General features: G+C 41.1%; 1 protein-coding gene across 1 annotated transcript; it reads right to left on the reverse strand.

Annotated features, from left to right (window-relative positions):
- Positions 1-18,973: 18,973 nt before the first annotated feature.
- Positions 18,974-37,516, reverse strand: slc2a15a (solute carrier family 2 member 15a). The gene is made up of 12 exons (XM_071894733.1): positions 37,472-37,516; positions 34,676-34,774; positions 32,088-32,248; positions 29,970-30,094; positions 29,730-29,875; positions 28,769-28,901; positions 27,702-27,889; positions 23,662-23,772; positions 23,301-23,402; positions 22,784-22,859; positions 21,256-21,383; positions 18,974-19,228 (listed from the first exon to the last, which is right to left on the reverse strand). The coding sequence occupies exons 1-12, from the start codon at positions 37,514-37,516 to the stop codon at positions 18,974-18,976; spliced, it is 1,569 nt and encodes a 522-aa protein (XP_071750834.1).
- Positions 37,517-72,089: the final 34,573 nt, after the last annotated feature.

Genomic DNA, 72,089 nt, shown 5'->3' on the forward strand with positions numbered 1-72,089 from the left:
TATCATTATTATTTTTATATTAGATAATAACAATAATGTGTTTACAAAAGCAATAATGTGTTTTGTAACTTAATTCTGCATTTAAAGGCAGTATCCCAGAGTTTCCCTATCATTGAATATGTAGTGTGGGTCACCCTGCCATAAAGAGCTGCTAACACTAAAATAATTTCATTAGTCTGTTTTTTTTAGTGTCCCAGTGTAGTGTAATTTTTTTGAATTTTTGGTAAATAGTTACATTTAAAGATATTGAATATCGACACAAAATGTCAACACAGTAATATTGGTATCAGTCTTCAACCCCCCCCCCCCCCCCCCCCCCCCCCCACACACACACACACACACACACACACACACACACACACACACACACACCAGATTCCTCGAGGGTTAGGGCCACCAAATGCCACCAACAGACCCCAAATGTCCCAGACCAAAGACCACGCAGGAAACAGCCACCACTTAACTGCATTAGCCAATGAACCGCGGGGCTGAAGAATTTTTGATGTTAGTAATTTTACTTTTACTTGAGTATGCTTTGACTATAAGTATTGTGCTTTGCTGTATTTTAAATTGCATCCATCACAGAGTGCAAATTTTGCAGGTTTTCCGTAAGCAATGCATCAACTTGCTATTTGTAAATTGGCCAATAGTGATGGCATTAGATGATTTTGTATCACATATCCATATATCATCCATCCATTAGAAAACATATCTGTGTCACATATGAGGGGGAAAAAATAAGTATTGGGACACTTTTGGCTGCAGTGTGAATGTAGTCAGAGAAAGCAACTGAGACAGAAAGAGAAAGTGAGAGAGCAAAATCAAGAGAGAGGAGGTGGAGGGGGAGAGGGAAGGGGAGGAGGTTAGGGTTAAGTGGAATGACTGAGTGACTGAGAGGGAGGGAGGGAGAGAGGGAGGGAGAGATCAGTGAGCAAGCGAGAGGGGAAATAAATTGAAAAAGCAGAGAGAGTAGTGCTGGGTCTTGCAAGAAGTATTTTTTTTTTCGAAGAGGGAAAAAAAAAAAGGTTGAAAAGGGAGACGCGGCATCGTGTTGAGAGCTGTTGTGTTTCTTGCGGTCCCCCTCTTCAAAGGGACGTTGGCCCTTGATGGCTTTACCATATGCTGCTCTGGGGGTTAGAGCTGGAGCAGTGCGCCATGCAACGCCTGCAGGACCCGGGCCGGCTAGAGCCACAGGGACCGGGGCTTATGAAGGGGTGGGATGGGGCTTAAGTTAGCCAGGTTTGCCATGGCACTCCAGGTGAACCTGCAGCGGGCAGACGCGCGGTATGCTGACAGGCTGCCTGGTGATGACATAGCGGCTGAAAGGCTGCTTTCATGGAGAGAGCTGCGCCGCTGGACTGTGTCAGCAATGGGGAGAAACAAGTCGGGGGTTTTAAAGGCATACTGAGTGGGATTTTGCCGGTTGTGGCTTGTAAACACAACTTTCAAAATTGACTCCTCCTCCCTAGCTCAACAAGACGCGCACGGCTGCTGAACACGGAGGCCAGAATGGTGAAAAACGCAAATATACCGAGGCGAAACGCCAAGCAGACAAGGCTCATTCCAAAATGAGAGTGAATCTGGGGTTTGCTTTCACCTGTTGCCGAGTATTAAAGGAGAGGATGGGGATGAAGAGCGACGCAGAGTTGGCCTGTTTTCTGTTGGACAGGTAGGTTAGCTTAGCTAGCTAGCTAGCTAGGTATCAGCATTTTTACTACAACGGAGCTACGCTAACAGCGGTTGCTAGCTGCCAGCTCACGACACACACTACCTCTGACCAGAACTCCAGTTACTCTGTATTAGAGTTCAGGACCACTACTGTAGCCAGCGTGGCTTTTAGATATAAAAGGATTCAGCAGTGGTTTTGGTGGCAGGTGGACACACCTGCTGCCAAAAGGTTGACGCCCAGAAACATCCCAAACATTCAGAAATAAGAAAATCCCGGCAGAAGGCGGGCTCTCTGCAGACACAAACACATGGGCCATAAGTAATGATTTTAAGGATAAGGATAAGGATAATTTTTGGATGAGTTTATGTTATTTCAAGGGGGGAATCCTGCTCAGTATGCCTTTAAAGGTGTTTAAAAGTGAGTTGAGGGAAGAGGTAACAAGGTGTGAGGCAATGGGCTTTGAAAATCTGCAGCCCTCAGAGAGCTCTCAAGGACTTTATGAGGGTGTCTCTTTATGAGTTTGTCTTGACATTCACAGCTCAGACTATACTGTTGTGTGTTGGGATGTAGTGGAAGGTAAACCCACCTGAACTCAGTTTATCCACTTTTATTTGCATACTCAAGTTTACTCATCTTTTGAGGCTGACACAAATCTTTATCGCATAAATCCATAGTAGCATACATCATAGTAAATAGTATCAAACTGATTTAAGTTATATGAGGATAGGGTCTGTTAAGGGAAAAAAGCATATCTAATGTTTTATTGAAAATATAGTTGATTTTTGTTTCTATTAGTGGTTGTTTGCTGGATGAAAACTGGATGAAACTGATGCACAGGTTGGTACATTGCACATTGGTTAAATTGGTTGTTAGTTTCTGAATTGATTTTAATATTTTATGGATCACTTTCAAGACACTTTCAAGACTTTTTAACCCCATATGAGCCAATCGCAGCCTGAGGACCTGGGGCAGCTCCCTAGGTCCCCTATTGGCTGTTCCAGAGTCTAGATTATTAGATTATATATACTGCATATTATATATTGGGTCTTTGTCATCAGGGCTCCTAGACTTTGGATCGACCTGCCTTAGGAGCTTAAAGCTGCGAAATCTGTAACATCTTTTAACTCACTTCTTAAAACTCATTTTATAGACTTAAATTATCATTGACCTCCCTTTTATGGTATACTTTTATGTTTCTTGCCTTGCTTTTATATTTCCTACATGTAACTTTGTTTTGAAAAGAGCTATGCGAATAAAGATTATGTTTATGATTTTTATCCATGCCACCTGCCATGCGTAGGTTTTCGGGCCTGACGTTTGACCCCTGGTTGGTGGTGTGACCCAGATAGACACTGTACTGAGGCCTGAAAGGGGACCCAGGGTTTCCTTATAGGTTAAGCAGGTGAGACCAGTCCTCAGTATTGGCCACCTATTTAGGCTGCTGCCATGGCTGCCATTCATCCACAAAGGGACCAAGTATGATTGGGATTAAAAACCCATTCATGTAAAAATAGTGAACACACTACTTTGTGACCTTTGATTTTGAAAAAGCAGTTTTGATCTGGTTTTGTGAGGTTACGTTTACAGTAACCATGTTTTGGCTGAGGCTTATACTGGATAAGGACATAATAGAGAATCACTAAAGCTTTTATTGAGTACAGCGTGCTAATGCTTTACATAAAGACATTATGTATAAAATGCTAACATTTCATCTATTATCAATAGCTCTCTGGCGAATATGGTGCCTTCCAATAAACATGCAGTGGTTCGACCTCCTCTGAAGCAACATAGTCTTGTCTCCTGACTCAACCAAGCTGATAGCTTTTATGAGTCAGAGGAATACCTTTGAGAAATTACAGTTAGGTTTTAGAGCACTTCTTAAACAATGACCTACTTACAGTGTCAGATGCTGGGACTGATCCCTTTTAATTCTGTTATACCTAAGTGCAGCCTTTGAAAGTGCAGACCATACTATTTTATTATATCATATCACCTGAAAATCTGGTTTGGTGTCAGGGACAAAGCTCTTCACAGGTTCGTCTCACAGGTTGTCTTTCACCATAGGCAACTCATTCTCATCCTTGACAGACATTAGATTGTGGAGTCCCACAGGGATCAATTTTGGGCCCCATGTTATTCCCCATCTACTTGTTTGCTCTTCGACATATTTTCTGCTAAATTGGCATCCGTTTTCATTGTTATGCTGATGACATACAGTTATACGTGCTTATGAAACCTAGCAATACTGATAGTCTAGCCACTGTCATAAAGTGCCTTGTAGATATTGAGTGAGAATTTTCTACAACTTAAACCAAATAAAAAAATTGTTCTTTTCAGGTCGTCCAACTGCATTACATTGAATGAGATACTCTGTCCACCAATGTAGAGCCCGGATGAAGACATTTATGTGTAATTTTCTACACTGTTCTACACATAAAGATGAAAATGTCTCAACGAAAACTTGGTAGAACCATATTTTGAGTCAATTTCCTCTTGTCTCTGTTGTCTGTCAATGCCCTATTAGGTCGACAGTCTGTATTTAGACAGCGGTAGAGCAACAGAGGAGTGCTCTACGGCTGGACAGGGTTGGGTTTAGGGGGGTGAGAGACGAGGCCGTCAATCGGATGCGTTATCTCTGCTCCACCCCGCGAGGGTCTGTCGGTGGGACCGTCACCCCTGGGTGGCGACAGAGGAGTCCGCTCATATCTGGGGAAGGCTGATAACCCCGAGGACCCCCAGAGCAAAGACCCTCGCTGTCCAGCTAGATGGACTGACAGCCTGTCTGCCCCTCCGCACACACCTTCTCGTCTTTCCCCTTCTCGTGGATGTGAGAGCGCACGCTGAATGGAAGCCTGCGTTGTGATGAGCTGGCATGGGTTTCTGAAGGGCAATACAGATTTGCTCTTTGGTGGAGGCTTTTGTCCAAAGTGCCAATGCAGAGGAGTATAGGTTGTCCCAATTAGGGTTGGTGTAATATGGGTTTTTGAAAGCTGATACTAGTATTATTTAGTGTTTCCCTCCAGTAGTTTCTTCTTGTCAGAGTGGAAAAGCCTCTGAAACAGCATTTAGACCATCATGGGACACTAAAACTCTCCACTGAAAGCCATGCTTTCAATGAAGTTCTTGTAGGTGGGTCAGCAGGGTGAGGCAGGTTTCACTGCAGGTTTTACAGACTGTTGAGTAAAATCCTCCCACACCACACTGGAATGATTTCTTTGATGAGACATCTGATCAAAAAATTGTAATAATGATCAAAACATATTCACTTGCTGTAGTCAGGGGGGAATCTCCATAATATCAGAAGTGGATGACATATCCAATACTTAAGAAAAGACCAATATTGGCCCGTATGTCAGCAAACTGATATATCGGTGCCATCTCATTCCTACACATGCACATTTTCCTTCCTTCTCCACTCACTTTGTTGTCAAGCCATTTTAGCTAATAAAACCCTCTAAACATGCTAAATCTCACCATCTGCCACAGCCACACAGTCCACACACACACACACACACACACACACACACACACACACACACACACACACACACACACACACAGTGCAGATGAGCAGTTCAGTAAGTGTGAGAAAGTCTGTCTTCCACCACCCTATTTGTTCTAATTCAGACTCTGAACTCCCTTCACCTTCCCAGAAAGTGTGTCCAGCCGCAGGACCCTCTGCATGTGTTTCTGGTTATCAGCAGACTGAAATAGCTAACGGGGTGAACAGGGAGCTCTGTCCAACACCTGCCCTGTCCGACCTCACAACTAGTTTTTCACCCATATATTGGTTCGCTGATATCGGCCTTTTGTTATATCAGATATCAGAGAGTTTTAGTGTCCTATGATGGTCTAAATGCTGTTTTAGAGGCTCTTCCATCCTGACAAGAATAACATTCTGGGCGAAACACTGAATACTTACATTTGTTTTTGGTATTAAAATGGTCAAATTTAAATTTGAATATATTGAATATCAACACAAAATTTTGGCAATAAGCAGCTTCAATACAAAAATCGGTATTGGTATCAGCCATCAAAAACCTGTCTGTCTTTCATATATGTTACATGTACATGGTATGCATGGCAAAATGTGCATCATATTCACATTAACAGGTCTAACAGGTCTACAGAAGGCCATACAGTACATATGGACAGAAAGTGTCCAGTGTGCAAAATTCTAAACTATCAAATATATTCAACATATTCAACACAAACACATATGAATTCTTCAATTGTGGGAGTGGTATCGCACATATAAGACTGTGTCCACAAATTGAAACAGAGGTTAATGTATTGGTCTGTAGCTGAGGCTGTTCTCACAGGCTTGGTGTTGGTGTGTGTGTGTGTGTGTGTGTGTGTCTGTGTGTGTGTGTGTTGGGGGGTGGGAGCAGGGTGTACCAGTTGATACATCTGATGTGGGACGAGCTGGCTCTCTGACAGGAGCTGTCACTGGAATAGCAGGGGGGTCCTTATCAATCAACCCCCCCAGCCGCCAATCAAATCCCCTCGCCACGGCAACCAGGGCCCTGCTATCTACACAGCTGTCAGCTCTCTTTCTCTCTCTCTCTCTCTGTCTCTCTCTCTCTCTCTCTCTCTCTCTCTCCCTCTCTGAGTCTGGGGATAAAAAGGAAGAAACAACCGACATGGAGAATGATGCAAATGACACATACTTGATGAATAGTAGGGTTTGAAGGGTTTTTGAAGTCCGACACTAATATTTTTGGACTGAAGGTGCTGATAGCGATATGTGGTGCCGATATTCAATATTTTCAGTATCTAAATAAGATGCCTAAATTTAAGTATTGCAGAATTGAAGTGTTTCCAAGCACAGTCAGATTCTTGTCAGGGTGGAAAAGCCTCTGAAACAGCATGCAGACCAATCAGTAACAAGTATGTCACCTTGTTTTGACCTGCAATTGTAGCGCCCTTCTTGGGCCAGTCAGTGTAATTTGGAAAATGCGGGAACGCAGAGGTGAGATGCATCATTTCCCCAAGTTTCCCCAAGAAAATCTGACCAGTAGTGTCTGAGATATCAACTGGACAAACAGACGAATTAATGAGCAAACGAAAGTAGATGGATCCATAGTCCTGCCAAACATATTCATACATACTTGTGGGGAATCTGATCAGAATGTCGACAGGTCGGCTTGACCTACAAGAATTTCATTAGTCTGGCTTTCACTGGAGAGTTTTAGTGTCCCATGATGATCTAAATGCTGTTTCAGAGGCTTTTCCACCCTGATGAGCATAAAATACTGGGGGAAACACTGAATACTTGTGATTTGTTTTCTTTTCTGGCATGAAAATGGTCAAATTTAAAGAAACTGAATATTGGCTATTGGCAGCTTTAATCCCTCAAAACCCCATATCAGTCTGACCCTATACATTTAAACCTGTCTGTCTTCCCCAAGTGTCTTCTCCCTTCTGTATGTTGTTGACCAGCAAAGCAGTAATGACACGAAAGACAGAAATACAGTAAGTCTCTTGCTTCTCTTTCTCCTTGCCTCTCACCGTCACACACACACACACACACACACACACACACACAGTCACAGAGGGAGAGAGGCAACCCGTGGCCTTTGTTTAACAGTAGCATGAATGAATATGTAAAGAAGAGCTCATAAATAGAGAGCTGAAAGACCCCCGACTGAGGCTGCTCTGGGCCGGCCTCTAGCCACACACACACACACACACACACACACACACACACACACACACACACACACACACACACACACACACACACGCACACTCACAGGCCCTTTCAAGCAAAAGACAAGCAGCACTCAATCAAAGGTCTGTAAGGGAAATAATTGTTAACAGATCAATCAAATCACCTGTAGGATGAGAGTAACAGCGGAACAATCCATCTATCAGTAAAGCTGTATGCTAATGAGAGGAGTCTGTTCCATTAGAGCCCACTTCCACACCAGGACTCAGTCCAGTTCACTTCAGCTACCTCACACTGGCAGTCTCCATCCGACTGTCAGGACAAAATTTGAAGCAAACTTTTGCAACACTGCAACAAATAAATGGGTTGAAGTGCATAAATCGGAACATGTAAAGTAGGGTTAGACTGATATATGAGGCCAATATTGGCATTAAAAGTCAGATCTGGTCCAGTCAGTGTGGTCCACCTCTGATATGATGGATATGATGCAGTTTGATTGATTACATATTTATTGTAGAATTGATCAATACTACACTGGTTGTCTATGGGAAGACTGTAACCTGAAATAAGTTTGATCAGATTCCACACAAGCATGCATTGATACGTTTTATTAACATTATCCTGTTTTTCAGTGGAGAGTTTTAGTGTCCCATGATCTAAATGCTGTTTCAGAGGCTTAAACATTCTGGGGGAAACACTCTGTACATATAATTCTTGCCAAAAAAATGTAAACATATTGAGTATTGGCACAAAATATCAGCTATTGGCAGCGTCAATCCAAAACAAATAATATTGCACCGGCCTTCAAAAGCCCATATTGGTCGAACCCTAATTCTAATACACCTAGGGTCCATTTCCATCAATATTTATTGTATAATTTCTTTATCAAAAATAAACTTTTCCGCCTCAACCAAGTGCAAAAAGGTTTTTGCAAAATTGAGGAAATGTTCCTTTTCCATTCGGCGTCGGCAACTCTCTATGTATCATAATTTGCATTAAAAATACTTTGATGGAAGCTGCTGTACAGCATGGCCCATAGAGGAATTGTGAATGGGTGTTTGTGTGCATGAGTGTGTGTGAGTGTTGAGGACAGAGGACAGGCAGGGAGAGAGAGAGACAGACAGAAGAGAGAGAGGGAGAGAGAGGATGTGAATGAGAGAAAGCTGTGTGTGTGTGTGTGTGTGAGAGAGAGAGAGAAAGAGAGAGAGAGAGAGAGGATGTGAATGAGAGAAAGCTGTGTGTGTGTGTGTGAGAGAGAGAGAGGGAGTTTTAGAGAGCATAGCATACATAGCTGAAATGCCTGATGTTGACTTGTTTGTGTAGAGGCGGAGAGGGTCCATCAGTGTGTGTGTGTGTGTGTGTGTGTGTGTGTGTGTGTGTGCGTGTGTGTGCGTGTGTGTGTGTGTGTGTGTGCGTGTGGCGGTCATGTGTTTGTGTTGAGGTACAGCCGCTCCAGCGCTGTTTGTCTCCAGTCTGTGGAGTCCCGCCAGCCCCTGTGGATTCTCCTTCTTCTCTCTCTCTCCCAGTTCACACATCCCTCCATCTCCCTCCATCTCCCTCTCTACACCTTTCCCTCCCTCTATCAATCACTCTCCTCCTCTCCTTCCCTCTCCGTCTCGCCACCTCTTCCTCCCTCTCTCCTGCTATCTCTCTCCAGCAACACAAAGCTCTTTGTATCTCCTCCTCGCATCCATTCCTCTTCCGTCTCCACATTCGTTCTCTTGTCCTTCGCTTCCACAGTCTTTTTTTCTCTCTATCCCAGTGCTTCTATCTCTCCATTTATTCTCTCCCCTCTTCTGCAGCCTCTTCTACCATATATCCATCTAAGAAACACTTGATTACAAGATGGAATAAAACACCAGGCCACTTTGGTTAATTTCAGTATAAAAAATTGGAATACATCAGTATAATAGAACTAATACAATACTACTAAAGCATGAAGGATAGTAATGTAACAGTGGCCACATCTGGACACACACTCTTTGAAATTTCATCTTTAGCTTCTCCAATATGCATGACATATCAAAGAGTGTGTGTCCGGATTTGGCAATTGCTGTAATAAAGTAAATAAATAAATAAAATACAGCAACAACCAAAACACCTCCTACTGCACATTTTCTCTTCCTCTTTCCATCCCCATTCCCTCCCGCTTCCCATTCATACTTTGACTCTCTCTCTCTCTCTCTACCCTCATTCTCTTCCTATCATCCCTGCCAGCTCCCAGTAGTCATTATTGTGGCCTGCTAGCCACTGCCGCCGCTGTAATCATCATAGCTGTGGCCGCTCACTCATTGCACAAGGGCTTTGCTGTGATTTGGACAAATTGCGATGAGATGTCTTTGCTTCTCCAAGGGTGAAAAACACTGGTTGGGACACATGGAGCTGGACCAGGAATAAAGAACGTGGACTTTGAGGAGGAAGTGGATTTTTCTCTTTGTCAGTGAAAGATAGTATGTGATGTCTTTTTAAACTGAAGTTCTGGTGGTTGTTGTAGGGGAAAAAATGTGGGTCATGTGAATGGAGTAAGCCCTGCAGTTGTTACTGGAGAGACAGAATGAATAAAATGCTAGGAGCATGCTGCATGCGCAAATGCAATCCACACTACAGGTGACTGATGATTAAAGCTCACTAAATGAACTGAATGAACTCCAACTTATTCTGACTGCAGATTGTAGTTTTGGTTATACAAATATTTCTTGAAGGCACAGAGGCTCTGGAGGCAGAAATAATCTGATTGGTTGAGTTAAACCTCAGTGGGCGGAGCCAGATAACCATTTTTTGGAGTGCAAGTTAGCTAACTGGCAAACTTGAATGGCAAAGAAGGAGCTCTGGTCAAATTATTTAAAAAATATGACTTATTTTTTTCCATTCATTCATGGCCATAGCTTACCTAGCTAGCTATAGGCTAGTATGACTATTTTGATCTTGGAAAGTCTTGGAAAGTCAGCAGTCTAGCTAACTAGCTTACCTAGGCTAACTATAGGCAAACTAGCTAAACTGACTTGCTATGACAAGATTGCATTTTTGCAGTTACCTCTTTTACTGGGCTTTAGTCTAAACTGTGGTTCTTTGGCTTCTCCCACTGAGCTTTAACTCAGCCAATGAGATTATTTCTTCCACCTGTTTGTTTGAGCTCCAACCTGTTCTGATTTTGTCAAAGTAAAACCAGAAAGTTCTCTCGCTGCTCAGATCTGGAACACCATCATTTAGGCCGAGATTAGCATAGAAATAAGATGGGTGTATTGATGAAATATCTGCATGTCTGCTCTCAACACCTACATAGTATTGTTTATTGCTGTGACAAGACTAGCAAGTGCTTCCTCGAGATCTCATATCAGTGCTGAATACACTAGACGTCAGCAGGTGCATACTGACTCAACCGGTCAGCTGATCTGCAATGCTCTTTTCACACTGCTTTGCTAACAGAGAGCATCTTGAAACACCATGTTTGCATTTTGAGGCCAAGGAAAGGAGCTTTATTCACTTATATCCAGACTGCTGATTGTTGATTGATCATTTTTCTTTCATTTCTTTATGTTCTGTTTCATGATTGAACACTTTGTATGTGCTGTCATCCTTTGCTGCGTTAATGTGGCAAGCAAAAAAACTAAAACAAACTTAAATTCAAAATGTCAAAGAATACCTTTGACTGTCTCACTCATTGAATTGAGTCAAATGTCCGGACTTTTTACATTGTCCTCTTTGACATTGTCCTCTTCATTGTCATCAAGGCTCCAAGGATTATCAAGGATCTTAAGCAGGTTAGAGCAATGCAGCTTAGTCAACAGGGATGGCTTGATATTGTGAACAGGGTGTGTCTCAAGTTAAAGCCAAGTCTGATGTCCATCCTTACCACTATATGCTAATTACAATCTTTACTCGGCAAGCTTGACTTGGTGCATGCTTTCCTCATCACACATTACAGACTTCACAAGTAACACAGTTTGATAGGACCTCAAAAATCCAAACATAAGGCTAAAAGTTGACCTGGTTCAACCTCAGAGATGAGCGCCGTATCTTCCAGGCCAGGTCCAGAATGTGGCCGCCGTTGAAATCACAGGTTAGAGATGGTCAGTTTCTGGTCGGCTCTACGTGGACGGAGCTGGGTGGACACACCTCCGACCACAGCTCCCACCCAGCTGCGCATTAGCCAAGCACAGTCAGACCTCAGATTTATCACCTTGGCTGCTGACCCATACAAAGACCAAACTAGACTTTGAAGCACCAATTAATGCACAACCGCTAAGAGTTCATACTTACAATCCTTTTAAACCTTAACCGCAACCTTGCTTTATTAACGTCGGCTATTGATTTAAAGGAAAAATCCCCCTTTGGATCCTCTTACACTCTTAGATGTCATCAGTCTGTGATGTTCAATGCATTCCAGGAGTTATTTTGTGATGGAATGCACTACCAAGCAACAAAATGGACCCAGAAATGCAAGGTACAAGCTGTGTTTTTAGGCTGGATTTTCCCTTCAACAGTTACGGCTTAAGTCTACATTGCATAATTTGCCCATAAGCGCCCCTAAGTTCAACGCATTTAACACCCAATAAAACAGAAATACAGCAGATTGCTCTTTTGAATGCCACATTAACCACTCTGAATGACTCCCAACCCTTCAGAAACCCTGCTTATGCCTGCACCAGTCATCAAATCAACAAAGACAGTTGAAACTTAGTCCGTTTTGGAGAATCAGCCCATGCATACACATTCTCCTAACCTGACCACAATTAACACCCAATCAAACTGCTATTCAGCTCTCCAAAGCCCAAAGCCCTGATTGTACTTTTACGCCCTGGCCCAAGTCACAGGTTAACCAAGCACGGCAGCATCCGTAGCAGCTGCTATTGTTGTGTTTCTGTGTGTTAGTGACCATAAAGAGCCTTCATAGGGCCCAATAGACCCACTGCAGGATCACAGGGACCAAACACAGGGGCCACAACTGGGAAACGGTCGTATTGTTATGCGTAAAGGCAGACACTCAGGTCTCCCCTTTGAGCGCTGTTGGGGGGGGATCCACCATTACAGGTAGTTGCGAACTGTCGCTACTCGTTGAGATGAGGCCCTAGTACACAATGAACCGCCGAGGGGTACAATGACTTCAAATAGGTTTCAAGGTAAACTCCCATTGTGGAATAGAAGGGCCCGGGCCGGTCAAGTCACAGACACTGAGAGCCACCTTGCGTATTGAGCGGGCCCTGGCTGTGTATTGGCGCTTTGTTGTTTTCGGAGGGGTTTTGTGAGTCGTAAATGAACGGAGTAATAAGATGTCTGCTCCACGTTTGCCAGTGAATGGGGAGTGAATGGAGGAGGGCCGGGATGATTTTGTTATGACCCCGCGGAGCAATAATGTTGTGATCAAACAGCGTGAAGCCACATGGGAGCCTGGAACAGACCTGTGGAGCGTGATGCACGGTGGTGGATTTATAGAGGCAGCCACTTTGGATCAATGTGACTCCTGTCTGTATGTAAGAAGGTAAATGAATGGCCATTATTAACAGATCTGACCTATTTCCACCTGCTACCTTATGGTTCTTTTCTAGCACTGCCTGCACAAGGCAATAAAGGCTAGCATGAATGCATCACTAGTGCCCTCCAGTGTCCGTTTCTATTAAGTGCAGTCCTCTGATAAATCAACTCAGGAACTCATCAGTTATCATGAATCATTATATTAGATCATTATATATGCATATATATTTTATACATGCTTATATTCAAATAAACATATATGTACTTGTATCTACTTATACTTACATATACAAAAAATGTTTCATATTTAGTAACTAAATCCACAAATGTTACTAATCCATTTCTTTCCCATACATCTTACTTTTACAATCTACGTACGATACTGAAATTGTCAGCAGCACATGTTTACATAACCCGACAATTATTTATGGTCTACTTTATAGCTTTTATTGTTTCATCATTTTATTTTTTCTACTATTTCTTTATTGCATATTTTTATATTCTAGTTGTGTGCTCATATTCTATTTCCTTTGCCCCTGGCTCAATCCTATTACTTTTGCTGCTGCAACAACCTAATTTCCCCACGGGGATCCATAAAGTTTCGTCTCATCTTATTTTTTATTTCTTTCAGCATTTACTTTGGCATATGGGAAATGCTGAAAGATGCATGGGACTTGTCTGATAAAAGAAAAAATAATTTAAAATACAAATGTTTCAATGTATTTGTCTTTCTATCTTCATTACTATTCCGTCATTGAGAGGCAAAATTTGTAGAAACAATCTTGTTAAAGTGGTTAATATTACATCATGGGATGTTGATGTGGCAACAAAGCACTACACCAAAATTTCACTCATGACAACTGGTAACATGTCAGTGAAAATAATAATTCAGATTACTGCAAAAGGACAAAAACTGCTCTTGAATGCACAGGGTCTCAATTTAGCTGGGACACTATTATTGGTTGATCATTAACCTTTGACCTTACATGCCAGCAGAGACCACTTAAACCACACACACACACACACACACACACACTGCTCCTCCACATCAAAGCCAACAGGTGGAAACACCCTAACACATACACATTGGGGAATGAAAAGGCCACAATCAACATCTTAGGACTTTAATGATGTGGGAGAATAAACATGTGAGTATTGGAGCGGTCCGGAGAAACCGGCCCGGATGCTTATTGGCCGGCTGCGTTAGCATACCAGCATCCCTGGCCCTGTCTGTGGCCCCGGGGCAAGCAACGGTGATTAGCACTTAAAACAGCCCCTCACCCCACCAGTAACCCTCCCCCCCCCCCCCCCCCCCCCCCACACACACACACACACACACACACAGTGAGTGGACATGATATATCGGGCCGATATTGGGCCAGGGACATCATTCCATTGTGGTGTGGGAGGATTTTACTCAACAGTCTAGTCTGTCTTCTTTGCACGTTTTCATTCGTTTTTTTCTCTCTGTCAATTTTGTTTAAACAAATTAAATTTTCCTCATGTAAAGTCAATCATGCCCAGAGTTTCCCTACCATTGAATCGTTGTGGGGTGGGTCAGCCTTAAAGAGATGGTAACCCTGAAAAAATGTCATTAGTCTGGGTTTCAGTGGAGAGTTTTAGTGTCCCATTATGGTCTAAATGTTGTTTCAGAGGCTTTTCCACCCTGACAAGAATTAAAATCTGGTGGGAAAAGCTGAATACATGTAAAGTTTTGGCCATGAAAATGGTCAAATTGAAAGGTATTGAATATCGGCACACAATATCGGCTATCCAGCCAGCTTCAATCTAAATATATCGCTATTGGCCTTCAAAAGCCCATATCAGTGTAAAGCTGTGTATCAGCAGGTCTAGTCACAGCTTTCACCAATAGGAAAATAGTAAACCAGCAAGTAGCAGGTTGGGCTGAGAGAGAAGCACAGAGAGAAACACTACAATGATCGCTGTGTGAAACATATTTCACAATTTTAATGATAAATGATAAGGAATATGGCCAAGGAAACTGTATTTGTTATAATCAGAAACATTGAATACTTAAGACTTTTGGAGTCTTTTTTTGGCATGAAAATGGTAAAATTGAATTTCAGCACATATGCCAGCTATTGTCAGCTTCACCAAAAAAAAATAAAAAATCTGCATCAGCCTCCAGAAACCCCAGTCTGAACCCCAGTCTGCACATGCATTATGTGGCAGGGCAGATGTGAGCTGTCTGTGTTGCAGGACGGTGCTAAGGCATAAAGAATAGGCCGGGCGCGTCGTAAGACACCCTGTCACACACTCTTACAGCCTGTAGCACAGAAGTGCCACATTCATCAGCTATCTGCCAGCGCATTTACAAATGTGCCATCAACAGCTCCGAGACAAAGGCCGGAGAGAGAGAGAGGGCAAAGAAAGAGAGGATGAGAGAGAGGGATGGAGGGGGAAAAAGACAGTGAGAGAGACAAGTACTGTGGGTTAAAGCAGAGATAGATACTTCGACCTAACTGAGTCCAAATTGTTTCTTGTGGTTTTTATCATTATAATAGAGAGCAAAGATCAAGGAAAAATAACCAGAAATGTAATAAAAAAGTCACATCAGGAAGCATTCAGGACCAATGTAGCGGATAGTTTGGTGACCTATGACTAATAATTTTCACATTAACCAATTAGTAATATCATGTCAGTCATTAATTGAGTCTAATAAGCAGGTTTGGAAGTTTTGGTGGTAAATGATATTAGATAGGGACTTTGCCATAGCTTATGGTTTAATAAATTGAAGTTTCCTTACATATTTATGGTGTTCTGTAATCAATTCTAATGTGAATTTGGTGCCCAATTGTACATATATGGTGTAAATTTACATATAATTCTCAATTTCTTCTTGTGTATTATGTATTATATATATTTTTCTATTTTGACTTATTTCTTACTGCATATATTTCATATTTTTGTACATTTTTATACTTTTCATTCATTCCTTTGCTCCAGTATGCTCTGCTGCTGTTATTTTGCACACCCTGCATACATGCTGTAGCATTTTTTCATTCATATATTTCTGCTTACCACCTTTCTAGTGTTGAAATTGCTGGTTGTGTTATTTTTAAAACCTCCTATTTGCTAAATACTTAGATTCTATTTTTCTTAGCTGTTTGCTGCTGCGACCTCCCAGCGCTCCCAGGTTCCTCTAATCTTATCATTGATTCCCTCCCACTCGTTCTTCCTCTCTTTCTCTGTGTTTTAATTGGAGCCCATGTAAATAGATAGTGGACTTGCTGCTGCTGGATCATCCATCTAGTTTTATTACTCAGTGACGCTGCCGCCGCTCTATTTGTCACCGGCCTCGTTCCCTGATAACGGACATTTGTCACCGTCCTCCGCTCCCCTGTTATAATGCCATCAGCGCCAGTGACAGGCACTTGGCAAGGGACACTGGGACACACACACACACACACACATTCACAAACACACGGAAAAGCTTGTATTACCACAGGGACACACACTGCAATAAAGATCCACAGAATGCTTATTAGGGACAGAGGCACTGCCATTAATTACAACACTGTGATGTGTGTGTGTGTGTGTGTGTGTGTGTGTGTGTGTGTGTGTGTGTGTCAGAGAGAGCAACATGGAGATAGACAGACAGATAGATGAAGTGCATTGTGCTGCATTACAAGCAGATTATAATCCCATTAGCGGCATAGATCAACTTTTCTTACAATATAATTATCATACAAACATCAGAAAATTACATTCAGTTTAGATTAAGTCATTAACTAGACAGTTAACCCATAAAATATTCGACCCCCTACATTATTTGCATATTGTTTTTATCATGCTCTGATTATAATAATCATCATGCACTCACGATGCGCTTATAAAATGCTTATAATGCCTTGTAAGCACCACTTTGTAATATGTGTGTGTGTGTGTGTGTAAAGGGAGTCCTAGGAACCCCCATATAGAGAGTTTTGTTGTTGATTTAGTATTGAATTGTAAAACTGTCTACACTGTACATGGGGAAACAATAGTCATCCTTTCACATTCTGTAATTGCTGTAACTTCTACTGAATTAAACTATAGTGAAGTTAAACCATTCCTCATTTTGCTGGGGACTGCCTGCAACCCATTCAAGGACCCCTGAAACCCCCCGAAGGACCCCTCGTAGTCCTGGACCCCACTTTGAGAACCACTGGCATACAGCAGAGCTTAACTATGGTGGTCTATGAGCAAGCAGTTTTTCCTGAAAAGGGCTAGGAAGATATTTTTCTATTTTGGCCACCAGGGGTCAGAATTGAGTTAAGTGTGTGTTGGAAGGAGAGAGAGAGAGAGAGAGAGAGAGAGAGAGAGAGTGAGAGAGAGAGAGAGAGAGAGAGAGAGAGAGAGAGAGAGAGAGAGATTTTACATTTGTAATTTGCTTGATGTGAAGATGAACCCCAAAGTTAGCTGCTATAAATTAACTGTAAAGAAATTGGCCAGCAGAATACTTTGATTTCTGATAACTTGGCAAATGAAAAAGGTTGTCATAAAAACTCATGGCAAGAAAGACATAAACCTCTCTGTTCACACTGTAAACAGAATGAGATTGAAGATGAGATGCTAAATATCTCCTTATTACAATAGTGATATAATCAAAAGCTTCCAAGCCCTAAAACACTGAAAATTGTATTAAGTGAGGAGAGCCATACAATTGATATTGCTACAAATTTTGGATATTTATGTCACAATTTCTGGACTAAGAGTAAAAAAAAAACCTGTCATCCTGAAAATAATCCATGTGTCCCCGGTAGATCATTGGCTCCAGTGCTCCATGCTAACACTTTAGCATACACTATGTTGAGTGATAGTAGGCCACTAGCATGGAATGGAAATTGGAGAGAGGGTATTTGATCAGTATTCAAAAATACAAATGACAGTCATAAAAACACTCACAAAGATATCACTATTATTTAATTCATGGAGATACCCTAAACACAATTAAAATATGGTTATATATTTATATATTCGAGAACAAATTTTGGCTTTTTCTGTTTGTACAAAACACTTTGCTAAACCCTGTTGCAAAAATTTACAGATCTGACAAGCACTGAGTACACTGATGCAGTCTTCAAAATGACTGCCTCACACAGGTGCTGGTATAGGGAAATATAATTAATTACAAATAAAACAATATAAACCAGTAATATAATTTTCAAAGAACATGACTTATGTACAAATGTGATCAAATAAATGCATAAATATAGGAAATTCACATAATTATTTGCACATTATTGCTTTTTTGCTATTTAGAAAAGATGAAGATTATATTTAAATGGTTAATTTCTTTCACACATTCACTCACACCCCTTCTTCCTCAAATAAGCTGTGTCTATATAGTCTTAGAATGCTTCCCCTCCTATTTATCAGCCCTCATCATGAATGCTAATGAGTAGGTATTTGCGATCTGTCTTTCTGACATCAAGTTTTAAAATACAGGAAATAAGAAAGCTATAGAGAAACAATGGATAACTAATAGACGAGGATAAAAAAAAAACCCAAAACAGATAATTTGGTGGACCCTGTCCAAAAGGGGATACTGTGACATTTTGAATTTTAGTAATATTTTATATTACTATGCAGGCACTTGCCTTCACATTGTGGAAAAAGTGTTTCGACAACTGTCCTTCTACTATGCTAAACACGGCTTGTAAGCATTGTTAGCATTCTTCATTCAAACAGTTGGTACAACCTGGTGGTAGCTTGGTAGCTTGCAGCTAGTGGTGCTCATAGGTTTCAATGAGGAATGATATCAAAGCTAACATGCTAATGCTTAAAAAACTCTGCCGTTCAGTGATCATCTTGACTTGGGACAGAAAATTTGATCTCACCCTGGAATATTTGTGTCACAAATACAAAGCAAGCCTGAGGGGGATAGCTTTTTGAGGGTCCAAATCATACTAAAACACAACATTGATAAGAACCTGCAAATACAATAATTGCAAATGACCAGCGATATTTCAGCAATATTTTAGAACCTGAGCCTGACCCAAGTGAAAAATCCAGCTTGACCCAACTTGAGCCCACTGGGTCCAGTTGGGTGCTGTTGCGTTACGGTGTTGAGTTGCTGTTGAGTTAATACACCAAGAGTATAAGAGAGTAAGGGGAGCTATTGATTGATGTGTTCCCAGAGAGAACCTGAACCTCCATTAAGGTACAGAGGAAGAGCTGTCAAACTCCAGCGAACCGTGCTCCAGGGTGCCGTAGCCGTTCATCTTCCTCAGCTTCAGCTGATCCACGTGGGCCAGGCTCTGGGTCTCTGGGACGGCCTCCTTCTTAGCGAACATCCGACTGATCTCCATGAATGTCTTGTTCTTGGTCTCTGGGATGACGAGGTAGACGTAGAGGGCCACGGACAGACAAACAGTGGAAAACACCAGGTAGCAGTAGGACCCTGCTGACATCTGGTAGGCGGATGTGGGGTGGATGGATGAACCGGGGTTTGGGGAATGGGACAGAAAAGTTAGTTTGACACTGAGAGTCCCAAATTGATATATACCATAATTTTGCTTTCCAGTGCCCACAGCAGAGTGCATATAGAGGACTTTAGGGTGATGTAAAACACCCTCTGGCGGCCATGTTGGAGGTGCTCAGTTCTCTTGGCAACAGTGGCTGTGAACAGCTGATTGTGTTTCTAAACGTACAACCTGGCTGTCTGTCATGGTCTGCCCCTGTCTGCCATGATTTGCCCCTTTTCAGCTCTAGTGTCTGCCCTCTTAGCCCTAGCCCTTGTGTCTGCCCCTGTCTGCCCCTGTGTCCTGGTCACCACCCCTTTCACTCCCCAGTCCTGCCATCCTCCTGCCAGCCACTAGATGCCCTTGGTCTTTCCTCCCTTCTCTGCACCTTCCCTCCACACCTGCCTGTAATCAGCTCATCACCGGTCTGCTCGTCTGCTCACCTGCTTCCTATCAGCCCACAGTATTTATCCCCAGTTTGCCATCCACTCTCCGCCGGATCATACACTTTGTTTTTCCATGGACTCGGCTACCGTTCAGCCTGCCAGCCAGACTCCAGCCTTCCTGCCTCGCCTGCTTCCCTCGTCGGATCAGTTCGGCTCCCCGCTCTTTGGAGCCCGCTCTGCCAGGCTCTTTGCCTGTCCTGCCTTGGCCCAGCTGCATGCCAATCCTCAGCTCCAGCTACCAGCTACCAGTACAGTAAATAAACTGTCTTTTGAACTGTGCTCCAGCCCCTCGTCTCTGTGTCTGCATTTGGGTCCTCACCACACCTCACCGTAACACTGTCTCAACAGAGTTCAGTCAGAGAGTCAGAGTTTTTCTGTGCAGTTTTTGACTGGGAACTGATCATTTCACCACTGATGCATCTAATTGATGTTGCGTTTAGATAATGTCAGCTTGTTAGCTAGCTAACCATAGTATCTGGTCAGCTAACAACAATCTGATTTGCACATTAGCTAACATACTGTATCTAGTAGGAGCTAGCATTAGTAGTGGCAAGTAGTTGCATGTTAACATTACCATTAGTTACTACTGCAAAATTAGCCTAAAACCAATGGTTTGTTCAGGTTAACTGAGCTGACTCTTCTCAAGCTACAACTCAGAGTGTTTTGGAGCAGAGACTAGGGCTAAAGACAAGACAGTTTACTGTGTCACAGTAACCTACATTTGGAAACAAATCTACCTCATCAGACTATTCACTTTTACTTTAATGTTACTGAATTGGCACACCACAACAAACTTTTTCAAGCATCTTTATTTTTCTTGCCCGGTTGTTATATATTTAGCCATTATTTGTGCACAGCCAATTCTTCTGTGGACCTCCATGATGGAGCCAGATGTGGTCGATAGGAGATTTGTGACACAAAGCCTCTATGCCAGAAGGGGCAATGCTTGGCAAAGACAGATAAGGTAACAGTAGCCAAATCTGCACACGCTTACTCCTGATATGAAATTTCATATTTAGTTCCTAAAATATGTATGATTTCATGATTTCATACTTGTCTAGATTTGGCCACTGTTAACCTATGTGACATTATACAGGGCCGAGGAAAGAGCATGGGCATTGTTTATTGAGGAAAGAGGCAACATAACTATCTTTCAAGGGGAATGAAAGCTGTCATGGTGAGCCAACATGGAGGACATGTTCAGTGAGGGCAAATATGCAACGTAAGAGTTGAAAGTGAGCTGTAGCACCAGGAATTAGTCACAAAGTGTACATATCAACTGATCACTGAAGCATTTGAAACCAGATGAGAAAGAATTTATCTCAGGTAGTAGACAGTAGACTCAAAAGAGAGGGTAAAGGTAAATGAAAGTGATGGAAATACGTGTTATCAAAGCTAAAGAGATGGCAGACATGAGGGAAGAAACAGCTAGCATCTTTAGTCAGGTGGAGACTATGTTTTGGCACGGTAACTACATTTAACTACATTTTTGCAGGGCAGCCACTTCTAACGAAAACAAATAGCCTTCACCTGCAGGAAGGGGAAGACGAAGCCCACGGTGAAGTTGGATATCCAGTTGAGTGATCCTCCCACAATGTAGGCTGCTGGGCGGTGGGACTGTTTAAACAGCTCTGCCGTGATCAGGAAGGGAACGCCCGCTGGAACAGGCACGAACCAAGAAATCACACCTCTAACTCTTTCTGTGTTTTTATTCCCATGTTTTTTATTCATTTATTTATTGCATTGAAATGCATTCCTGAAAGGTTGGCTTTTGATCCCACAAGGTTTTCAACTGACAGTTAAATGACAAGTACATGTTGCAGAGGGTTACTATATTTTGAATCCACAATAATTCATTGCATTGCCGTTTTAGGAATTAAATTATGTTAGTTAGATATGCAAATGCACACATATGCACATACACACACACACGTATGTATGTTTTTACAAGGTTCTTATCTACATGTGGGACTTAAATCACCCAGTCACTTGTGGTCACTGTGGAAAATAAGCCATACATTATGTTGCACCGCTTCTAATGACCCTAATGAATACAACTAAAGGGGGCATTAGTTGCATACATTTTCAATGGGGTTAGGTAGAGGAACATTTTTCTACTGATGAGCGGCTACGTCTGTAATACATTATTCATGTTGATTTGATTATTCATGTTCATTCATCATCTTTCAGACCAATAAGGCATGAGAAAGGCTAATAGGGACAAACAGAGTCAGCCAATCCAGTGTGGGCCAGGGCAGCATGTAGGCGGGAGAGTCATACATCATAGAATACATATTATTAAACCGTATCTCTCTTATTTGTCACTCTTACAGGGGATATACAGCCAAATCACACAGAGTTCTCAGCATGCATAACTGCCATATTTATCTGTCATTGTGTTAAATGTAACACAGAAGAGTATCAGCTAAATGCCTATAATGTAATGTAAATGAACACCACTCAAATATAGAAATTTAAACAGAATATGCTATTCCTGTGGTCTTGGACAGTCCAATCAATTTTGTGAATATGAGCAACTGTCATAGAGCAACAAATCTGAGAGTAGGGATGTAAAAATCAAGATTACAAATCTGGAGCTGCCCTATGAATTACATTTTGAAACTTTCCAATTCAGTGGTATTCCCCTTTAAGAACTTGTCCAGTGTGACCCCTAGAGGGCGCCATTTCATCACACAAAGCACTCTGAGCCTCAGTACCATGTGAGTCTGTGGTATATCAACTGAAACCCTGTGTATGTCACTGTCAAGCAGCATCAAAGTTTATTCTAGGATTATTTCCAAGTTTAATTGAGTATCACCAAAAACGGAAGTGAATGCCAAAGTGTAGGAAAAAGTAACCAAAAAATTCAATTGAACACTGATTATTTAGAAATGTAACAAGGTCTTATGTCATCATGCCTGACATAAGACATGCATCATGCATGTGTGAAAAATATGTGTAAAAGTTATCTGAAAATCACATCTCAAATATAATTGGATTGAATCAAAACAGCCCATAATGATCATCAACACTCTCTGGAACATGTAGAGCAACTTACCTGGACCGATACAGAAGCCGGCGATGATGCCGACCACACAGCCGACGCTGATGTAGCGCATAAACGATAAGTGAACCTGTAGGGAGGAGAAACAGTGGAGGTCAGTGAAATCACACTGGGGACAATGTAATGTTTTAAAAAATGTATTTATCCAGGGAAAGTCCACTGAGCTCCTTGCTCTTTTCCAGCGATGCCCTGCTTCACATTCATGCAGTTCAACACATTCACACTGGGAGCTGGCCAGTACAACCACAGTCTTCTACTGGTGGCCACTGAGCAGCTCCATTGGAGCCGTTGGGAGTTCAGTGCCTTGCTCAAAGGAACATTGAGAATACTTGTTCCTCCCATTTTCCCCGCTGGTTCAGGGATTCAATCAACCTTCTACTCACAACCCCGCTTGTAGGCATCTACCGCCACCCCCAATGAGGGAAATATAGCTGTGCATACATGCATAGATGCACAAGCTCAAACACGCATGCATACACACACACACACACACACACACACACGCACACACCTGTAGAATGAGTGCGAATGTGATCCCAGCACAGCAGATGCCCATCATGGTGAAGCCCCCGATGATGAGAGGCCTCCTGCCCAGCTTCTCTATGGTGAAACACTACAGGAGGGGACAGGCAGAGCTCACATCACACACTGTTAAAGGGCCACACTTTTTATACAGGATCTCTTGTAAAAGAGAACATTGCTCTCAATGGGGTTTTATATATTTAAATGAAGGTGTCAAGTCAAGTCAAGACGGAATGAAGAAATTGAGGGAAGAAAAAGGAAATTACGTAAGAAAATTATGAAAGAAAGACACCAAACCAATGAAAACAAGGTAACACAAGGGTATGAATCTCTCTAACTTGTAAGCTCACCCCAATGAGTCCTGCAATGATTTCTATGATTCCTGTTCCCGCTGTGGTATACTGGATCTCTGGTGCTGGGATACCCGCGTTCTCAAAGATGTCATTGGTATAGAACCAGATCTGTGGGGGGGAAAGATTAAGACTCTTTTGGACCTGAGAGCTGAAACCCTAAAAGGATCATTCCTGCCTCACCTAGCTAATCTGTCTCTTGCTCTAAAATATGATTTCTATGACAATTATACGTTGATAGAGTATAGGGCCTAGTGGAGAAGGATGGAGCGGGGAAAACAGTGTGATTAAGGCTTATTGTTTATCAGACATGGATAAAATATAGTTCTTTTAAGTTTAATTGATGAAACTTGAACTCTCTCTCGCAAAATTTCAGGTTACAATGTGATCAAATTCCCAGGTCCTCTCTTCAGTCTCATCAGCTCTGTTTCCTGTTTTTATTGCTTCTGTCCTCACTGTGGTATACTGGGTCTCTGGCACTGGCATGTCTGTATTCAAAGGTATACACCAGGTCTGTGGTGGAGAAAACACACACCTTGATTTTTTTCATTCATGCTTTTTTTTATTCAACGCACACTTGTTCCAATTTGTGGATAAAATTTCAGCATTGGCACTTCAGTTAACCATAAATCAGCTTTTTAGCATTTTTAGCATTCCTTACTGGAGGCTTTGAACTTGCATCCTGAATCGCCCAGCAACCACATCTGACGCCATCATGGACGTCCAGTGGAGAATTGGCTGTGTGCAAATAATGGCTAAATAACACCCTTGACACAACTGTCTTGTCTTTAGCCCTAGTCTAGTCTCCAAAATACAGCTGTAGCTTGAGAAGAGTCAGCTCAGTTCAAATGTTTTTTGGAAGAAACTGATGTCAACATGCGACTGCTAGCCACTACTAACGCTAGCTTTACTAGATAAGTTAGCTAGTGTGCAAATCAGATGTTTTCACAACAAGACAATGATGGTTAGCTGATCAGATGCTATGGTTAGCTAGCTAATAAGCTGACATTATCTAAAAATCAATCATATTTATTAGTGGTGAAATACTCAAAACTAAATTTCTGTGCTGTCAAAAACAGCACAGAAATGAATCATATCTATTCCATACTGTTGAGACAGCCAAGTTGTATGTTTAGAAATGCAATCAGCTGTTCACACCCACTGTTGCCCAGGAGATGAAGACCTCCAACATGGCCGCCAGAGGGTGTGTTACATCACCTGAAAGCCTTCTAGTCAAAGCTAGCTAGTTAGCTACAAGCTACAACCTACGAGTGTTTTTAGGGTAGCTGAAAAGCAAAACTTTTTAATAAACTTTTTTCCCATGATGTGACATGTGCCTGGAGAAGAAAAAGAATGGAATAAATTCAAAATGTGGAGGCATACGTTGAAGACCTGAGGGCTGCACAGGTGGTACATCGCCACAGAGAGGCAGCGGACATCCGCTCACATTCAATTCAATTCAATTTGAGGCTTTAGGGGATGCAACACAAGACAGGAGGGGTATTAACTGGAGATAGCAGACGGTGACGGCTAAAAGACCAGGTAGATGAATACACAGACACATGGCTGGCATAAACTCTCTCTCTCTCTCTCTCTCTCTCTCTCTCTCACACACACACACACACACACACACACACACACACACACACACACCATCCTGTGGTGCTCCTGGAGCTGTGCCAAGGTTTGCCAACTGTCACATCCACTTAGGCCTAAAGATCACCTCAGGCATCTGTCTCATCACAGTCACCATCCCTATCATCATCATGACATCATCACTGTTATTATTATCACCGCTGTTCTCATTATCAACAAAACTGTTACCATCAATCACCTTCATCATCATTGCCATCATCACTATCACTGTTCTCATCTTCACCATTATCATAAATGTTATCATCATCATCATCATCATCATCATCACTGAACAAATGATCACCCTTTTTGTCATCATCATCAAGTATAATCACTACCACTACATCATAATATCATAATAATCATAATAATCATAATAATCATCATCACTGGTATCATTACATCATCATCCTTATCACTGTTCTCATCATCCTCATCACTGTTCTCATCATCATCATCATCATCCTCATCACTGTTCTCATCATCATCATCATCATCACTGTTCTCATTATCATCATCATCATCATCATCATCACTGTTCTCATTATCATTATTCTCATTATCATCACCATCATCCTTGTTGTCATCAAGTATAATTATCATCATCATCACTATTATCATCATCATCACCATCATCATCTCTATTATCATAATCATCTTCATCATCACCAACATCATCCTCATCATCATCACTGTTATCATCATCCTCATCATCACTGTTATCATCATCCTATTATCATCCTTGTTGTCCTCGGCATCAACATCATCATCATCATCATTGCAGTTTTCATTACCATCATCATCATCGTCATCATCATCATATCATCATCCTTGTCGTCATCATCGTCATCATCGTCATCATCATCATCATCATCATCGTCGTCACTACCATCACCTCCATCCTAATCAACATCATCACCACCGTCATCACCACCACTATCATCTTCATCATCATCATCATCATCAGCACTGGCCTCACTATCAGCATGTTTCAGCACTGGCCCACTTTGTTTAGGCAGAGCTAATTAGCAGCTAAAAATACAGCCTGGAGAAGGGCACGCTAATGAGTTCAGCTCCACCGCTTACAGTGTGCACTTTCTGGCCTGGGCGCCCCGGTAATCATTTGAATAATTAATGAATCTCCGGGGCATAATTCAGAGAAGGGATTTGGCTAATTGTATCGGCGGAAAAATGATGACACCGGCTTTTGGGTTTATTCACAGGACCACGCGAGGCTTATAAAACAATGAGGGATCATTTGGGCCTGTTTTCATTTTCAGTGTCTTTGTCTAATAAGCTAGATCAATCAGATGAGGGAGCTGGAAAAGCAGGGGGGTGGAGGGGTGGAGGGGGGTGGATGGGGTGGACAAAGGGGGTGAAAAAGTAAGAGGAGCGAGATGCGAAATTAAATGTTGAGACTTGACATGTCGAGTGGGAGAGAAAGAGTGGAAATAAAAAGCGGAAGAATTGATTTTAGCCATCTGACTAGCCAGTTTGTGCTGCACTCCGCTGTAGCCTAAAGACTCCATTTCCCAGAAACCATTTGGCACTCAACAGCAGACGCTTCGTAAGCACAAACCGGTTAAGAATGAGCTGGGATAGAGGGATAGAATATGATTGTTTACACCATTTTATACCAAACACCTGCAAAACCTTCAAACCCCCTTTGGGTAATAACTGGGTTATACAAGAGGAATATTTAGTGACTCATGCTGGGAATTCCAGTGTAATCACATGTAACAATAACCAATATTTATTAGTTGTTGTATTGAAATGATGAATACTGAAGAAGACTTGTTTGTTGTCTATTTGCTGTGAATTGTTTTTCTAAATTGTTGTCAGTTTTTTTTTTCAATGCACATCTAGACACATTCTGCACATCTTATATGTTTTTCTTCATATTCTCATATTTTTCCTCATCATATTGAAGAGGTCTTGACATTTTTATATTTTTTCCTATAGCATATATTTCATTTTGTTTTTGTATTTTCATGTTGTACATTTTTTCATTAATTTGTCTCAGTATGCCCTACTATTTTTGCACACTTTTTTTTTTTTTTTTTACTATTTTACTATTTACTATTTTGCACACGCTGCATATATGCATTTTATTCATATAACATAACATAACATAACATAATATAATATAATTCATACTTTTCATTCTTATAGGTCTACTTAATAACTTCTAGTGTTGTAATTGTTGCGTTATGTTTAACACCACCGCTTTGCTCCATTCTTATGTATTTTCTATTTTTCTCTGCTGTGTCCTGTTACCATTTGCTGCTGCAATGATCCAGTTTCCCCACGGGGATCATTAAAGTTTCATCTTATCTTATCGTTACTTTCTAATAAAACTGTAATCACTTTAAAAAACAGAAGCAGTAATCTCCTAGCATCCTTACAGCATCGATGCCAGACAACTGCATGCCGACGTTGATGACCGCCACGCTGAGCACCTGCCAGCGGACCGTGTCGTCCAGCAGCAGGCGCCACACCGACATCGTGTCCACGGACGACAAGGAGCGCTGCTCTTCCTGCATCTCTTCGATCTCCGCCTGGATGTTGCACTGGGCCCTGTACCACTTCAGAGCTGAGGGAGAGGGAACAGGTGTTAAGGAAAGTCACGGCACTGGATCTGGAAAGTAACTAATGACAGCTACACTAGTTTTTGAGCAAGAGAACGTATGTGCAGTGACTTTCTACCAGTGATGCAGTGGTAAATAAAGAGGTGGGTGATCTATGACCTCCAGTCAGTGATCATCATAAGGTAAACAATCATCAGTATAAACAAAAATCTATTATATTTCCAGAAAAGCATTAATTTCTGCGTTTTTTCCTAAAATGTCCCTAACCTCACATAACTTACCTCAGTTTGATACTACTTATTATGATGTAGTGGTACAATAAATATATGTCATAAGGATCTATGTCAGGCTAAAAAGGTGGTTCAACTCTATGTAACTCTAGATAAACTGAATTTAGAAAGTTTACCCTCCACTACATCCCTTCTCACTACATAATAGTGGTGATAACAATGGTATATATACCATTTAAAATAAAACACAGTCATTCTGGACCTCATCCATAACAGATACTAACTTTGCTGCTGCTGAGAGTTTACCCAAACCTTGGGTTGATGATGATCCAACGTGATCGTTCAGTTAATCAGCTAATTTTGGAGCCTGCTTGAGATGTTAATGTTGCATTCAAAAGTAACTCCTTTTTAGTTGAGGATTTTTCTAAAGCAGCAGTGGATCATATTGTGTTGTTTGATTAGAAAATAGTTGAATACGAATACATGGGCGGCATTTCAAGTGAAAGTCTAATGTTACTTTGGTTCTTTAGCTCCACCCACTGAGGTGTAACTCAACCAACGAGAGTATTTCTGCCTCCAGAGCAGCTCTGTTTGTAGAACTAAAACTTCAATCTGCAACCCTTCCTGTATGTGTGGCAATGCCAATACACTGACCTGTGATGGTGGCGTGGACGTTGTGCTTCTCAATCAGCAGGTACCTGGGGCTCTCTGGGAACCATGGCAACAGCATCAGCTGGATGAAGGTGGGTACCACCACCAGAGAAAGGAAGAGGGGCCAGTGCTCCTCCTATAAGCATTACAACACTGGTATTATAACATATGTGGTGGGAATGTTTTTCTCATCAGTTTATTGTGATCCTGAATAGGGTTTGACTGATATATAGGGCTGGTATTGGCCTTTTATTAAAAATCAGATCTGGTCCAGTCAGTGTGGTCCACCTCTGATGTGATGGATATGATGAAGTTTGATTGATTACATATTTATTGTAGAATTGATCAATACTACACTGGTTGTCTATGGGTAGACCTTAACCTGAACTGATTCCACAGAAGTATGCATCAATATTTTTTTCAGATTATTATTCTTATTCTCATTATCCTGGGTTTCAATGGAGAGTTTTAGCGTCTCATGGTCCAAATGCTGTTTCAGGGGCTTTTCACTCTCTAAAATTCTTGGGGAAACACAAAATTTGGGGGAAATTGTTGGCATGAAAGTAATACAATTTAAAGATAATGAATACTGGCACAAAATACTGGCAAAAATCAGCAGTTTCAATCCAAAAACATCAGAATCTGCCTTCAAAAACCCATATCAGTTTAACCCTAATTGAGGCCAATCATACTCAAACGGTATGAGGCACAAAATTCTCCAATGAGCAACATACGGTATACCATATGCCAAGATGAAAGTCATAACCACAACCTGTTACAAACTAAAATACATTAAAAATACATCACCTAGTCTATTTCAATGGTAGTATGTAAATGACAGAGATAAGTGCAGGCACATCCAAGCATCCAAGTCTTTCCAAGCTATTTGAGGTTTGAGGTTTAGTCATGATTTGTACAAGTAAACAACTTTTCAGGGTGTTTTGAGGAAGTGGCGTTCGACTACCTTTCCTAGAAGCTCGTGCAGGCCGAGGATCTGGGCGGCGAAGACTCCGGTGCCGATGAAGATGCTCGGCACGAGACCCAGGAAGCCTCGCAGGTTCTTCGGGGCGATCTCGCCCAGGTACATCGGCACGACGCTCAGAGAGATGCCTGCACGACGCGGCAGAGGAGGGGATCAAGGTACAGAACGCAGCCATTTACTGGAATGAAATGTGTGTGTGTGTGTGTGTGTGTGTATATATACCTGAGTGGATGCCTGTGATGAAGCGGCCAAAGATGACCATCTCCGGCGAGCCGCAGATCCTGCTGAAGCCCATGAGTGAGCCAGCGATGAACACCAGCACTGTCGTGTTCACCACCGTGCCTTTCCTGGACATACACACACACACACATACACATACACAACCAGTAGGCCGGGATTATGAATATACATAAAAGCATATGAAGCAGAGGTTTATGAAACAGCAAGGACATTGGTGGTATATTGGTCCGAGGACAGATAGCAGTAACCCTGCACCCCCCCCCCCCCCCCCCCCACCAATATACACACAGTCAAAATGATAGGCATGTACGCCTGTATAAGTCCTGATTAGCCATAAAACGCTAACGCGGCTCATAAGGGCGGTCATAAGCTGTGATTAGCCATAAAACACTGCTATATGGAGAAACTGATCAGCCCGTAAATGGGATTGTAAATCGCTCGCTTTTCATTTGCATGTAAATGTCCGGCGAAGTTCTATGACATAGCGGAGATGAATGGGGCTTTCGGCCGATCGGCGCTGATTGCGACGGAACTTTTTTGTTCTGCGGCGGTGCACTTTGAAGAGTGGCCCACTTTTTGAAGGGCAGAGGGGACGTGGGTAGTGCACTTTGAAGGGCGGAGAGCACCAGGGAGGGAGGGGGTGGGGGGTTGGGGTTATCGCTTAGGTCTGAGTACAGAGGACAGGAGGTGTGATTGATAGAAGGGGCTGATCTAAATACGTTTGGTGCCAATGTAAGTGTGTGTGTGTGTAGGTTTCTGGTTGTGACTTCCAGATCTTGCACTATCCCTATCTTTCACCCTTGTATATGAAACAGATATTGATTTCTTCTATCATATGAGTGTCATTTTGAAACCCTTCTTTTACGCCGCTCGGTTTCTCTGTGTGTGTTAGCTGTGTGTGTCCAGGCAGGGCTGGTGGCGGCGCCCGCAGCTCCAGATGCTGCTGAGTGTCTCTTAGGCCAGCCACTGCCAACTGGCCACTATCCACCCTCAAGGCCACACAGTCTAGCGGGGGCGTTGAGTAAGGGTGGCGGGGGCAGAGCGGAGCCAGCGTCCAAATACAGCTCCGAGGTCAAGCAAGGACGGATCTTTCCCATCTGTGGTCAAACTCCACTCGACCTTTCTTTTGATCCGTACAGCAGCTTAAAGGGGCATTAAAGGGACGGTTCAGCGATTTTTATAAGCCTACCCTATTAATCACTAATAAAGCCCCGTCTTAGATTGTGCCAAAAGTTTTTACATCAGAGCTTGCGTTTCTGTGAAATTGGCCATCTCCTATTATCATTTGTTAGCAATGCTAGCACAAGTCAATGGGGTATGAAACCATAACTCTTAGCATCACTTGCAAGCCACTCCATATACTTCCACAGCTGTAGTATTAGCCTAGTATAGCCTACTTGTACCTGTATCTCCGTTTTATTGCTTTCTTGTGGTTTGGCACACACTTTTATGTAAAGTTCCATCTGTTTTTAATTGTATCTCTGTTTGTTTGTTTGTTCTTAGTTGTACCTGTTTATCTCTTGTATTACCTTTTATTCCTATTTTTTATAATTTTTTCGGCACACACTTTTATGTAAAGCTCCATCTGTTTTTAATTGTATCTCTATTTGTTTGTTAGTTTGTTTTTAGTTGTACCTGTTTATCTCTTGTATTACCTTTTATTCCTATTTTTTTTTTTCAGCTCTATCATTTATTGTGATAGTTTTACATCACTGTGCTTTTGGGTTTTATTGTATGTAACGCACTTTATAAACATTGTTTTTAGAAAAGTGCTATACATATAAAGTTATTATTATTATAATTAGTAAGAATACGTAATATAATTTTTATTGATTGTTATTGATGTAAAGCACTTTGAGCTGCATGTTGTGTATGAAAGGTGCTATACAAATAAAGGTTATTATTATTATAATTGTCTCAAAGCACTTGAATGATGGGATTTTGAAAGCAATGGTTTCATACCCCATTGACTTGCACTAACATTGCAAACAAATGCTAATAGGAGGCTGGAGCTGATTTCTCAGAGACAAAAACTCAAAAAATTGTTTGGAATGTTATAATAGTGGACATGGTTACTGATCAATAGGAAAGGTGTTTTACCTGCCGAAGCGGGTGACCAGCATGCCTACGATGAGGGAGCCCACCAGACCTCCGATCGCGAAGACGGACACGGTGAGAGAATACATGAGGGTCAAGGTCTCGCCGTTGAGTCCCGTTCCATTACGACTCACCACCGTCCTGTTGTAGAAATCCTTAATGTACTGAGGGAGGGAAGGAGGAAAGGAGGTAGGGAAGGAGGTAGGAAATGAGGGAAGAAGGGAGGGAGAGATGATGGGATAGTTGCAGCGAGATACAGGGAAAGACAGGAGAGAAAGAGGGGATATTGAATGAGCAATAATTCAGTAATTAGAGAGATATAGGGTCTATGGGTAAAGAGAGAATCGGTTATCATCCAGCTATCATGTAATGCTGTGCTACTGTATATCACCAAGGGCTAGTATAGTGTATAGGATAAAGGTTTTAAAAGAAAGTCAATAAACATCCATATGACCAATCAGAAAGCCTCAATCCTGCCTCACCTAGCCAATCAGAAAGCCTTCCAGACTAGAGAAGGCAGTTTCACAGCCAAAACCTTGTCTGTATCATGTGGCCAAGTCATCCTGGTTTCACAAGACCAATATGTTGCTGTCTTCTTTTTTCTTTTCCTCACTCTGACAATTTCAACTAATCAAATTCCCAAGCTCTTTTTTGACCTCTGCCTCCTAATCAATTTACCACGAGATGGCACGAGTCGGTGGACCGGCATCTATCCCATCCAACCAAGCGGGAGATGACAGGAAGACTCACCAACACAGATCCCATTACTCCACTGGTATCTTTTACATTTTTAAACTTTTCTTTTAATCCAGGAAAAGTCAAAAACACCTTGCTTCCTATTCACGAAATTACATACGTACTGTGTGTGTGTTAGTTACAGTTGTCAGTATTGGACACAGACACTTGGTCACTTGGTTATACTTTCCTTTGTTGTTCAGAACTTGGCATTAACAATGTTATGGTATAATATTTCAACAGTGTTTTTATGTTTTGTGACGCCAATTTTCTCACCACAGAAATGTCAGAGTGAATGATGATCCCTGTCTCCCTATCGTCACATAAAACTGTCTTTACTTGTAGTGACTACATTGTTTAACAATTCCATTAAACAAGACAATAAGTGACAAATTTAGGGCTTTTTTAGTCAATCTCAACACAGTCTCAAATTATTTGACTAAAAGAATGGAAATAGTGTGATTTGATAGCGCATCATTTGGCAATAAAGAAGCTTGACAGAGAAGCTTTCACAGCACATGTATTTAATATTTTATGTATATTATAGGCCCTACATATTTGTCTTGGCAATGCTCTGCTGCTGTTGTTTTGCACATCCTGCACACATGCTTCTAATTCATATTTCTTATATTTTCATTCTTGGATTTCTACTTAATAGGCCTACATTCTAGTGCCGTAATTAACAGTTGTTTTATATTCAAATACCTCCCATTTGCTCAATTCTTCTTTATATTCTGTTTTCTTTTCTGCATCCTATTACTATTTGCTACTGCAACAACCTAACTTCCCTACGGATATCATTCGATTTTAATCGTATCTTACCATATTAATTCCCTCTTCTCTCTTCTGCCTATGTGCATTATAACTTGGCCTAAATATTTTGAAATTTTGTCTGTTATGTTTTTTAACCAAGCATTTGTGTCAGAGAGGGAAAAACTTCCTAAATTATCTTTTAGCTGCCATGAAACTGCTAGCCACAAACTAGCTTACTAGCAAGATAGCCGGAAGCTAGCTTTGTACATATAGCAGTTCTATGATCAGGAAGCCTGCTAATTTGCTTCAACCCTTTCTCAACAATTCAAAAGTTTGCTTAAAATTCGCTAAACAGTTAGTAGGCTACTGAAGATCTACTGTCCCAAAACTCTGGAAGAAAATCTTCTTGTCCAAAAGTAATAATGAAATCAGTTTGATTGTATAGCCCATTGTGAACTCATATCCTTGTTACCAACAAATGCAACAGCAAATCGTTAGCTCTAGTTAGCGGTAAACCTTTTCTTAAAATAACTCAATAACTTTTGCTATATTTTAAATGAGGCACTTTTAATTTTACTTAAGTAGATGTTTACACTGATAGTTGTACTTCTACTATAGTAAATTCTCAGTAAAGTATTAGTACTTCTACTTGATATTTTGGTACTCTCTCCGCCCCTGGTGTTGGACAGTGCAACCTACACTGTACAGTCATTCTCACTGGGCCAAGCTGCATTCCTTCTGATAAAGATGAGTCCTGTATGTCATCCAGCTCACATTCCTCACAACAAACGGCCCTTCACACACACACTCTCTCTCTCCCTCAACCTCTCGCTCGCCCCGTCTCTGTCCGTCAAACATGGACACACATTCTCCCTCTGCATCTCTCTGTCTCTTCTCAAACAGGCTGATATTGGCTTTTTATTAAAACTCAGATAATGGCCATCCTTAGAATTTTGGAGATGTTTTGGCAGGAAAATAATCAAATGCAAAGACTTGATATTGTCTATCCGCAGCTTCAATCCAAACATATCAAACCCTTATCGGCTGAATCCCAGTGTGTGTGTGTGTGTGTGTGTGTGTGTGCATGTGGTTGTGTGTCTTACCACAGCAGGGGAGTTGACCACAGCCAGGTTGTAGCCATAAAGCATGGAGCTCCCGAAGGAGGTGAGGAATGCTACCGCCAACAGAGAGCCGGTCAGGTGCTACAGAGAGAGAGAGAGAGAGAGAGAGAGAGAGAGAGAGAGAGATTATATCAGGAAGGAGGAAAAATTGGTTGAAAATAAAGTCCCATACAAGCCTTTAAAGGTGCTACATGTATAATTTTAAACATCAGTATATCACTGTCAAATTTCAAATGTATGTGATACCTTGGTATAATTACTGTAAACAAATGAGACCATGGTCCTCTATTGGCCTCTATTTCATCGTGGTAATGATTTATTAATGTTAAATGCTACATGTAGCACCTGTAATATAAGGGGTATGTACCCCAACATAAGGGCACTGAAACCCTTTATTCAAGAACCCTATGCAGGGAAAATAAAATACTGCAGGCCATTCAGAGGTCTTATGCAAGGAATCAATTCAAAACCATTATACTTTCTGAAATGATCCTAATCTCTTTTATCTGGCAAACACCTTGACATTTTATGTTTTAGTTGATTATTTTTCTTCACCAGATACTAGTCACATTGTGGGGAAATGGTTCTGTGAAATGTATTGTAGAGGAAAAAGTGGAGGTCTTATTTTGGAATCCTTCAGTTTCTCCTAAAATGGCTTAGCATTGTTAACATTCCTCACTGCAACCAAACCAAAGGGCATGACTGGCTGCAAGCCAGTTTAGGGAAAACTGAAGGGCAAACACAGAAACTTGTTCCTCACAGTGTGAGAAGTATCTGGTGAAGAAACAATATCCAACTAAACTTCAAAATGTCAAGGTATTACTTTAAGAGTTCAACTGGGAGGGAAAGGCCTGCGGTAATGGGGAACATGGGTGAGGGATGGATAGAGGGAGGTGATGCAAAGGGATGAATAGCCAGGAGTGTGATTTTGGGATAAGGAAAGAGGTAGAGTCTGTGATAATACAGTGTAAGGGTGGGGTGTGTAAAAGAGTGCGCAACATGCAGAGTGAACAAAAAATGTCAAACAAGGGTGTTTATCGAAAGAGATAAACGGAAATTGAGTACCTCCTTGACATTTTCTCCTGACGTTTCTGGAGTTACTGTCATAGTTCTCACTCTCTCACATCACATATGAACACACACACACATTCAAAGACACAAGCACAATTATATAATTATTTTCAACTTTAACTAGGGATGTATCAACATGAACATAGACACCAAAATCATCCATGTGCTACTGGTATATCATTGGCTCAGGTGCTCCATGCTAACGCTTTAGCATACACTATGTTGAGTGACAGTAGGCTCCATGCTAACACTTTATCATACACTATGTTAAGTGACACTAGGCTCCATGCTAACACTTTAGCATACACTATGTTGAGTGACAGTAGGCTCCATGCTAACGCTTTAGTATACACTATGTTGAGTGACAGTAGGCTCCATGCTAACACTTTAGCATACACTATGTTGAGTGACAGTAGGCTGAATAATGGACTCTCTTCAATGAAGTCAAAAGTGGTGTAGTGGATCCTAGTTTGGACCTCCTCAATGGAAATACAGTTATACTGGTAGACTTCCATTAAAGCAATGATTTGTCTGGCACCAGTCTAACACAAGACTTTCTGCATCGCTCCTCTTTATAACTCTAACAATTTCAAGTGAAGGGCGATCAATGTCTTCATTAATTGAGTGAAATCAGTTTAACACAGGAAGGACAAATTTGACCCAGGTCAAGGCCAAACCAGGAGACTCAAATGCAAACTTAATTTGGATGTTAAATGGTCAGATGCACTCACTTATGTTTACACACATACACTCCCCCCCCCCCCCCCCCCCACACACACACACACACACACCCCCACACCCCCACAGGAAGTTGTAGATATTGTCTTGTGACATTGACCTGTGATCTGTAGGAAGCCCAACCACATGTTAAGTTCACTAAGATAACCTTGACCTATTCCATATTTGTTATAAATAATAAATATGATGTAAATATAAATTTGATGTCATGGGAGGGGGACGGGCAATTACTTTATTTCTGTTCTGTATTGTATTGTATTGCATTGTATTGTATTCTATTGTATTGTATTCTATTTTATTCTAATCTATTCTATTCTGTATCCTATAGTGTTCTGTTCTGTTCTAGTCTAATCTTCTATACGGTAGTGTATACTGTACTGCTCTATTCTATTCTGTTCTACACTGTACTGTTCTATTCTTTTTCTATTCTATTCTATTCTACTCTATTCCTGAATGATGATGTGTGGGGGGGGAAATGGGACACCCATGTCATTGGCCTCCTATGCATTGTCATAACATGGTTATAACATTGTCATGACATTCTCATAACATGTAATAACATGGTTATAACATGGTCATAATGTCACACACACAGCAAGCATGAGCAGTTTTCACATGTAGCCTGAGCAAGAAGCTCATAAAACTGAACTATCAAGTGGATATGGCAGTACAAAATTGATTTTGTAGTTTTTATCATTAGCAAACAAACATTGAAACAGACATTGCCAGAAATCTATTTGGAAGTCATATGTCAATGTTCCTCTAAGCTGATAGTTTGGTAACATACATTTAATGACATATCACATTGACCAAATAATAATATCCAGTCAGTCACGGCTCCACTTTGTCCCCATAAAGTTAGTGGACATAAGTGTGTAAGTTGGCAGGGACTTTGTGTCTAAAACCATTTAGGGTTTAGTCAACTGATCCTGGATACAGCCTGATTCATAAAGCAAGTCTCCAACTTACCGATGAGATTTTCCCCGGCGGTGAAATTAAAACCTCCTCAGCCATTTAGGAAATCTGTCATTGAGTCCCAAACACCGAACCACAGAGCCACACGGTCTTCTGTCTTCAAGCGGCAGAGGTTCTCATGGCCGGAGGCAGACAGCAGCAGCAGCAGGCAGCAGGCGTGGTCAGACAGGACTCGGCCTGCCGCAGGTTAAAGCATTTGGGCCGGTTAATGTGCAGCGTGTCGGGCCTCTCCTCCACCGAGCGGCGGTGCCCCGGCCCCCATTAACAAGCCCGCACAGTGTCATCACATGACGGAGAGCAGCGTGACGGCCTGAGAGAAAAGCCTGCTGAAATCAATTAGCTCTAAGTGAATTTACAAAGCAGAGAGCGAGCAGAGCAGAGGAGAGGAGAAGAGAGCAGAGGAGAAAGATAGAGGTATTACTTTACTGCTTTCTGTTAGACTCTTGTGCTTTGATATGATGGTAAATGATCACAAATGAACCAAACATTATGTAAAAATGGAACATGAAAAAGAAGAGGTTTATTCTAAGATGAGATGATCATCGTTTGAAGAGAGGAGAGGATAATAGAGGAGAATAGAGGATAAAAGAGGAGAATAGAAAACAGTAGAAGAATAGAGAATAAAGGAGGATACAGGAGAAAAGAAGAGAACAGAGGAGACAATAGGAGGATAAAGAAGGATAAAGATTCATAGAGGAGAAGAGAGGCGAATAGAAGAGGACAGAGGAGAATAAAGGAGAGGAGAACAGGAGAAAAGAGGAGAATCGGAAAGGATAGAGGAGAATAGAGGAGGATAGAGGAGAGGATGAGAGGAGTCAAGGGCATACAAGTTAATAAACAGAGCTGTATTTGACTGTAGTATAAAGCGAGGAGTCTAGTCTTATTTCTATATGGCTCATCCCTATGTTCACCCAAATGAATAAAGGGCCTTCTAATGAAAAAATCATAATCCCATTACCTAACATGGATGCAGTTACACGCAATTAAAGGTTGTGCCAGTTTATGACATCTTGCAGGTCATACGCCAGTTGAGGGAATTCACAAATTATTTCGTTCCTTAAAATGCACCGTCTGATCGATTATCATCGTGGGAATCTTTATGCCAAAAGCCAGGATTTTCTAACAAACAACAGCAGCCTTTCATGAAGCCGAAGTAGACAAAGTCACAGGATTTGGAAACGTGTCATGTGAAGGGGGAGATTGTTGCCCAGTGATCAGTCACTGCAAACACTGGCTTGCTTCTTTTAACAGCAACCACAATGCTTTAACATTTATTGCGGCCACATGATGATTATGCGATTCCTGGCAGAGTGTTTGATTGAGGGACTCTGCATGCAAAGCTACATTTAGCCAAATTAATAATATGAGTGTGTCTTGTATTTCTAGATTAACAACCCTATCAACCCCCTGCAGGTATATTATGGTCATTTTGTGCTATAGGGCACTAAAAATCTTACTTATTGCACATTAAAACTTATTTACAATGATCAAAACATTTCAGTGGCAATATAATAAATGAGATTATCTATAGGTTTTATTGTTCTGTTTGCCCTGTCTATTATTCTAACCCTAACACTACCCATTGAATGGGAATTACTTCCAGCAATTATGGGAAATTCAGTGAATCCCTCTTGAAGTGACGTCGCCCAGAGGAGCATAATACAGAAAGTCTGGATCCATGACCCTAACCATAACCTTAGCGACCCCATGCCTAAACCCAACCAACTTCTCCATTTTAGACAGCTTGGATCCTAACCCTAACCCTAAGATCTAGGAACACCTGTGCCGACCCTTAACCCTAACTATAATATATAGTAATACGTGATAATAGGGTTAAAAGGCTAAAAACATTAAAATTAAGGTATTACAAAGATCCAAAACTTATAAAATCGATTCAGATATGTTAAAAAGTCATTACTTCACATATTAAAACTAACAATAAAAATTCTGGACAATTTAATTCATGTAATTTGATTAAAGAGATCATTGTAGATCATTGGAATATATAACAGAACCAAATTAATAAAGAATAATAATATATTTTAAACAAGTTTTAATGTTTAAAATCCAGAAACACCCGATGATCCTGAGGTACATTATTGATGTGTGCTGAAATTTATGGATAAAACTACCATAACTACATGGCTAATCGATACGGCAAGAAGCCTAACATTAAATGTCAGTGTATAACACCAGAAGGTAACCTATATGACGAGAAGCCTAACACAAAATGTCACAAGCACAATCGCACTAATGTTTAAAGGCATACTGAGTAGGATTTTGCCTGCTGTGGCTTGTAAACACAACTTTCAAAGTTGACTCCTCCTCCCTAGCTCAACAAGACATGAAGCGCACGCCCCCTGAACGCGGTTGCCAGAACGGTAAGAAACGCAAATACAGCGAGGCAAAACGCCAAGCAGACAAGGCTCATTCCAAAACGAGAGTGAATCTGCGGTTTGGTTTCACCTGTTGGCGAGTATGAAGAGCGAGAAGAGCAAGAAGAGTGATAAAGAGTTGGCCTGTGTTCTGTTGGACAGGTAGGTAGCGGTTAGCTTAGCTAGCTAGCTAGCTAGGTATCAGCTTTTCTACTACAATGACGCTACGCCAACAACGGTAGCTAGCTGCCAGCTCACAACACACGCTAGCTCTAACCAGAACTCCAGTTACTCTGTGTTAGAGTTTGGGACCGCTACTGTAACCAGCGTGGCTTTTAGATATAAAACCATTCAGCAGTGGTCAGCAGCAGTTTTGGTTGCAGGCGGACACACCTGCTGCCAAAAGGTTGACGGTCCCGAACATTCAGAAATAAGAAAATCCAGGCAGGCACTGTCACAGACTACCAATGGGTAAGTAATGATCAAGTAGGTTAAGGTTTTAGTAAGTAAGTTTTGGATGAGTTTATGCTATATCAAGGGGAAAAACCTGCTATGCCTTTAAAGGCCATAAGTGCCCCAGGATTCTGAGGAACATTCCTAATGATGTGTCCGAAGCTTTAGGGATAAAACTACCTCACTACATCACTACATGGTTAATCTATGGCAAGATGCAAAACATAAAATGTGTGTACATAATACTTACACCCCGCATTCGGCAGGAACCTACGGATGATTCTAAGGTCCCTTGGGACATAACACAGTGTCAAAACACTGAGATAGCTCGCTTATACATGGGGACTTCGCACGGACAGGAACACTTTGACTGACAGGCGCCGGCCCGTGCCTTGCCGGCGGCTCTCTATCCAACTGCCCAGTCGTCGGACGAAGCAGGGAGAGTCACGGGTTAACAATTCACATACCTAATAGGGTGCCAGGTTCAGAAAGATATAACAAGGAAAATGAAGGCTGGTGCCAAAATGTCCGTTTGACACGCTGCTACTGCTTGAATAAACAAATAGAGACTGAGTGAATTAGCAAGCGCCATTTTTTCCTTGTTATAAAACTAATGACATGTAACATCTTCCTACTCTGAACACTTCTTAGTAAGTGGCGTTGCTTAAAGATTAGAGGTGTTTGAAATCATGACTCATAGAAACACTTGTTACATTATTTGCCGAGAGGCTAACATAGCTGGCAAACATGCCATTAGCGCTAAGCTAGTATTCACTTGGCTAAAGATGGACAGTATATTGATTAGATAATGTTAATAATATGTTAATATAGTGAATAATGACCTGGACAGTGTGGCATGTCTCAGACATGTGCTCAAGGCTGTGCTGGTCATACGACTCTTATCTACAGCAGGGTAAATGATTGTAGAAATCAATTAGGACTTCATATAATACACTATTCACTGTAGTGGATAGCTGAGCCTCAGTACTGTACTGCTCTGTGACCTTACTGTAACACTGCCGGTGGAGGAGAGAAAGAGAGAGAGAGAGAGACTGAGAGGGCCAATATTTGGTGCTGATATCTTCAAATTTGACCATTTTCATGTCAAAAATTATTCAGTGTTTCCCCCAGAATTGTATTCTGGTCATTCAGGTGGAAAAGCCACTGAAACAGCATTTAGACAATAACACTAATACTACTATTATTACTAATAATTTTCATAATCATAATCACGACCATGATCGTAATCATAATCATAATCATAATCATAATCATAAACCATATTCATACATACTTGTGTGGAATCTTTAGATTCAATCCAGGTTTAGGTCTTCCCATAGACAACCAGTGAAGTGTTGATCAATTCTACAATAAATATGTAATTGACATGGACCCGATCGCCCTAATCCTTGTTAGAAAGAGGTTTATACATATAGGTGTATCTCCATGTGATGTAAGAATAAAGAACTATTAGCCCCGTATACAGTTCATGGCCATAGCACATCGAATAGAAATGGACGGAAAATGTCTTTTAAAAACCATAAACTCTAAACTTAAATGATGTCTGGTCTCACATAAAGTCTGAACACATCCTGGGTTCTCGTGTGTGTGTCTGTGTGTGTGTGTGTGTGTGTGTGTGTGTGTGTGTGTGTGTGCATATGTGTGTGTGTAGTGACCTTATTTGCCTTTCATTGCCATCCTCTTCCCTACCATGAGTTCCAGGCAGGTCAGCTAGTAGTAGCAACAGACTTGAACTCAATTGCAAGCAATGTGGCTCTCATTAAGCTAACAGGAGAAAACGATGCCACCATACCCAGCCAATAAGAGTTCATTCACATTTTGTTCTCAGCTAATTAGAGCTGAATGGAAATTAGAGATGAACTGGGTTAAAGAGGATTGAAAGCAAGGCGGCCGGGTTATGATGTGTTATATAAATATGACATCAAGTTAAAGGAATAATCTGCGACATTTCCATAGAAATAAATGGCCGCTCTCATTTTAAATTATCTTATCTTGAATCGACCTGAATCTTATTGAATGCTTTCACCATCCTATTGCAAATACCAGACCTTCAGTCGTTCAGCTCTTCATTCATCCTCGGTTCATCCCTTCTGTTAATCTTTTTCACTTCTTCCCATTTCTTTGATGTCTTGTTCTCCACTACCCAATTTATCTCTCTCACTGCTGCCTGGCTCTCCACTGGAGGGACTTCCTAAGTGAGTTGTCTTCCTCCTCTCACAGTACACACACACACACACACACACAGTGACAAGTATGGCAGCTGTGAGGGTGATAATGTTGAATCATGGAGGCCCCCTGGTGGCCATGCTATTGACCTGGGTGACATGGAAGCTGTGTGTCCTCTGTGAAATGGTAGAGCTTAATAAAGCCAACTGGTCTTGCTGGAGACTGATCGGACTGTAGAGAATTTCTAGACATACATCATATTGCTAAGTAACACTTGTGCAAGGCTGCACCCAGTATTACTAGTGGTAGTAGTGGTAGAAGCAGTAGCAGTAGTAGTTGCAGAAGTACTAGTAGTAGCAGTAGTGGTAGCAGTAAGATAAGATGAAAATGATCTCTGTATTGAAATTGGGTTTCTGTAGCAGCAAATAATAACAGGTTACAGCAAAGAAAAGTAGGATATAAATAAGAACATACATAATGTAACCCACAATTACAACTCCAGAATGTCTTAAAGCAGTGGTCTTCAACCGGGGGTCCGCGACCCCTAGGGGGTCCGCGGAGGTACTGCAGGGGGTCCGCCAATTTTCGTCAAAATAATTTATGTGAAAACTTAAAAAATGTATTTTAGACAAAAATTATAATATTGAGTAAACTCAAAGTATTAATAGGCAATAAGATACTTTTGACAAAAACGATTTACAAAATTAATGATTCCCATGCAACCACGGTGTGTGATGCAGAGCTTAACATTACACGTGACCAACCGCCATTGAAAAAAATTAGCTGGCTTGCTAGCAAGCTAAGTGTTCGCTAAAACGCAGTTTGGTGCTAAAATAATTAATAACTAGCCTACTACTAGGTTAATATGTGAAGTAGAATGGATCGCTTTGTAACAGTAACTAGGCCTCGAGCTCGGGATCCTACCGTTACTCCTTCCACCTTGTCCGAGACCACAGGTGATGGGGCTGCCCCAGCAGCACCTGCCCCAGCGGCAGAGGGTAAACGCAAAAGAGAGAAGTCCCGAAAATATTCAGAAACCTACCTAAAGTTTGGATTTACCTTCAAAGAAACCGAAGGGATTGAATTGCCGGTGTGTGTTGTTTGTTCGGCGATGCTCTCAAACAAAAGCATGAAGCCATCAAAGCTGCAGCGACACTTGGAGAAGAATCACGGCCACTTGCAAGATAAAACACTGGAATACTTTCAGGCTCGTCTGATCTCTCTCCAGTGCCACAGACAATGATGAGAAAATCAGCGAAAGTTGGAGAGCTTGCTTTGAAAGCCTCATATCAAGTTGCTCTTCGCATTGCTCAATGTAAAAAACCATATACAATTGCAGAAGATTTGATATTGCCTGCGGCCAGTGATATGTGCAAGACAATGTTTGGGAATGATGAATATGTAAATAAACTGAAGACTATCCCATTGTCAGACACAACGATTGCTCAGCGAATTGGTGAAATGGCATCTGATGTGAGGGTGCAATTAATCAAGAAACTAAAATTGGCGGAGGCGTTTGCATTACAGTTGGATGAATCTGTGGACATGTCCAAAGACACACAGCTCTTGGCATTTGTGCGTTTTGTTGACCAAAACGAAATGTGTGAGGAATTTTTGTTTTGTAAGAAGCTTCCTGAACGCACAACAAGTTCTGAAATTTTCAAAGTGATTGATTACTTTTTCAGAGAAAATGACATAATCTGGGCAAAATGTGTTGCAATTTGTACTGACGGTGCGCGAGCTATGACTGGTCAAAAAAGTGGACTGATTGCGCTTGTCAAAAAAGTCGCCCCACAAGTTCTGTGGACTCATTGCATGTTACACAGAGAATCTCTCGCTGCCAAAGAAATGAGTGCTGAATTTGCTGACGTTATGGACACTGTTGTGAAGGCTGTCAATTTTATTAAGAAGAGGGCCTTGCAAACGCAATGCATCGGACGGCTCAAACTTTACAGCCTCTGAGGAAGATCAGCTGATCGACCTATCCACAGACAGTACGCACAAGAATGTGTATAAGTCAAGGCCTCTCATCCAGTTCTGGAAAAGGTTGAAGACCCCTGTCTTAAAGAATACGGCTGGTGTTTTTTAAATACATTTCTTATCGTCAACAAATCCTATGAAAATAACAAAATCAGCAATGCGTTTGCTCTACTCCCGTTACTTTCTGACTTCCCACATTCCCTTTTTAGCCTTCAAACCGGAAGTCATTGGCTCCAATTGTAAGCTAAAACCTTTAAATACAGCTCACAAAGACATAGTTTCAATTTTAAAAATCGCTAACTGTTACCATGAAAAGTCAGGCTATTGTAGTTATTACCAAATCAAATTCAAATGGGAACAAATTCTTCATTACGACGGGGACTATTTTCCTGAGATGGAAAACGTGTTTACGGTCGGCTTATTAAGTTGTTTGAGGAAAAAGTCGGCCGGCCCGGTGCAGTAGTAGTAGCAGTGGTAGTAGTAGCAGTAGTGGTAGTGGTAGTAGTAGTAGTAGTAGCAGTAGTAGTAGTAGTAGTACTAGCAGTAGTAGTACTAGCAGTAGTGGTAATGGTAGTGATAATAGTGGGATGCGCTAATGTCAGTATTGTGTTTAGGTCTCGTGTTCCACTCTTTCTGCCCCCCACCCCCCATCCCCACCCTAACTTCACGCATACTTAGCCTTTAGTGCTGCCATGCCATCGGCTGAGGCCCCCCCAGCGGGTCGCCGGGCGGTCGTTAGGGGGAGGGGCCCGAAGATGGATTACCCGGCGCCATATTGGCCATCAGGGCCAATCAGCAGCCAGGCAGGAAATGGATGGCTCTCATTTGTTCTCATTATTATCGTAACAGCCATAATGCTCAGACAGACACACACACGCCGCTCGCTGTCACCACCGTGAAACGCGGCCATTAGTTATGTTGGGAGACAGCCTGTGTGCGTGTGTGTGTGTGTGTGTGTGTGTGCATGCACACACACAGCTTAATCAGGGCCCTCGGTGCAGTGATATAGCATCTCATTATTCCTTCCGTATGGAAGCTCAGACTGAAAGAACACACATCCATTTGTATAGTGAGCATCGCCTCACAGAGGCAGTGGCTTCTTAACTTAAACAACAGGAAGAACCTTAACAAATGCTGACATGCACATTTAGTGAGTTGAGAACCCCATTTTGTTTTGTTGAAGAATGTAGGCAGTCCACTTGCCAAGTTATTTTTTTCTTATTGAGACAGTATGCAGGCTACAGGGCTACAGAGTAGGGTTAGACTGACATATGGAGCCGATATTGGCCTTTTATTAAAAATCAGATCTGGTCCAGTCAGTGTGGTCCACCTCTGATATGATGGATATGATGCAGTTTGATTGATTACATGTTTATTGTATCAATTCTACACATGGTTGTCCATGAGAAGCCCTTAACCAGAATTGATTCTAATAATTCCTCATTAATTTAAACATATTTTTTCATTGTCAGATTGTCAGAAGTGTTGTCAGAAGTGTTGATGAAAATGTTTTATTATTATTATTATTATTATTATTATTATTATTGTGTCCCATGGTCTAAATGCAATTTTTTTATTCTATGTTTTATTCACGGAAACACTGGATGCCTGTAATATTTTGGAATTTTTGGGGTATGAAAAAGGTCAGATTTAGCTATTGAATATCGGCACAAAATATTGGCTAATCAATCAGTATCAGCCTTCAAAAACCCATACCATTTAAACCCTATTAAACACTACACTGTCTCTGGGCATGACAAACAGTTTTGAAGAAATTATCCAGGTTAGATAGTTGGTAAAGCTCTTGAATCAGTGAGCCAGCGCACAATACAGTGTCACTAATGTTTCCCTTGCTGATTTTTTTTAGTGGGACAAAAAGACTTTTGAAACAGCATTGAGGCCATGTGACATCAAAAATCTATTTTTGGTACAGTATACAGTACTTACAAACTATTTTTAAAGTTAAAGTAGCCAAGATTTTCATGTAAAAATACACCTGTCTTACATCAGCCTAAGTCACAAAGTGCAACAAGAGTTTCCAACCAGAAAATGGCCGAGTTGTGACGTAATTGCTCTTTCCAACAGGGCTGAACAGAGCACAGAGTCGTACGTGAACGAAAGAAATTTCATACAATAAAGCCAAACCTGAACCACAAGTACATATTTAGAAGACATGGATATTCCTTGATAACTATAATGCTACGACATTCAATTTCCTGTGGTATTTCTATTCATAATCCCCTGAAATAGCCGAAGATTGCTTGCTAGCTAGGCTATATTGCTAGCTCCATTGCTAATGTTAGCCTAGAAGGTTGACAATGTATGTAAACAGTTTAGGAAACGTTCTCCAATTTTCCGACCATAAACATGTGAACGTGAACTACAGACATTTGAACTATAGACATTTAGTTTACTGACCTTACCTTATAGGATTTCTGGGTAATGAAGTACTTCAAACTTTCAAAAATTCAAACAGTTACCTCTTGCTGCCACATGGAGCCGCCAAAGTGCAAAGTTGCCCAGTGCAACTTTAAGTGAGTTTGCCCATCCTGCCTCTTCATTTTTGGAGGAACTGTTATGTGGTGCCAGGTAGACACCAGTACTGCTTAGTGCATAAATGACTAATACCTTGAGCTGTTTTTTAATGTTCTTTTTTTTTGTTCTTTGATTGACAGCTCAAAAGGGTCACTCCACTCTCTTTTTCTATCCCGGCTGTAAATGTCACACAGGCACGAGGAGTAGGCCTTCAGGCTTCAATATACTATAGGTTCTACTAGGTGTGTGTGTGTATGTGTGTGTGTGTGTGTGTGTGTGTGTGTGCTTGTATGTAGCCTCCAGGGTGTCAGTGAAGACTGGTTTCTAAAATGGAAACACTGATTAGATCTGAGCAGCGAGTTCAAATGTTAGCGCACAGTTCATACAGTCGCACACACACACACACACACACTGGAATCCAGAGAGTAAAATCCATCAATATTACCTATTAAATATTACCTATTACAGAGCTTTGATACACTTTTCTCTAACAGTATGGCTCTATAATTCTTTTATAGGCTTAAACAAACTCCGCCCTGCCCTTTTACTGTCAGGGATTGAAAACTCTAATATCCTAAATGAGGCAATTTGTTGTGCTGCATTAAAACAGCTACATCAATTCTTATTTTACCAATCAACCCACAGCTATGTAAAACAAATTACCATTAGCATCACTTCACGACCCTCACATACTTATCGTGCCTTATATGCCGAGGTGAAAAGAGCACTGAAACACAGTAGGAGAGTACCCACTGATCCTGGAATTTCTGGAATATCATTGCATTTTGAGAGTTGACAGTCAGGGAATTTGATAAGGAATATCAGGGAATTTTACGAATGTGTCACTTTACAGGAATATAGCAGAATGTATTTTACAACTTGTTCCACACATTCATTACATGAGATGGTTTTCAGCCCAACTGGAGTGGAAACCAGACTGTTCACCCCTTTAGAAAAACAACACAACACTAGCAAAAAAAATAAAAATAAAAGGTCATGGAAGCACTCCAACTTAGTTATAGAAAGTTATGGAAAGATATGGTATTTCACATCAGAGCCATGGTGGGAACCCTGGAAATATTTTACTCAAGTAGAAGTACTCTTACTTCAGTTAAATGTTGCTCAAGTTGGATTGAAAATGCTCGTCTAGAAAATTCCCAGAGTTAAAGTTAAAGAGTGATAGAAAGTGCTCAAGTATTTATTTACTCTCGAAAATAATCAAAAATAATCCCTTTTTAATCATATTAAAGAGCAAGTATCAGGGTGAAGTTCAGATTATGCTTGACTGTATGATTACTGTATTTCCTCTAATATTGGCCCGGGCCTTTATTTACCTCAACTGCAGGGTACCAGGCCTTTATTGGAAGCAGGCTTATATTAGAGACAGGCCTTTATTTCTAATTCCCTCTGTTTGATAAGTATATTTGCTCATATTTTAGTACGAAGCCTCCTTGTTTTCTGATCTGCTTCTGTTGGGGTACGTTAGGTAGCCGTTTTTTTGTTACTGCAATGCATTACCGATAATTACGGTAATCGACGACGGCATGCTCCAGAGACTTCCGCCGGCCGAGCCATCTTGTGGCATACTGCCATCTTGTGGCACTTGTACGTTACTACAAACTACAGTTACATTATATAACAGGCAGCAGGAGTTTACCGGTATCCACCGTTGTTTTTTCCTTTGTTTTTTTCCCCGGCCTGTATTTGGGGCCGGCCTTTATTTGTTCGTGTCGACCACGGCCCCGGCCATTATCGGAGACCCGGCTTTTAATTGACTACCGGCCACTATTAGAGGAAATACAGTATGTTTGACTGTAAAATGACAGATCTCATATTTACAGAATATTCAAGTAGAATTCAAAATATAGACCTGTTATTGGTTGGTACAGGTTGCTGGAGATCAAAGCAGCAAACCTTTGACTCTACAAAGCAGCTTCCCTGACCAACCTGCCACTACACTTTTACCCATATGTTTTTCTGGGCTCATGTTCTCATATTCTCTCACTGTTTGCCACAAGTAGAAAATATTTTGAGACCCTTGGAACAAGGCAAATATTATATTTCTGATAAAATAACAAAAACCCATGGGTGTTTCTGAGAAGTTTAGTTTTTGGGTATATGAGGCTTCTACTGGACACTGGCAGGTAATGTTTTTTTGTCCTAAAATGGGCAATTATTTTTGCTGCAAAATACCTTAAAAAATATTGGTTGAATTCACTTTAAAATATATATATATAGCTTCAGAAGCATAGCATGGGGACAATAGCTAAAGATGGCCTTTCTCCTCTTGTCATTCCTTTAAAGGTGCTATGTATATCATTGTAACATCAATAAAGCATTACCACATTAATTTTGAGAAATTAGTCTAACTATTGTAATCAAATGAAACCATTGCCAAGAAAATTGTCAGCCTCTACCAGCCTCTACACTGTATTTTACATTGTGAGACACCAGGTCGAATTTGGTAGGAAATCTGCTGGATTGCTTTACGGCACAAAACAGTTAGAGGGCGCTGTTCTTCCAGAGCAAACGGAGATAAAGCTTTCAGAGTTTCTGGCAGCAGATGGTGGAAGGAGTGAAAGACAGATAGAAAAATCACTTCCAACATGTTGATCCTCTCCAGTAAAGACAAAGACACCAGGGAGGGGGAACAGGAAGCAACAGGGTTTATGTGGTCTTACTTCTGTGAAACACCAGCACTAACAACACCACTGAGCTAGAGGCTACCAATCATCTCCACCATGGTCTCATTTGTTTACAGTAATTACATCAAGGTATTACCATTAATTTTTAAAAGGATACACAGCACCTTTAATAAAGCTAACCATGGAGGCCAATCACAACCTGGTAGTCTCATATTCATGTTTTAATGCCAAATCCAATTTTACGGTGTAGATGTGTGAACATGCAAGACAAACCACCTCTAAGTCACTTTCCCAATGACTTCATCATCAGTGTCAACATAAACAAGCCAGACTACAAGGAGAGAACTGTATTATTAGTAGCAACACATGTCTGTACAGCAATAAAATACATTGGTGTGGTTACGGTGGTTATGGTGATTATGATGTGTGTGCTGTGGGTTTCTGCCAACCCCTTGTGTGTGTGTGTGTGTGTGTGTGAGTGAGTGAGTGAGTTTATGAGACTCTATTCAATCAGATCATATGAAAACATTTGACAAAGAATATGCTCTTGGGATGCGGCCATGCTCGCTCCTGTAGTATTCACAGATAGTACATGAGTTACATGAGTGTGCACGAGGTCATATGTGTTAAGAGGTGGTAATAGAGGTTATTTAAGCCTGTACCAATTAACTTCAGGATGATGAATGAGCTGGTCCTGCGCGCGCGCACGTGTGTGTGGGCGTGCGTGTGTTTGCCGGTTGTTGTGTGATGATAGACTCAGCTGCTCATCATTGGAGGGGGTCGGCCAATTGCTGGGTCCACCCACCTATAATAATAATGTCAATCTGCACACACACACACACCACACACACATTGAAGCTGTCAAGCTGTGATCAGTCAAAGCTGGCCCAGACAAAAGCGTCACATGTTTTGGACAATAAACTGCCCCATTTGCATAGAAAATGATTGTAGAGGCTCATGAGGGAGGGCTGCCTGGGTCAAACTGCTCTATAGGGGGGCTATAGACTACAGACATTCACCCCCTCCCGCCCCCCCAATGCAATTGCATGCGCGCGCACACGCACACACATACACTTACACACAGACACAAATGCAAAGGCAGAATGTGATGAAAAATACTTCTTTCAGCAGTTTATTTAAAGATTTAGATGTGTTAAAACATGATAGACTTGAGTGTATATTATTATAGACTAAGGCTACACTCCATAAATGTGTAATAACGAAAGAGTGTGATTTACTGTGTTGAAAAAATAATTTCAATACTATACTAGACCATTTGACCTTTATTTTACCAGGCAGGTACCTTTACAACATATTCCTATTTCCAAGGATGGCCTGGATTATTCCTGAATTAGACTAAATTCAATGCACAAATATACATGGAAAAGCTGGGCTACTTATATTGGCCTACAGGCCAATGAAAACAAATTTAAAAATGAAATATTTAAGTCACACTGAAATGAAAAATTACTTCTTTTTTTTTGCCTTTTCAGCTCATTCAAACTATCATACAATACATCTATTTGGCAATTTATGCAAAAAAAAAAATAAAAAAAATTCAACCAATAAATTCATCACAGACTTTTGAACAATCCCGCCCCTCTGCCCCTCCCATCAAATAAAACTGTGTTTCTCTCCCTAACTGATCTCTCATTGGTTTACACTTTTACACTTCCCAGTGTTATTCCCAGTATCTTTTGCCAACAGGAAATACATCACATTAACAAAGTAAGATTGTCACGGGGATGCCCGATGCCCTATATTAACATACACCGCCAAACATTACCTGCATTAACTTTCATTTCTTTTCCATAGATTACATCTTGGCGCCACTAAGAGATGTTAGTTAAGTGTTACTGTGTTTTGGTTTTGATTGTTAGATTCTAGCATTTTCATGGTAGTCTGTGTCTCACTGCAGTGTTTCAGCCATACTGGGAGGCCTACCGGCATTGGCGTTATTTAACATTCCCGCCTGCATTGTTGACGTAATTCCGCAAGCTTTACACATTGTATAATTCATTCAAAAGTTAAATAAAGAAGCGGAGACATTTCATTATTTATCGTGTTTAATGAAACAGTTTGCAAATTACTCTTACCCGGTGTATTTTTCTTCTCCTGCACTTGGCAGTTCTGGTTTTAGACCCAGAGTGCAAAACTGAGGCGGAGGAGTCCAACCTCATTTGTAGGGAGGGGTGGCAGTGGAATGTGCCAAGTGTGGTTGAGAGAGGGGGGTCCAAATTGATTAAAGTATACATCTATTTTTTAATGCATTAGACTGATGATAGAGTCATTGCAATTTATTATGTTTGTCACATGGTTATATCAATGTAATAATAATTGTATTGAATCAGACCCTTGATGTATTGTTGCATTAATTGAAGACTAATTATGTTTTGTCTTCATAGGAGGGGCTTAGAGTATATAGGAGGCCAGCACCCATGGGTGCCCGCTCACTCTGCCCCGCTCCAGCCAGGAATTGGGACCAGGACTGCTGGCTTAATAGCATAGGGCCCACGTCATGGGCTTAGCCTATGTTTTGGTTTATAGCTTAGTTCTGCCTTTGTCATTTTTGTAGTTTTCTTGATTCATTATCTATTTCTTTATTTTTCTTTTCAAAACATTTTGAGTATTTTTCATTTTTTGTGTTTTTTTACAACTCATCTTGTAAATACTCCTGGTTTCTTCACAATAAATCCCACGTGGTGATATTGAAGCCTGCCTCGGTATGGAGATTTTTTCCTATCTTTAATCAAGAGCGTGGTCTTTCAATTTGAGAGCATGATTTATTGATTTCACGTTCAGATTTTGTAATGCTTTCCCTCAAACCCTGCCCTCGCACTCAAATAGCTCCTGCTTGCACTTAGATTTGCTCTGCTTCTGCTCAAACTGTATGCTTGCACTCAGATATAATGTTGCTTGCACACAGATTTCCTGCGCTCCAGCTTCAGCCCTTCTCCTCGCACTCAGGCTGCTTCTGTGCGCTCGTGAAACGTATGCTCTCGGATTTCTGCTCTGCTCTCGGATTTTTTGTGCAACAACCCTGTCAAAATTCCCCAACCAATAGAATGCCAGGTGTAGTGTTGACCAATGAAATGATCCCTGCCTCGTTGCGGGTGCGTTCGCTTTACTTCTTAGAACATCCCGTACGGGCGGTTACTGTTTAACCGGGTTCATCCACTCCCGCCCTCCGGGGCTTTATTAAATACGACTTTTGGAATAAAAGGACAGTTAATGTATATACCAGCGCCTGTACTTTTTCTTTTACTATAATAGCTACATAAAATAGTAGCCGTATAGCACACCGGCCTCCCGTCGGTGTGCTAGAGGAGAAAACAACGTCACCTTCATGACTCAGGAGCGGGAGTCTTGCGGATCACTGGCCAATATGGACCGCCAAAGTCAAGGACCTCAAGTAAGTTTTTTATTTTAATGGTGCTATTACTTCCTTCAAATTGAATTGGTTAAGTCATATTTGCGGCATAAGAATACATCCATGATAATATGCTTGGCTTTCAAGTGTTGTACGTTATGGGAACATTGTTGCTAGGCAACTAACAACAAAATGGACGCCACCGTGTTTCATTTTTTTCCTGTATTTTAGTGTTTAGGAATGGGAAAAGTACCAACAGCAAAAGTAACCAGCTAACACATTAAGACAGTAGAAAACAAAAGTAAATTCAATGAGCAACTACATTTTAAAAACGCAATTGGTGTGTTGTGTATATATCCTTCTCTTCAAATGATGTTTACCGTTGCTGTGTCAAAGTCTGCTCTATCAGAAAGGTTTCACATATTGGAAATACGGTAAACACGTCCCCACTTGCAGGTATCATATCTGTAACATATCTACAATTAAATCAGTTACATTGCAGACATTAAGCACTAGCTTTCCAGTTGAACAACGAGGGGTCTGTTACTGTTAAAGCTGAGGAAATCCTTAAATTGTGTCACAGATATTATTCCAATTTATTCCAATCTCAGTTAATGCTACAGTGTGATTACTGGAGATTGAGATACACATTTAGCTACTCATAATTTCTCTGGGTTTATAAGCATTAATTAATGGCTTCATTAATTTTTAATAAATCATTTACTAATGCTTTGAAAATCATTTAGAAGTCATTAATAGGCAATGTAACTGATTTAATTGTAGATATGTTACAGATATGAATATGATACCTGCAAGTGGGGACGTGTTTACCGTATTTCCAATATGTGAAACCTTTCTGATAGAGCAGACTTTGACACAGCAACGGTAAACATCATTTGAAGAGAAGGATATATACACAACACACCAATTGCGTTTTTAAAATGTAGTTGCTCATTGAATTTACTTTTGTTTTCTACTGTCTTAATGTGTTAGCTGGTTACTTTTGCTGTTGGTACTTTTCCCATTCCTAAACACTAAAATACAGGAAAAAAATGAAACACGGCGGCGTCCATTTTGTTGTTAGTTGCCTAGCAACAATGTTCCCATAACGTACAACACTTGCTCTAAATCATGCTCTCAAATTGAAAGACCACGCTCTTGATTAAAGATAGGAAAAAATCTCCATACTTCGGCCTGTGCCTTCCTCTTCTACCCACTCGCCATCCTAACACTTGGTGTCAGAAGTGGGATGAGAGGTACAGGGGCTGTCTGCTTCGCTGCAGTGAGCTGGCATTCTGGGCATGTTTTAATGTACTCCTTGACTTCAGTATACATTCCTGGCCAATAAAATCTCCTGGCTATGCGCATATATGTTTTCATGAAGGCTAAATGGCCAGCCCAAGGGATTGTATGGCCTACCCTCAGCACATCCCCTCTACACACCTGTGGGAGGACAAGCTGCTTGCCATATTCTGACTGTCTATACAACAGGCCATTCTCCAGCACAAAACAGTCCTTAAGAGTACTGACACCAGTGACCTCCTCTGCCTGCCTAAAACACTCTATCAGGCTGGGATCTTCTCTCTGCTTTTGGGCCAGGTTAACAGGGAAAGGGACATCTGCAGCAGATAGCTCTGGAGCCTCGACTTCATTCGCCATCCTAACAAAGATGCTGTCAAAATGCAGTTTCATTGTGACTTTAACTCAATATAGCTGATGCAGCCAGGTTTATTTTTCAAGTGAACAACCACATATTCAGCTGTTGTGCAATGATTTGTAGCTGTACACAGCCTACCATCACCCACCACCTTCACTTCCTATGGAAACAGGGAAGTGACGTCCCAGCTAGCTCAAACAGAACAATATTTTATTATCACATTTTGTGTCAATTTTACTCCTTTTTATCTCCTACACCAAACTGCCATCACTGAACAGTGTACGCTAAAGTGTTAGCATGGAGCCTACTATCACTCAACATAGTGTAGCCTACTATCACTCAACATAGTGTAGCTAAAGCGTTAGCATGGAGCCTACTATTACTCAACATAGTGTAGCTAAAGTGTTAGCATGGAGCCTACTATCACTCAACATAGTGTAGCCTACTATCACTCAACATAGTGTAGCTAAAGCGTTAGCATGGAGCCTACTATTACTCAACATAGTGTAGCTAAAGTGTTAGCATGGAGCCTACTATCACTCAACATAGTGTAGCCTACTATCACTCAATATAGTGTAGCTAAAGTGTTAGCATGGAGCCTACTATTACTCAACATAGTGTAGCTAAAGTGTTAGCATGGAGCCTACTATCACTCAACATAGTGTATGCTAAAGTGTTAGCATGGTGCACTAGAGCCAATGATCTACCAGGGACACATGGATGATTTTGGACCTAAGTTCTCATCACTTAATAGACAAGTTGACCAATGGGACAATCTCCCAAAAACGTGGTGCATTCCTTCTACAATTAATAACTTTGAAATACTAACAGCCATAAAGAAGTGCCATGCCCTATGTGTGTGTGTCTATAGTGGACAATGATGATGATCTTCATCTTAAAACAGTGCTGCTGGTTTACATAAGCTGTTTCTGTTCCCTCCCTTTTGGTCTGTTTCCTATGGCAGAGACGCCTTTTCTTTGCCTACAGGTCAATTACTTCTATTAAAGCTGTTTTCACAGAGAAACATAGACTGACTAATGAGATTAGTCCAATCCAACGAACAGGAATGCTTGCTTGCACACACACATGTATGGATTCATGCAAGGACACACACATATACAAATACACACAGTATACACCCAATTATGCACACATACACACACACACACTAGCCTGAAATCTATGTTACCGTGTGTGTGTGTGTGTGTGTGTGTGTGTGTGTGTGTGTGTGTACATGCAGCCTGCCAAGTCTCACCAGTGGGAGCTAGCTGCCGTTGTAATCCAATTACAGGAGCATAAGCGATTTGTTAGACACTTCTCATAATGTAGCAGTTTCCCAATAAACTCTGCCTGTAATAACTGCACTGAGCCAGGGCATAAATCTGACAGGGTTTGGGAATACAGCTGCACTGCACCCAGGGCCTTCTGCTGTATGTGTGTGAGTGTGTGTGTGTGTCTGTATCAGCACTTTACAGTCTCCTTCTGACAACTGGGTAGTCTTCACACAATCACAGCCCTAACCGTTTAGTAGTCTGTTATGGTAACATCCACTGTGAAGTTCAATTCCCTGCACACATTTTTTTTTCTTTTTTTTCTTTTATTTCAAATTCCAATGCAGTTAGAAGATGTGTCCTGTAGCTGTATTGATTTTGGAAAATCAATTTCCAATCCTTCATGGCTGCCTTTACTCGTGCGTTTAATTGTAGCTGTTTATCTGCACTGGGATATCAAAGGAATATGCTGACATTTGAATTCTAGCTTGTAATTTTTTTTTATTTCTTAATTTCTTCACCAGGCACTGATTGCAGTTGCAGGTAGCGGCATTCCAGTTAACAAAAAATGGCTATCTTTGTTCAGTGGTTTCAAAGAGGAATACTAACAATAATGCTGAGCTAATGCTGAAATTTATTTCCCATGATCTGACAAGTGCAGAAGAAAAATCAAAGTAGAATTTAAATATTGTATCCATTTACAGCCATGTGTGGATGTCTTTCTGAAGACTAAACGGCACCTGTTTAAGCTGAGGTTAAGTCAGAAGGCCTGTGTGTTGCCTCAGGCGAGGAGGCCAGTATAATGGGTAGAGAGGAGCTCCCAGCACTACCAGTAGAGAGAGGACTGTCGTCCATATGGGAGCAGCGGTCAAGGGTGGAGGAGACCAGGATGGGGTTAATGAGGAGATGGCAGTGGGGGGCGCTAGGGGACTGGTAAGTGTGCAGACAAACACACACTCACAACGACCCACACACACACTTTTACACTTGCACAAACATGTACACATGCACACGCGTCTACACACACCTCTTTGTGTCCTGATGTGACTAAATTTACCACATAGAGTTGGAGGGCTGCTCCGGGTTCAGATGGGAATTGTTAAGAGTTGGATGGATCTGATCCATGATCCAGAGCCACAGGCTATTGCATCGGGTCGGGGGGGTTAGACGTGGAAAACAAACAACAGTATCTATTGCATGCACAAGGGGCTGTTAGTGGCTGTGTCCGAATGCCATCCCCACAGAATTAGCATGCTGAAGTCAGCAGTATCAACTGCATGTTAACCATGTGATGCACATTCAGTGTCCTGGCCACATATATTCAAGGCATGACAAAGCATTAGCATTTGAAGATGCTTAATTGTCAAAATGCCAGCGTGTATTGAATGTAAAAATTGAGTTCTTTGTAACTGGCTAATTTGATATTTTATACTGATCTTACAAAGCAAGATTAAGTGCATTAATGTGTTTTCAGGTTCAGACTTTTTCCTGAAAGTATGTAGAGGCGGCAGCCCTAAAACGATATTAAACAAAATAGTGTTTTGATCAGTGTGGATCAGCACAAGAAAATACATTGTTCAACCTGGTACAGGGGAAGTTTAAGAATCCTTAGATTAGATAAATCCTAGCTTTATCTGTGAATGCTATGGCTGACATAGTCCAAGACTACACCTTAATACCCACATGCCTTGGGTGTCAGGGTGGCCGTGCAGTTCGAGAGACTCCTCCTTCACCTGGAGTAACTCAAGGGTGACAGTGTAGCTTCAGAACTGCCAGCAATAGTGGTTTGATTGCCCTAACCATAACCCAATCTAAAAAGTCCTTAGAAAAAAGACAATCCACTAAGAGACTGAGAAAGTGAAAATGTTACCATGTAGAAAGCATGGGAAAGCAAGAGTTGTATGTTTCAGAACATTTCAGCATTCTGATTCCTATGCACAGTCCACACATGTTGTACTCAAGCAAATTAGCATGATCTACCAGTAAGGTCCTTATTTAACCATTCTAATCCTGTGGTGCTGCGGCCTGGCTGGGGGTTACAAGATATTGCAGCAAATTACTGTCGCTTTGACTGTCTCTGAAGACATTCTACCTCTGAGACATTGTTAAAATCCAGTGCCTCCTGACACAAGTTCAAACCCACTCTGAATCAAACCATTCTGTCTGACATTATTTGTACACGAGAGTATCCAACACAAGTGAAGACTTTGCATAAAAAATATTTCCTCCATGGTCCAGAAAGGGAAAATAATTCAGTCTAATAGAGGCCAAATTAATCCTACTGTATGTTTCAGTCAACACATTAAACTGAAATGCTTACACCAGGTAACAGGACTGCAGTTATGTTGCTCAGAGGATATGATGAAATAGACTTGGTTTGGTCGTAAATGTCTCTCAGTAGAAATTGTTCACTTTGTATGTCTTCAAAGACTAAATTGGTCTATTTTTGTTGTAGTTTAAAGTCAGCATTGTTCCATTCCTGTCTAGATATGACTCAAGGGACCAACACTTGAGAGAAAACTCAATGGAAATAAGGGTCTGTTGGAAATATGTTGGTTCACTGTGTATGCTGTAGCATGCAGTATGGTAAATATCGACATACTACTTGACAGTGTAAATACAATACATTCAAACCATATTGAAGCTCAAGCACTGATGCATGTAAAGTGTCACATTGTTGTTCTTGGCAATTTACTTTATGGTGACTAATTTTTCATGACTTTCACTATGGCTTGTTCTTTACTCGACTGTTTTCCAGTTGATATTTTTCAAGCCAGTATAACATCTTGTAAGTAGTATAGTGCTGTGGAGGAAAAAATCTTTTCATTTTCAAATTTACTATAGTAAAACAGGCTACTGATTAGCAGGTTGGCCATCTGCACAATGTGGTGGAAAATGTGGACATAAGGAGTCTGCAGTTTAATGCCATCCTCACTTCAGTCTATTTTACATATTACCCAAGGGACCAGCACTTATGAGAGGAAATACTGACTGACGTGGAGGGCCGGCCGACATCCCAAACCGCTCATCCTCAAATATTGACCACCTGTTGTGATTGGCTGAATAAGATGATAATCACCTTTGATATGCTGGGCTTTGAAGGAATAATGCTGCATTCACGTCACATGGGAATAACCGCCGGGCCGACTTGATGGTTAAAAGCAACATCTTGGACATGTTCACACATTTGACTCTGTTTGAGGCCGTCAAGATGCCATGATTGAAGTTTTCGAAGACTTTGGTTGCTCCTGATCAACTGTTTCACACAAATCATTGTAATGTCAACCACAAATGAAAAATCCTGCAAGTTGTTATGGCATGTAGTGGCATTTTAAGAGTTGTGACTTGAAAATAGTTCATTTTGTTTGTTCTATTTGAAATGAATACATCATTCCCTACACTTGACTACAGGTACCTGTAGGTGACTTCAGATTCAGGAAGCTGAAAGTGTCTGAAGTGAAAGGTATTTTCTATTAAAAAGCTTGTATACAACATCTTTCCTATATATCATGAAGGCAGCACAAGGACTCAGGAGGATAAACAAAGATGGCCGCTCAAAAGAGTGGACTCAATAACAGCTCAAAAGGCAAGAGGCACTGACAAATGGCTGTCATCCTAGTTATTTTATCGGCATATTTAAACCATGTCTCTCCCATGGCGTTCAACCAATTTCTACACAGCTTCTACACGCATGTTTAACAGAAGGAGGGCTAGAGATCATCTAATAGGATCAGATGTGGCCTGTCCAAAACACAACAGAAGGCGATTTATCACTGTATTCATCAAGCACTGTGTGTCGATGGGTTCATTACCATCAAATTAGTGCTACGAATCATGGCGAAGCCTTGAAATGATGTGGAAAGACGGCACTGATGAGATTAATGATAAATACATTATCCATGTGCTAGCATAGCGCTAGGGTGATTGATGGTGTTGGCATTAGCCACATGCTAGCATGTAACATTGCTAGGATGATAGATGGATAGACACCTTAGCTGTGTGTTAGCCACATTAGCAAAGAAGTACAACACACAAATCCAAAAAGTAAAAATGTCAAAATGAAATTGTGCATTCTGCACACGTACAAGCAAAGTACTTGAAATTCATTTTCACAAACTGATAACAAATGCTTTTTCATTAACTTTTTATTTTTCTCAGGTGACCACAGGTATCAGATTTGTAGCGAAGTAAAACGTAGGGTATTGGCTTTGAAATGTAATGAGTAAAAAGAATACCGTCCTCTAAATAGGAAATATTTGGTGTACATGTCGTAAGTACATGTCGGCCGGACATCAGACAGAAAGGACGCAATCACAAATGATAAGAATTGTCGTAAAGCAGCACATAACCCTCAGCTTTAGCTCTATCCAACAGCGCAGGGAGAGAATGGAGAGTAAAAGCAGGGACAAAGCTGGTTTTTCACAGTCCAGAGGGTTTCACTACCATGGCGGTTCATCGCTGTCATGGGGGGAGAGAAGAATGAAACGTTAACAAAGGCTCTCTGCCTCACGTAGTGAGAGGAGCTGCCCCAGGCCTCGTACATCTGCCACCAAGATGGATACAATGAAAGCAAGGAGAAGGAGGGGTGGAACGACAACAGTGACGAAATAGTGGAGGAGAATTCGGCACACAGATGGAGATGAAGGGGATTGCTGGCAAAAAGAAAATATCGAGACATATATGTTGTTTCTATATCTAGCTTTTTACAAGGACATCGGCAACACAATTGACATATTCCAAGGAACTGCCAGTTGTGCTATATTACATTTTTTACTTAATGTTTACTGGTTTTCAACATCAGTCCCTGCAGCTAGTTGTTACCAGGGATTGCACCAGAAACACAAATAAGCAGCCTCCTTAACCAACTGGCCAAATTACCCTCCTGTAGCTTGAAATTCTCCATGTCTGTAAGAATTCTTGGAATGATCCTGTGGAAATATCGTCTATTTCAGCGGTTCTCAACCATGTGCCAGGTGATTTCACTGAACTGCACACCTACAACCAGTGAGGAGGAACTAATCAGTGAAATCAGATGGTGTAGTGCTTGGTTGGAATGACACGAGAACCACTGGTCTATTTGTTTTTTGGAAAGCGCAGGGATCTGCTGCAAAACCCTCGACTCCCTCTGAGCCTAGAGGCCAATGTTAGCCGATGTCAGGGTCATCGATGCTGCTCTGATCATGGGACAAGGACCAGGGTTTGCAAAAGGCCTCAACAATATCTTGAAATCACTTTCAAGAACTGAATTCAGTGGACGAGTGTTTGAAACCAGTCACATGTAGTGTAGTTCATGAAGTGACCTGGGAATCACTGTAAGACTTCAATGCATCTCTAAGCATGATTGGCAGCTTGCATTGAAGGAGGGCCTTTGGGAAACCCTTGTGATTTTTTCAAGAATTGTCTTGAAATAGTGTCTGAGGTGGGTTTGAAGTGAAGTGAGGAAATTCAAAATCAGAGTGAAACCATCTGAATAGCAATTACACTACTTACATTTTGCTGTGGACACCGTAGGATTCCCAAGGACCACAAAGGGTCCACTGACCCTGCTTTGGGAACCACTGACGTAGAAGTTGTTGTGTTGTACAGATGCCTAAACATTGGTTCTTAGGCAACATAGCTCCTCTTTAACTTGAGAGTACAGACCTAAAATCCATCCACCACTTCTTATAAATATCTTGGTTTTGTCTTTAATGAAAACATGAGCTTTTCAGAAGGAAGAAAAGCATTGGCAGAGTCAGCAGGAAGAGCGTTAGGGTCTGTGATGAATAAAATTAAACTGTGTTCTGACCTTGGTTTTTCAACATTTTCAAAACTTTATGATTCAATGGTTGGCTCAATTTTATTTTATGCTGCAGGAGTGTGGGGTTTTGAGGATGCCCCTAACTGTAATGAGTCGAGTCATGAGGTGCTTTCTTGGGGTGCATAAATATACTGCAAAGGGGGCTATTGAAGGGGACATGGGATGGGAGTCATGTCTGGTAAAGCAGAGATGTGAAATAGTTCGGCTGTGGAACCGCCTTGTCCAGTTGCCAGAGGAAAGGCTGACCAAAACGATCTTTAATTGGGACAGAGCACACAGTTATCCTTGGTCAAGAGAGGTTTCTGCAATATTTTCTCTTTCTGATTTACATATAATAATTTGCAGTGTAATATAAATATAGTCAAACAAAAACTGCTAAAGATCCATAAGGAACAATGGAAGGAGATTTGGAAGAAGCCAAAGCTCAGAAACTACGTTCAAATTAAAGAAGATTACTTCACAGAACCTTATATAACATTTAATTTAAAGAGAGGGCAGAGGTCCTTATGTGCTCAGTTAAGAACTGGTACTTTACCACTGGCAATTGAGGTAGGCAGATAGAAAAGGTATTCCTGAAGAGCTGCGTTTGTGTTTTTTGTGATCTTGGTGTTGTTGAGGATGAATTTCATTTTGTGTTTCACTGCCCCATGTACAGTGATTTGAGGAATCATCTATTTGAAAAAATTCAGTTGAAGAACCCTGATTTGTTTTGGTTGTCTGAAGGTGATATGTTGAGTTGGCTCTTTAATGAGGAGATTTTTGTCTTAGCAAGATTTATAGAAAATGCATGGCAACTAAGACAGAGAACACTGTATCCAACATAATAGGACATTTATGTCATGGAAATTGAATGTTTTTGAAATGTTCTCCTTTTGAATTTGTGGAACTGTATATTATGATTTGTCATGTGGCCATCCTGGCTGTTGTTGCTGTCTAGTGTCTTGTAAGCCCATACGGGCTGGGCACCATAAATGGTGCAGGACACTCAAATAAACACATCAATCAATCAATCAATCAATCAATCAATCAATGTAGAGGGAGAGAAGATCGTAACTTGGCAGGAATCTGATCTCATGTGTGTCTGAACAGAATAAATGGGCAAATGAAGATTCCCTCGATTGCGTTGTCAGGGCAATCTGCACATTTAGTTAAGCCTCAGTTTTTTGAGGCAAGAGCGCTGAGTTTTCATCTTTTTCACTAAGAAATGTATGCAAATCAAGTTGTGGTGCAAACAAGCCCTCTTCAAGAGCACTGCACAAGCAAATAGTCCCCTTCATCACCAATTGCAAGTGCAAATTGCGTCCTTCAGCCGTAAGACTTATCCACCAAAGTTGGTACCCTTGCTTCTTAAAGCCCCTTTATAATTGGAGCGTTCTCTGATCTCATCTGAGATTTTAGGATGAAAACCCTCTCCCTTGCTTCCTGATTTGCTGGTGACAATGCTGCTTCTTGCAGCCATTCTGAATGGAAAAACTATTTGATCAAATTCTTTATGCCACCGTTCAAAGGATAATTTGGGGTAGTTGGTTTTGCGAAGTGTTAGTGAATTGGACGCAATCTCGATTTGCATGTCCTCGCCTACAAATACATATTACGTGGGCAAAATAGTTTACATATGCTTGACCATGACAGGTGCAAGAGGCTTTATTTTTTGACCTGCACTGTCAGGCAGCTTTCCACTCATTGTACGTGGTTAGTAAATACCGTGGCTTTTCCCTGCACAAACCTTTAGAGAACCTGGGTTTCAGTGTTCACGCTGGCATTGGAGTAATATATCTGTGACATAAAGAGTTAAACATTTGATCTCTCATGCCTGTGTGAATGCAGCTACATTAACTTTATTTGAGAAATACATTACGAGCCTCAGAAGGAGTTTGAGAGAAGTTCTCAAGCTTTTGACGACTGTTGAGCGTTGGGCCGGCAACGGGTGCTTTTGTCCTAAGTGGTAAAGTTTGGTGTTGCGGTAAATAGCGTGTGTGTGGTAATTATTGTTGAGGTTATAGTGAAATCACAGGACCAGCGGGAGGGTGATAGCCTTTCTGCCTTCATCTCTCTCTATTTCCCACCCAGCACTGCCATACCTCACCACACAGGCACACATGCGAGAAATTAAGAGCGGGTAGACGCTGATAGCTGTTGCTAATGTTACAGGCCAAGAGGTTACAAACAATACACAAACCCATGCCCTCTGTGCATACTACTAGTGCATGCACACGTTAATGCGATACATATAAGGACTCTTTCCTGAGTTTTGTTTTTTATAAATCTCAATGTGTCATGCAGGAAGGGACGAGGACACACACATACTACTGAGATGGATCCACTGATTGGCCACCAGTAGCTGCACTCTGAACTGTCAACAGGGAAAGTGCATGGGAGAGTGGGAGGGAAGTGTGGGTCAGTTAACTGAGAGGATGTCATCAGCGTAATGGTCAGTTGTTGCGACACTCTGTCTCTGGCCCATTGGCTTCTGTGGTCAGATTCAATTTCAGCCAGTGTGATTGTGGGCTGCTTTGCCATTAGCTGACAGCTACGTCTCACCGCTGCAGACTTTGGGGGTCTGGCCAAATTTTAAGGCCAATTGACTTTTAATATGAATCACGCTGGGATGCCGAGGACTCATCCCAACGCTGGAAATTAACACCCCCCAGCACACACACACATACTCATGAATGGGCACATGTAATGCGCATGTACTGGCACGTACACACACACGCACAAACAGTTATTAATGGCTTGACTGAGTATTGTGATTGTTTTCCCAGCAACTAGACAAGCATCATGCAGTGCGGCCTATGACAACTGTGGTGTACTGTACAGTAAACTCAGTCCTTTCCATTTAAAGCTGTCAGTACCGAGCACTGCATGGCTCTAGCCTCTGGGTTTACCCTCCTGCTCTTGTTTTTCACTGGTTTCCCTGCCAATTCCTTCTCATTACTGTTATTAACCTTTTGTTCCTTCTATTTTCTCCCCTCTCTTCTTGATCTCGGCCTGTTCTCGGACTGTCACCTCATTCTCTTTCACTCGCTCACTCACTAACTAATTCGCTCTGACTCACTTTCTCTATCACTCACTCTCTTTCTTCTTCATACACACTCACTTATTAAATCCCTAATTCTCTCTTTCACTCCCTCTTTGCCTCTCTCTCTCTCTTACACACACAAAGTAGATGATGAGGCAGAGAGGGATTCCCATTCTCCTAATGGGAGAGAAGATTGTGCCCTGCAGCCACACACACACACACACACACACACACACAGACACACACACCTCCACACCCACACAAACACACACACACACACGCACCTCCACTTAAACACAGTAGCCCAGAGTTCATTCCCAGTTCACTGCAGTGTGTGTATACGTGTGTGTGTGTGTCAACACTTTCCAGTCTCCCTCTGGCTCTGTTGGAGTATATTTGTGTGTATTCTTGTATGTAGCCAGATGCGTGCGTGTGTGTGTGCGCGCGCGGAAGGATTACAGTAGGATGTTAAATTATAATTTCTTTTCACAGTGCTTTAGATTCACAGTATTTCCAATGAACGGCCCTGAGTGAGAGTGGAAAAAGCTAAATGTAAATGTCACCTTTGGACCTCGTGGTTTAAGGATAGATGTTTGGGCTGGTGACGGAATTAACGTTCAATCCCCTTATAATCCATACATGGACTGATATCAGATACCTCTTAGTGGGCGGTTTTATCTAAAGGCATTTAGAGTGCCATGTGTACATGCTGTACATGTTTTTGGTGTGGTTGGACGAGGCTGAATCTGTCCTGCTAGCAATGTTAGCACCAGCCTATGTCCATAGAAGACCATAACATAACAGATATACTACTGCTGAGTTAGTGTAATTTGTAGATTGTACTTGAGCACCATTGTCATCCTCTACAACCATGACAAACCACAATTTACAGTGGTAATCCTCAAGTTCCTCGTTTTTGTGATTTTGTCTCCATCTTTGGTGCTCAGAGATCACCTGTCAATCAAACAGTTCAGTATTGTGACGTCTTTTTCCTTGGATTTTCTGTTGATGCAGTTTGAGTTTCTCTTTTCTTTGTCTGTTCAGCCATGTTGGCTATCACTGCTCATGCTAACTACCCAGTTCTTCTTCTGTTTATTCCAAACAAACTGGAAATGTAAAACGGATCACTTCTTGTGCAGCAGAGGATTTTTCACAGGAAAGAGCTACCAGACATCGACATCGTTTAGAACAGCAAATGTAAAAGCTTTCCTGAACTGGATATAGGTTGAATCACTATTGTGTTATAGCAATCAGTGATAGAGAGTAAACAAGCGGACATTTATTTATGAAAATGTCCCAGATTATTACTTTACGTTATTTCTAGTCTCACAATTATAATGGTTTTGGGGAATGCAAGTAACTACCTATTTTCTCAAAAACATAAATTGTCAGATTATTGTAATCTGTTGTTGCCCAACCCTGCTGACTGAACAAAAATTGAAGAGTGGTACAGTCTTGATTGTGCACCTGGAATAATCAAAACATGTGAATTTTGATTAATATATTTGCATACATGCACACACACACACACACACACACACACACACACACACACACACACACACGCCATTAATTAGGCCTGATGTGTGTGATGTGTATAGTGTATTGGTACTACTAACTCAGCAGTCTTGGGCACCTGGCATCTGTGGGCATAAGCACTGCAATTTTATGAACCAATTGCTCTACCAAACTGGTACAATGAGTAAAAAAAGACACGGAGGTTATGTAGTATGTAACTGGTCCTTGTTGTTTGGTCTTTGTGCAAATCAAAATGATTTAAACTTCAAAAACAACAGTTTTTTTTTTGTTTTACAGCCAATTGACTGTTGATACTCTTCTACTAGCATGCTAATTTGCAGTTAGCACACACATACTTGCTAGCAGCATGCATGGCTGAAAACACTCAGCCTGACGAGGAGATTAGTACTCTTAATTTAACTCCCCTCAGTAAAAGGCAAGACTCACCCAATTCTCTTATCTTTAAATCTTTAAATTTAAAACAAAACAGCGACCCAAATCTTTAAAGAAATTGAAAAAACACATGTTGTCAATCAACATAGACTCTCTGTTTAGAACGCATTGTTTGTTCATTGCGCCCTGCTTTCATGTGCCAATATTATGTAAATGGTATAATTAATTTTCAAATTTCAGTCAAATTTGACGCATTTGTCTCTTCATAGTCAAAGTTGAATTTTTTGGGACAATTGACAGCTTTATTATTAATGCATGTTGATATAGTATTCTTATACCAGATCATGGAATGACAGATAACACTGAGGAAAAGGAAATTCCAGCAACACTTGCAGTACTGAGAACAAAGATTTATCAGTAGGCCTAACACTAAAGCGTTAAAGCACCCGAGAAGCATTCAAGACAAATTCAAGTCTCATTCGAATCTCAGCGCCTAATCTGACTCTGTATACAGCAGGACCATTTTATACCTGGAATTTAAATTTCAACTGTACTGTGTCTCCATATGTTGCCAAGCCCCATCTAAACCCATGTATTAAAAAAATCACATTCTAATCCTATTTGTCTGCATTTGCACATGTTTAATAGCGATTGTAAGCCGTGGATGCATACTTTCATTGGGAGTCCAATGCCTGGTGTAAATGGGTTATTACTTATGTGTTTAAATGTGGCTACATATATGCATCTTGTAGCCTTTGTGCGTTGGGATTACACTGCTAGGTGTAAATGGGCTCAGCGTGGTTTGCAAATATCCGATTCCAATCCTTCTTTAAAGTCAATTCATGCATTAGTACACGCATTAGGCCTAATTAATGTCCATTCACGAACCCGTACCACAGAGTGCCACTCTTTCATGTGGTTTACTGACGTGTGAACGACTTATCTTGGCAGCGGGACTTGCGTGTCCTCCGTGTGTGGCCTTCTCCCAGTTTCCTCACGTTCCATGGCGGTGTTCAGAGGCCGGAGCCGCCGACAGCACATTCCCGTCACTCTGGAAGCGTCGGAATCTCTGCCGAACAACTTTTAATCCCAGCTCGTAAAACAGAGTGACAGCAGAGATATGTGTGGACGTGAATGAGGCCACACATATGTTCCCGAACCAAATGGCCCTAGGTTAATGTGTTGACAAAGCATTTGGCTCAATTTAAGTTCAGGCCATAGCCAAGGGGCTGACAGAGTATGATTTAGCTGCATGTGCAAAAAAGAGAAGTGTCTTTTCTGTTATGTGTTAAAAAGAGTTGAATGAAATATGAAATGGGACATAATTGTCATCTTGTGTCGATGGCTATTGGTACAGTACTGGACCTACTGATCAAACAATCTATTCAGCATTATGGCTGGTGATATAGTGGTAAATATAAAGGTGTGTGAACTATGGCCTCCAGTAGGTGATCATCATAAGGCAAACAACTACCAATATGAAGAAAAATCAGTTATGTTTTCAATAAAACATGAATTTATGCTTTGTTCCCCTTAAAAGACACTAACTTCATAACTTACATCAGTTTGATACTATTTACTATGACATTATATCATAAAGATTTATATCAGCCTAAAAATGTGGCAAACTCTATTCCTGCAAATAAAAAGGGGGGTAAACTAAGTTTAGGTGGGTTTACCCTCCACTATATCGCTGGTAAGTAACCTTTTATTCACTGTTTTAAACCTTTTATTCACAAGATCATAACATTTAAATATGTGACAGGCAAACCATAATTCTTTACCCATTCCTCAGATTTTCTCAGAACCAAGAGCTTTCCTCGCGTGTGTCGGAAAAATCTTACTTTCAAACCCCAGTCCACTGTTAAGCGCTGATCCCAACCCAGCGATGGACGCCAAAACCCTGCACCTGTTCCAGGGACACAAGATGGGATAAACTTTCCCAGCCTCCGTGAGCTCGAGGTCGCCGGGGGCACGGATCACCGTAGCTATTGTAACGTGACAGTATCAGCATGGTATGCATAAAGGGTTAACACCAGGCTGGGTGTGAGATCATGTTTAAGTCCAAATGTCAACTCCTGAAACGCTCATGTTCTTAGAAAAAAAAAAAAAAAATGACAACAAAACAAACCAGTTCTGGGGTTAATGTGAAGAAGATAAATATTAAACCCAAAATGAAAGCCAGTGTTTTCAAAGACTGGACTGGACTCAAAGGTGGGTTGCACGAATATGAAAATGGGTCTCATTAATAACTAACAGCCAAGTTATGTTTCCAAAGTCTTGGAAATTTAAAAAAGGATGAAGAAAAAAATACTGTTTGAGTGCAGGTTGGTAGCTTAAAGCTGGGGTAGGCAACTTTGGAGAAATGAGAATTTGAAAGTACACAACAAACCTCCATAGACAAGTTTATTCCAGTCCCAGTATTCAGTTTGGATTATGGCTGTTTCACCTCATCTCTTCTGTGGATATATTCTCTCTGCAGTTTGCAGGACAGGCAATATTAGACTGTCTGTGCGCGTGTAATTGACAGCTAGGGGCGGGACGCCTCCTTGCGGAAGAGCTGTCCTGATTGGTTGTTAAGATCCGGGTGCCCTGAGATTTTGAGTGGCTGATAACAGGGACAGACTACAAAACGCAAGTCTGTGTACCCAAGATTTGTCTTACAACAATACATTGCAAATGACCAATGAAGCTTTAAATTAAAAAACAACAATGCATGAAAAGTAATAGTAATGATATTCAAATGAAATCATCCAGCATTTATTTTTGTAAAAGATTGTTACGGTTCTTTTTAAGTACTTAGAATTGGAATACAGGTTGTACATCACCTTTCAGGAGCACATTTTAACTGATCTGTCCAGTGTGCATACATTTTGCCGTAGCTTGAAAAAAGGAAAGCATAAACCTCAATGTTGTATACCCATTCCTCTTGGATCATTTGGTGTGAACCTAATCAAAGAACCATACCTGTCCAGCTCAAAGTTCTCCATGAGCATGAAGCACCATCATTTCCGCAGAGAAGGCATGTCGAGCTAAATGAGAAGTTTCACAGCATTTCAAATAATTTATGTCATTTGCCAGGTAGAAAGTTGATTCAATAATATGCATCCAGCACTGTGTACAAGGCATACTAAAAACAGAGCAAAGTTTATGTTAGTTCTATTAGGATTAGACATCAGAGAGAATTAGTAAGTAAATACAACATGTCTCACCATCAACATGAAGATGCCACAGTCATTCCCAAATGGCTGTCTTGGAAAACCCTTAAATATCACAAAACGTACAGGCATTTTGGTAAACTTATAGTGCATGAACGCAATAGAATAGGTAAAAAAGCAAAAATACATTAAGAGATGGACAAGTTTCCATGCTGACGGTCAAGCAGGCAAGTAACAGAAATGTGAGCTGCATGCTTTTCGAGTTCGGACAATGAGCTCATTTTGTGGACCTTCCACGTCCAGAATGTAGCTGAGCTGAAAATGAAATGACATAGTGAATAAGGTAGTAGCACAGAGCACATCGTAGTTCAGTTACAGACGTCTATCATGTCATTTAATGTATTTTATAACATACCAGCTCTTGTTGGGCAGGGTCATTTGCAATGGTCCAGGCCATTATGTTGTCACACTTTGTGCTATAGCTTCATATTGCAGTACACAGTGGTCTTTGTCTAGTTATGTGGATAAACAAAAATTAAGAAACTTGACAGCATAACCAAAGCAAGTCTACCTTGCAGAGGATAAACTGCTCCTACCCATGTCAGAATGTCAAATACTTTAATAGTTTTACTGAGATATATTTTAAAATAGAGAAACTATACTTTTACCAGAGTAACACATCAGGTCCTTTGCCACAATGTCGTCTTCTTTGCCTTGGAGGATTCCTGGTGGCAAAATGTAAGCCTCCTGGAGATGGTGGTCTAGCTGCAGTGGCATATTGGGTCAATGACAACTGTCCTTTTCACTGCAGGAGATCTTGTTTGAGGACTACTTCTCTTGACAGGAGAAGAGATTAACTTCCTTTTCTTGCCAACAGGCAAAACGTCTTTGTCTGGTACTGTTTTTTTTAACTAAAATGGAGACACAGATGATAGATACTTTATTTGTCCCCGTGGGGAAATTGGTTTGCAGCAGAATCACAAGGCATTTCATCACAACATCACAAAATCACCAGTAGACATACTTGAACATACCCATATCATAATAGTCACAAATAGACATACAAAGTCATCAGTTGACTACTCGTAGACATAATAGACATACTCGTACATATACCCATACACATACCAGGAGGAGGGGGACAGGCCAGACCAGCTGGACATCTTTTGTGACCAGGAAGGAGTGGCCAAAATGCATGGGGGATACGGTGCTGGTGAATTACCTGTTTAAAAATGTAATGGCTTGTGGAACAAATGAAAACTTGGATCTATTTTTAGTGAATAGAGGGAGGCAATATCGTCGCCCAGATGGCAACAATTCAAATGAGGAGGCAAGGGGGTGCCTCTGGTCACCCACAATGTTGTTTGCCTTCTTCAACATTCTATCTCTGTAGATGCATTCCATACTTGGTAACGTAATCCCTAACAGTTTACTGGCCATTGTTACAGTTTTTCTGACAGTCTTTTTCTGTGCCTCAGTAGCATTGCCAAACCAGCAGATGATGCAGAAGGTTAAAACACTTTCAATGAAAGCACAGTAAAACATTTGGAGCATTTTGTTGTGGACATTAAAAGATAGCAATTTCTTTAGAAAGTACATTCTTTGTTGTGTCTTAGTACTTATGAGGTCAGTCCACAGGTCCCATTTAAGCTTATGGTGGAGCACAATACCAAGGTACTTGTAATCTGTAACAGATTGTATTGGCTCCCCATTTATAAAAGTAGGGTTAGAGGATTGCAGCCTTCTAAGATCAATGGACATTTCCTTTGTTTTAGAGGTGTTTAAGAGAAGGTTTGACTTCTCACACCAATTTAGGAAGTAGTCAAGAACTGGCCCATGCTCCTCCTCCCCATCATATAGGAGGCTCACCAAGGCAGTATCATCTGCGTACTTAATAAAGTGCCTGTTAGGGAAAGTGCTAGTGCAAGAGTTGGTGTATAAAATAAACAACAGAGATGATAAAACACATCCCTGGGGGGAACCTGTGCAGGTGGTCATTTTGTCAGAGAGTGACGTAACTACTCTGACCTGCTGGATTCTACAGCTAAGAAAATCAACAATCCATGAAATCAAGCCAGCTTCAAGTGAAAATTCTGTGGCCAATATATCTGCTAAAATACTGGGTTGAATAGTGTTAAAAGCGGACGAAAAATCCACAAATAAAATCTTAGCATGAGTCTTTGGTTTCTCAAGGTGAGTGTGCAATAAGTGCAATAGAGTCAGGATTGCATCCTCCACCCCTCTAGAG

The sequence above is a fragment of the Centroberyx gerrardi genome, chromosome 15 (assembly GCF_048128805.1).
Source record: "Centroberyx gerrardi isolate f3 chromosome 15, fCenGer3.hap1.cur.20231027, whole genome shotgun sequence".
In the NCBI taxonomy this organism is placed as follows: domain Eukaryota; kingdom Metazoa; phylum Chordata; class Actinopteri; order Beryciformes; family Berycidae; genus Centroberyx; species Centroberyx gerrardi.

Coding starts and splice junctions, on each gene's coding strand:
- slc2a15a (XM_071894733.1), bottom strand. CDS start 37,516: ATGGCTGAGGAGGTTTTAATTTCACCGCCGGGGAAAATCTCATCG. Junction 22,860..23,300: donor CATTCGCACTCATTCTACAG/GTGTGTGCGTGT, acceptor TCCTCCCTACAG/GTTCACTTATCGTTTATGCG. Junction 19,229..21,255: donor TCGTCTTCCCCTTCCTGCAG/GTGAAGGCTATT, acceptor TCCGCCTACCAG/ATGTCAGCAGGGTCCTACTG.